This window comes from Schistocerca piceifrons, chromosome X, assembly GCF_021461385.2.
Source record: "Schistocerca piceifrons isolate TAMUIC-IGC-003096 chromosome X, iqSchPice1.1, whole genome shotgun sequence".
In the NCBI taxonomy this organism is placed as follows: Eukaryota; Metazoa; Arthropoda; class Insecta; order Orthoptera; family Acrididae; genus Schistocerca; species Schistocerca piceifrons.
In genome coordinates, this window is record NC_060149.1 from 938,638,755 (window position 1) to 938,710,843 (window position 72,089).

Genomic DNA, 72,089 nt, shown 5'->3' on the forward strand with positions numbered 1-72,089 from the left:
GTAAACCTGATGTGAAGCTTCGGAATCTAAAACTGGACTATAAGGAGAGGTAGAAAGTGAGAGTGTCAGTCCTCTTGTAGTTGAATCGGCATTGTGCCTTTTGTATTAAATTTGAATGCAACTTCTGTGTTTCATCGTCAATAAGAAGGTCCAAGGAATGCAGTAGACCTGAAGTGAAGCATCGGAATCTAAAACTGGACTCACAGGAGAGGTTCAAATCATATAAAGTAAGAGTGTCAGTCCGCTTGTACTTAAGTCGGCATTGTGCCTTTTGTATTTAATTGGAATGCAGACTCTGTGTTTCATCGTCAATAAGAAGGTCCAAGGGATACAGTAAACCTGAAGAGAAGCATCGGAATCTAAAACTGGACTCACAGGAGAGGTTCATATCATAGAATGTGAGAGTGTCAGTCCTCTTGTACTTAAGTCGGCATTGTGCCTTTTTATTAAATTCGGATGCAATTTCTGTGTTTCTTCGTCAATAAGTAGGTGCAAGGTATACAGTAATCTTGAAGTGAAGCACCGGAATCTAAAACTGGACTCACAGGAGAGGTTCCAATCATAGAAAGTAAGAGTGTCAGTCCTCTTTTACTTAATTCGGCATTGTGCCTTTTGTATTAAATTCGGAGGCAATTTCTGTGTTTCATCGTCTATAAGAAGGTGCAAGGTATACAGTAAACCAGAAGTGAAGCTTCAGAACCTAAAACTGGACTCAAAGGAGAGGTAGAAAGTGAGAGTGTCAGTCCTCTTTTACTTAATTTGGCATTGTGCCTTTTGTATTAAATTCGGATGCAATTTCTGTGTTTCATCGTCAATAAGAAGGTCCAAGGTATACAGTAAAACCTGATGTGAAGCTTCGGAATCTAAAACTGGACTATAAGGAGAAGTAGAAGGTGAGAGTGTCTGTCCTCTTGTAGTTAAATCTTCATTGTGCCTTTTGTATCAAATTTGGATGCAATTTCTGTGTTTCATCGTCAATAAGAGGGTGCAAGGTATACAGTAAACCTGAAGTGAAGCATCGGAATCTACAACTGGACTCACAGGGGAGGTTCAAATCATAGGAAGTTAGAGTGTCAGTCCTCTTGTACTTAACTCTGCATTGTGCCTTTTGTATTGGATTCGGATGCAATTTCTGTGTTTTATCGTCAATTACAAGGTCCAAGGGATACAGTAAAGCTGATGTGAAGCATCGGAAACTAAAACTGGAGTCACAGGAGAGGTTCAAATCATAGATAGTTAGAGTGTCAGTCCTCTTCTACTTAAGTCGGCATTGTGCCTTTTGTATTAAATTCGGATGCAGACTCTGTGTTTCATCGTCAAAAAGAAGGTCCAAGGTATACAGTAAACCTGAAGTGAAGCATCGGAACCTAAAACTGGACTCACAGGAGAGGTTCAAATCATAGAAAGTTAGAGTGTCAGTCCTCGTGTACTTAAGTCGGCATTGTGCCTTTTGTATTAAATTCGGATGCAATTTCTGTGTTTCATCGTCATTAAGAAGGTCCAAAGGATACAGTAAAACTGAAGTGAAGCATCGGAATCTAAAACTGGTCTCACAGGAGAGGTTCAAATCATAGAAAGTGAGAATGTCAGTCCTCTTGTACTTAAGTCGGCATTGTGCATATTGGATTAAATTCGGATGCAATTTCTGTGTTTCATCGTCAATAAGAGGGTCAAAGGGATACAGTAAACCTGAAGTGAAGCATCGGAATCTTAAACTGGACTCATAGCAGAGGTTCAAATCATAGACAGTTAGAGTGTCAGTCCTCTTGTACTTAGGTCGGCATTGTTTAATTTGTATTAAATTCGGATGCAATTTCTGTGATTCATCGTCAATAAGAAGGTGCAAGGTATACAGTAAACCTGAAGTGAAGCATCGGAATCTAAAACTGGACTCACAGGAGAGGTTCAAATCAAAGAAAGTCAGCGTGTCAGTCCACTTGTACTTAAGTCGGCATTGTGCCTTTTTATTAAATTCGGATGCAATTTCTGTGTTTCATTGTCAATAAGAAGGTGCAAGGTATACAGTAATCTTGAAGTGAAGCATCGGACTCTTATACTGGACTCACGGGAGAGGTTCAAATCGTAGAAAGAGAGAGTGTCTGTCCACTTGTACTTAAGTCGGCATTGTCCCATTTGTATTAAATTCGGATGCAATTTCTGTGTTTCACCGTCAATAAGAAGGTGCAAGGTATATAGTAAGCCTGAAGTGAAGCATCGGAATCTAAAACTGGACTCACAGGAGAGGTTCAAATCATAGAAACTGAGAGTGTCATTCCTATTTTACTTAAGTCGGCATTGTGCCTTTTCTATTAAATTCGGATGCAATTTCTGTGTTTCATCGTCAATAAGAAGGTCCAAGTGATATAGTAAACCTGAAGTGAAGCATCGGAATCTAAAACTAGACTCACAGGAGAGGTTCAAATCATAGAAACTGAGAGTGTCATTCCTCTTTTACTTAAGTCGGCATTGTGCCTTTTCTATTAAATTCGGATGCAATTTCTGTGTTTCATCGTCAATAAGAAGGTCCAAGGTGTACAGTAAACTTGAAGTGAAGCATCGGAATCTAAAACTGGACTCACAGGAGAGGTTCAAATCATAGAAAGTGAGAGTGTCAGTCCTCTTTTACTTAATTCGGCATTGTGCCATTTGTATTAAATTCGGAGGCAATTTCTGTGTTTCATCGTCAATAAGAAGGTCCAAGGGATACAGTAAACCAGAAAGTGAAGCTTCGGAATCTAAAACTGGACTCAAAGGAGAGGTAGAAAGTGGGAGTGTCAGCCCTCTTTTACTTAATTCGGCATTGAGCCTTTTGTATTAAACTCGGATGCAATTTCTGTGTTTTATCGTCAATAAGAAGGTCCCTGGGATACAGTAAACCTGACGTGAAGCTTCGGAATCTAAAACTGGACTATAAGGAGAGGTAGAAAGTGAGAGTGTCAGTCCTCTTGTAGTTGAATCGGCATTGTGCCTTTTGTATTAAATTTGAATGCAACTTCTGTGTTTCATCGTCAATAAGAAGGTCCAAGGAATGCAGTAGACCTGAAGTGAAGCATCGGAATCTAAAACTGGACTCACAGGAGAGGTTCAAATCATATAAAGTAAGAGTGTCAGTCCGCTTGTACTTAAGTCGGCATTGTGCCTTTTGTATTTAATTGGAATGCAGACTCTGTGTTTCATCGTCAATAAGAAGGTCCAAGGGATACAGTAAACCTGAAGAGAAGCATCGGAATCCAAAACTGGACTCACAGGAGAGGTTCATATCATAGAATGTGAGAGTGTCAGTCCTCTTGTACTTAAGTCGGCATTGTGCCTTTTTATTAAATTCGGATGCAATTTCTGTGTTTCTTCGTCAATAAGTAGGTGCAAGGTAAACAGTAATCTTGAAATGAAACATCGGACTCTAAAACTGGATTCACAGGAGAGGTTCAAATCGTAGAAAGAGAGAGTGTCTGTCCTCTTGGACTTAAGTCGGCATTGTGCCTTTTGTATTAAATTCGGATGCAATTTCTGTGTTTCTTCGTCAATAAGAACGTGCAAGGTATACAGTAATCTTGAAGTGAAGCATCAGACTCTAAAACTGGATTCACAGGAGAGGTTCAAACCGTAGAAAGTGAGATTGTCAGTCCTCTTGTACTTAAGTCGGCATTGTGCCTTTTGTATTAAATTCGGATGCAATTTCTGTGTTTTACCGTCAATAAGAAGGTGCAAGGTATACAGTTAACCTGAAGTGAAGCATCGGAATCTAAAACTGAACTCACAGGAGAGGTTCAAATCATAGAAATTTAGAGTGTCAGTCCTCGTGTACTTAAGTCGGCATTGTGCCTTTTGTATTAAATTCGGATGCAATTTCTGTGTTTCATCGTCAATAAGAAGGTCCCTGGGATACAGTAAACCTGATGTGAAGCTTCGGAATCTAAAACTGGACTATAAGGAGAGGTAGAAAGTGAGAGTGTCAGTCCTCTTGTACTTAAGTCTGAATTGAGCCTTTTGTATTAGATTTGGATGCAATTTCTGCGTTTTATCGTCAATTACAAGGTCCAAGGGATACAGTAAACCTGATGTGAAGCATCGGAATCTAAAACTGGACTCACAGGAGAGGTTCAAATCATAGATAGTTAGAGTGTTAGTCCTCTTGTACTTAAGTCGGCATTGTGCTTTTTGTATTAAATTCGGATGCAGATTCTGTGTTCCATCGTCAATAAGAAGGTGCAAGGGATACAGTAAACCTGAAGTGAAGCATCGGAATCTAAAACTGGACTCACAGGAGACGTTCAAATCAAAGAAAGTGAGAATGTCAGTCCTCTTGTACTTAAGTCGGCATTGTGCCTTTTGTATTGAATTCGGATGCAATTTCTGAGTTTCATCGTCAGTACGAAGGTCCAAGGCATACAGTAAAACTGAAGTGAAGCATGGGAATCTGAAACCGGACACACAGGACAAGTTCAAATCATTGAAAGTTAGACTGTCAGTCCTCTTGTACTTAAGTCGGCATTGTGCCTTTTGAATTTAATTCCGATGCAATTAGTGTGATTCATCGTCAATAAGAAGGTCCAAGGGATACAGTAAACCTGAAGTGAAGCATCGGAATCTAAAACTGGACTCACAGGAGAGGTTCAAATCATAGAAAGTAAGAGTGTCAGTCCGCTTGCACTTAAGTTGGCATTGTGCCTTTTGTATTAAATTCGAATGAAAACTCTGTGTTTCATCGTCAATAAGAAGGTCCAAGTGATACAGTAAACCTGAAGTGAAGCATCGTAATCTAAAACTAGACTCACAGGAGAGGTTCAAATCGTAGAAAGTGAGAGTGTCTGTCCTCTTGGACTTAAGTCGGCATTGTGCCTATTGTATTAAATTCGGATGCAATTTCTGTGTTTCTTCGTCAATAAGAACGTGCAAGGTATACAGTAATCTTGAAGTGAAGCATCAGACCCTAAAACTGGACTCACAGGAGAGGTTCAAACCGTAGAAAGTGAGAGTGTCAGTCCTCTTGTACTTAAGTCGGCATTGTGCCTTTTTATTAAATTCGGATGCAATTTCTGTGTTTCATTGTCAATAAGAAGGTGCAAGGCATACAGCAATCTTGAAGTGAAGCATCGGACTCTAATACTGGACTCACGGGAGAGGTTCAAATCGTAGAAAGTGAGAGTGTCAGTCCACTTGTACTTAAGTCGGCATTGTGCCTTTTGTATTAAATTCGGATGCAATTTCTGTGTTTCACCGTCAATAAGAAGGTGCAAGGTATATAGCTAGCCTGAAGTGAAGCATCGGAATCTAAAACTGGACTCACAGGAGAGGTTCAAATCATAGAAACTGAGAGTGTCATTCCTCTTTTACTTAAGTCGGCATTGTGCCTTTTCTATTAAATTCGGATGCAATTTCTGTGTTTCATCGTCAATAAGAAGGTCCAAGTGATATAGTAAACCTGAAGTGAAGCATCGGAATCTAAAACTAGACTCACAGGAGAGGTTCAAATCATAGAAACTGAGAGTGTCATTCCTCTTTTACTTAAGTCGGGATTGTGCCTTATCTATTACATTCGGATGCAATTTCTGTGTTTCATCGTCAATAAGAAGGTCCAAGGTGAACAGTAAACTTGAAGTGAAGCATCGGAATCTAAAACTGGACTCACAGGAGAGGTTCAAATCAAAGAAAGTGAGAGTGTCAGTCCTCTTTTACTTAATTGGGCATTATGCCATTTGTATTAAATTCGGAGGCAATTTCTGTGTTTCATCGTCAATAAGAAGTTCCAAGGGATACAGTAAACCAGAAAGTGAAGCTTCGGAATCTAAAACTGGACTCAAAGGGAGGTAGAAAGTGAGAGTGTCAGCCCTCTTTTACTTAATTCGGCATTGTGCCTTTTGTATTAAACTCGGATGCAACTTCTGTGGTTCATCGTCAATAAGAAGGTCCCTGGGATACAGTAAACCTGATGGGAGACTTCGGAATCTAAAACTGGACTATAAGGAGAGGTAGAAAGTGAGAGTGTCAGTCCTCTTGTAGTTGAATCGGCAATGTGCCTTTTGTATTAAATTTGAATGCAACTTCTGTGTTTCATCGTCAATAAGAAGGTCCAAGGAATGCAGTAGACCTGAAGTGAAGCATCGGAATCTAAAACTGGACTCACAGGAGAGGTTCAAATCATATAAAGTAAGAGTGTCAGTCCTCTTGTACTTAACTCTGCATTGTGCCTTTTGTATTAGATTCGGATGCAATTTCTGTGTTTTATCGTCAATTACAAGGTCCAAGGGATACAGTAAAGCTGATGTGAAGCATCGGAAACTAAAACTGGAGTCACAGGAGAGGTTCAAATCATACATAGAGTGTCAGTCCTCTTGTACTTAAGTCGGCATTGTGCCTTTTGTATTAAATTCGGATGCAGACTCTGTGTTTCATCGTCAATAAGAAGGTCCAAGGGATACAGTAAACCTGAAATGAAGCATCGGAATCTAAAAGTGGACTCACAGGAGAGGTTCAAATCATAGAAAGTGAGAGTGTCGGTCATGTTGTACTTAAGCCGGCATTGTGCCTTTGTATTAAATTCGGATGCAATTTCTGTGTTTCGTCGTCAATATGAAGGTGCAAGGTATACACTAAACCTGAAGTGATGCATCGGAATCTAATACTTGACTCACAGGAGAGGTTCAAACCATAGAAAGTGAGAGTGTCGGTCCTCTTGTCCTTATGTCGGCATTGTGCTTTTTGTATTAAATTCGGATGCAATTTCTGTGTTTCATCGTCAATAAGAAGGTCCAAGGGATACAGTAAACCTGAAGTGAAGCATCGGAATCTAAAACTGGTCTCACAGGAGAGGTTCAAATCATAGAAAGTGAGAGTGTCAGTCCGCTTGTACTTAAGTCGGCATTGTGCCTTTTGTATGTAATTGGAATGCAGACTCTGTGTTTCATCGTCAATAAGAAGGTCCAAGGGATACAGTAAACCTGAAGAGAAGCATCGGAATCTAAAACTGGACTCACAGGAGAGGTTCATATCATAGACAGTTAGAATGTCAGTCCTCTTGTACTTAGGTCGGCATTGTTTATTTTGTATTAAATTCGGATGCAATTTCTGTGATTCATCGTCAATAAGAAGGTCCAAGGGATACAGTAAACCTGAAGTGAAGCATCGGAATCTAAAACTGGTCTCACAGGAGAGGTTCAAATCAAAGAAAGTGAGAATGTCAGTCCTCTTGTACCTAAGTCGGCATTGTGCATTTTGGATTAAATTCGGACGCAATTTCTGTGTTTCATCGTCAATAAGAAGGTCCAAGGGATACTGTAAACCTGAAGTGAAGCATCGGAATCTTAAACTGGACTCACAGGAGAGGTTCAAATCATAGACAGTTAGAGTGTCAGTCCTCTTGTACTTAGGTCGGCATTGTTTATTTTGTATTAAATTCGGATGCAATTTCTGTGTATCATTGTCAATAAGAAGGTGCAAGGTATACAGTAATCTTGAAGTGAAGCATCGGACTCTAATACTGGACTCACGGGAGAGGTTCAAATCGTAGAAAGTGAGAGTGTCTGTCCACTTGTACTTAAGTCGGCATTGTGCCTTTTGTATTAAATTCGGATGCAATTTCTGTGTTTCACCGTCAATAAGAAGGTGCAAGGTATATAGCAAGCCTGAAGTGAAGCATCGGAATCTTAAACTGGACTCACAGGAGAGGTTCAAATCTTAGAAACTGAGAGTGTCATTCCTCTTTTACTTAAGTCGGCCTTGTGCCTTTTCTATTAAATTAGGATGCAATTTCTGTGTTTCATCGTCAATAAGAAGGTCCAAGTGATATAGTAAACCTGAAGTGAAGCATCGGAATCTAAAACTAGACTCACAGGAGAGGTTCAAATCATAGAAACTGAGAGTGTCATTCCTCTCTTACTTAAGTCGGCATTGTGCCTTTTCTATTAAATTCGGATGCAATTTCTGTGTGTCATCGTCAATAAGGAGGTCCAAGGGATACAGTAAACCAGAAAGTGAAGCTTCGGAATCTAAAACTGGACTCAAAGGAGAGGTAGAAAGTGAGAGTGTCAGCCCTCTTTTACTTAATTCGGCATTGTGCCTTTTGTATTAAACTCGGATGCAATTTCTGTGTTTCATCGTCAGTAAGAAGGTCCCTGGGATACAGTAAACCTGATGTGAAGCTTCGGAATCTAAAACTGGACTATAAGGAGAGGTAGAAAGTGAGAGGGTCAGTCCTCTTGTAGTTGAATCGGCATTGTGCCTTTTGTATTAAATTTGAAGGCAACTTCTGTGTTTCATCGTCAATAAGAAGGTCCAAGGAATGCAGTAGACCTGAAGTGAAGCATCGGAATCTAAAACTGGACTCACAGGAGAGGTTCAAATCATATAAAGTAAGAGTGTCAGTCCGCTTGTACTTAAGTCGGCATTGTGCCTTTTGTATTTAATTGGAATGCAGACTCTGTGTTTCATCGCCAATAAGAAGGTCCAAGGGATACAGTAAACCTGAAGAGAAGCATCGGAATCTAAAACTGGACTCACAGGAGAGGTTCATATCATAGAAAGTGAGAGTGTCAGTCCTCTTGTACTTAAGTCGGCATTGTGCCTTTTTAATAAATTCGGATGCAATTTCTGTGTTTCTTCGTCAATAAGAAGGTGCAAGGTATACAGTAATCTTGAAGTGAAACATCGGACTCTAAAACTGGATTCACAGGAGAGGTTCAAATCGTAGAAAGTGAGAGTGTCTGTCCTCTTGGACTTAAGTCGGCATTGTGCCTTTTGTATTAAATTCGGATGCAATTTCTGTGTTTCTTCGTCAATAAGAACGTGCAAGGTATACAGTAATCTTGAAGTGAAGCATCAGACTCTAAAACTGGACTCACAGGAGAGGTTCAAACCGTAGAAAGTGAGAGTGTCGGTCCTCTTGTACTTAAGTCGGCATTGTGCCTTTTGTATTAAATTCAGATGCAATTTCTGTGTTTCACCGTCAATAAGAAGGTGCAAGGTATACAGTTAACCTGAAGTGAAGCATCGGAATCTAAAACTGGACTCACAGGAGAGGTTCAAATCATAGAGAGTTAGAGTGTCAGTCCTCGTGTACTTAAGTCGGCATTGTGCCTTTTGTATTAAATTCGGATGCAATTTCTGTGTTTCATCGTCAATAAGAAGGTCCCTGGGATACAGTAAACCTGATGTGAAGCTTCGAAATCTAAAACTGGACTATAAGGAGAGGTAGAAAGTGAGAGTGTCAGTCCTCTTGTACTTAAGTCTGAATTGTGCCTTTTGTATTAGATTCGGATGCAATTTCTGTGTTTTATCGTCAATTACAAGGTCCAAGGGATCCAGTAAGCCTGATGTGAAGCATCGGAATCTAAAACTGGACTCACAGGAGAGGTTCAAATCATAGATAGTTAGAGTGTTAGTCCTCTTGTACTTAAGTCGGCATTGTGCTTTTTGTATTAAATTCGGATGCAGATTCTGTGTTCCATCGTCAATAAGAAGGTCCAAGCGATACAGTAAACCTGAAGTGAAGCATCGGAATCTAAAACTGGACTCACAGGAGAGGGTCAAATCAAAGAAAGTGAGAGTGTCAGTCCTCTTGTACTTAAGTCGGCATTGTGGCTTTTGTATTAAATTCGGATGCAATTTCTGAGTTTCATCGTCAATACGAAGGTCCAAGGGATACAGTAAAACTGAAGTGAAGCATTGGAATCTGAACCCGCCACACAGGACAAGTTCAAATCATTGAAAGTTAGACTGTCAGTCCTCTTGTACTTAAGTCCTCATTGTGCCTTTTGAATTTAAATCCGATGCAATTAGTGTGATTCATCGTCAATAAGAAGGTCCAAGGGATACAGTAAACCTGAAGTGAAGCATCGGAATCTAAAACTGGACTCACAGGAGAGGTTCAAATCATAGAAAGTAAGAGTGTCAGTCCGCTTGCGCTTAAGTCGGCATTGTGCCTTTTGTATTAAATTTGAATGAAAACTCTGTGTTTCATCGTCAATAAGAAGGTCCAAGTGATACAGTAAACCTGAAGTGAAGCATCGTAATCTAAAACTAGACTCACAGGAGAGGTTCAAATCATAGAAAGTGAGAGTGTCGGCCCTCTTTTACTTAAGTCGGCATTGTGCCCTTTGTATTAAATTCGGATGCAATTTCTGTGTTTCATCGTCAATAAGAAGGTCCAAGGTGTACAGTAAACCTGAAGTGAAGCACCGGAATCTAAAACTGGACTCACAGGAGAGGTTCCAATCATAGAAAGTAAGAGTGTCAGTCCTCTTTTACTTAATTCGGCATTGCGCCTTTTGTATTAAATTCGGAGGCAATTTCTGTGTTTCATCGTCACTAAGAAGGTGCAAGGTATACAGTAAACCAGAAGTGAAGCTTCAGAACCTAAAACTGGACTCAAAGGAGAGGTAGAAAGTGAGAGTGTCAGTCCTCTTTTACTTAATTCGGCATTGTGCCTTTTGTATTAAATTCGGATCCAATTTCTGTGTTTCATTGTCAATAAGAAGGTCCAAGGGATACAGTAAACCTGAAGTGAAGCATCGGAATCTAAAACTGGACTCAAAGGAGAGGTTCAAATCATAGAAAGTTAGAGTGTCAGTCCTTTTCTACTTAAGTCGGCATTGTGCCTTTTGAATTTAATTCCGATGTATTTTCTGTGCTTCATCTTCAGCAAGAAGGTCCATGGTATACAGTAAAACTGAAGTTAAGCAAAGGAATCTAATACTGGACTCACAGGAGAGGTTCAAATCATGGAAAGTTAGAGTGTCAGTCCTCTTGTAGTTAAGTTGGCATTGTGACATTTGTATTAAATTCGGATGCAATTTCTGTGTTTCGTCGTCAATAAGAAGGTCCAAGGGATACAGTAAACCTGAAGTGAAGCATCGGAAACTAAAACTGGACTCACAGGAGAGGTTCAAATCATAGAGAGTTAGTGTGTAAGTGCTCTTGCACTCAAGTCGGCATTGTGCATTTTGTATAAAATTCGGATGCAATTTCTGTGTTTCAACGTCAATAAGAAGGTGTAAGTTATACAGTAAACCTGAAGTGAAGCATCGGAATCTAAAACTGGACTCACAGGAGAGGTTCAAATCATAGAAAGTGAGAGTGTCAGTCCTCTTGTACTTAAGTCGGCATTGTGCCTTTTGTATTAATTTCGGATGCAATTTCTGTGTTTCATCGTCAATAAGAAGGTCCAAGGGATACAGTAAACCTGAAGTGAAGCATCGGAATCTGAAACTGGACTCACAGGAGAGGTTCAAATCATAGAAAGTGAGAATGTCAGTCCACTTGTATTTAAGTCGGCATTCTGCCTTTTGTACTAAATTCGGATGCAATTTCTGTGTTTCATCGTCAATATGAAGGTACAAGGGATACAGTAAACCTGAAGTGAAGCATCGGAATCTAAAACTGGACTCACAGGAGAGGTTCTAATCATAGAGTGTTAGAGTGTCAGTCCTCATGTACTTAAGTCGGCATAGTGTCTTTTGAATTTATTTCCGATGCAATTTTTGTTTTTCATCGGCAATAAGAAGGTGCAAGGTTTACAGTAAACCTGTAGTGAAGCATCGGAATCTAAAACTGGACTCACAGGAGAGGTTCAAATGATAGAAAATGAGAGTGTCATTCCTCTTTTACTTAAGTCGGCATTGTGCCTTTTGTATTAAATTCAGAGGCAGTTTCTGTGTTTCATCTTCAATAAGAAGGTCCAAGGGATGCAGAAAACCTGAAGTGAAGCAACGGAATCTAAAACTGGACTCACAGGAGGGTTTCAAATCATAGAAAGTGAGAGTGTCTTGTACTTAAGTCGGCATTGTGCCTTTTGTATTAAATTCGGATGCAATTTCTGTGTTTCATCGTCAATAAGAAGGTCCATTGGATACAGTAAATCTGAAGTGAAGCAGCGGAATCTAAAACTGGACTCACAGGAGGGGTTAAAATCATAGGTTGTGAGAGTGTCAGTCCTCTTGTACTTAAAACGGCATTGTGCCTTTTGTATTAAATCTGGATGCAATTTCGGTGTTTCATCGTCAATAAGAAGGTCCAAGGGATACAGTAAACCTGAAGTGAAGCTTAGGAATCTAAAACTGGACTCACAGGAGAGGTTCATAACATATAAAGTTAGGGTGTCAGTCCTCTTGTACTTAAGTCGGCTTTCTGCCTTTTGAATTTAATTCCGATGCAATTTCTGTGTTTCATCGTCAATAAGACGGTGCAAGGTATACAGTAAACCTGAAGTGAAGCATCGGAAAGTAAAACTGGACTCACAGGAGAGGTTCAAGTCATAGAGAGTTAGAGTGTCAGTCCTCTTGTACTTAAGTCGGCATTTTGCATTTTGAATTTAATTCCGATGCAATATCAGTATTTCATCGTCAATAAGAAGGTCCAAGGGATACAGTAAACCTGTAGTGAAGCATCGGAATCTAAAACTGCACTCACAGGAGTGGTTCAAATCATAGAATGTGAGAGTGTCAGCCCTCTTGTACTTAAGTCGGCATTGTGCCTTTTGTATTAAATTCCGATGCAATTTCTGTGTTTCATCGTCAATAAGAAGGTCCAAGTTACACAGTAAACCTGAAGTGAAGCATCGGAATCTAAAACTGGACTCACAGGAGAGGTTCAAATCATAGAAAGAGAGAGTGTCGGTCCTCTTTTACTTAAGTCGGCATTGTGCCTTTTGTATTAAATTCGGATGCAGACTCTGTGTTTCATCGTCAATACGATGGTCCAAGGGATACAGTAAACCTGAAGTGAAGCATCGGAATCTAAAACTGGACTCACGGGAGAGATTCAAATCATAGAAAGTGAGAGTGTCAGTCCTCTTGTACTTAAGTCGGCATTGTGCCTTTTTATTAAATTCGGATGCAATTTCTGTGTTTCTTAGTCAATAAGAAGGTGCAAGGTATACAGTAATCTTAAAGTGAAGCATCAGACTCAAAAACTGGACTCACAGGAGAGGTTCAAATCGTAGAAAGTGAGAGTGTCAGTCCTCTTGTACTTAAGTCGGCATTGTGCCTTTTGTATTACGTTCGGATGCAATTTCTGTGTTTCACCGTTAATAAGAAGGTGCAAGGTATACAGTAAACCTGAAGTGAAGCATCGGAATCTAAAACCGGACTCACAGGAGAGGTTCAAATCATAGAAAGTGAGAGTGTCAGTCCCCTTGTTGTTATGTCGGCATTGTGCTTTTTGTATTAAATTCGGTTGCAATTTCTGTGTTTCATCGTCAATAAGAAGGTCCAAGGGATACAGTAAACCTGAAGTGAAGCATCGGAATCTAAAACTGGACTCACAGGTAGGTTCAAATTATAGTAACTGAGAATGTCAGTCTTCTTGTACTTAAGTCGGCATTGTGCATTTAGTATTAAATTCGGAGGCCATTTCTGTGTTTCATCGTCAATAAGAAGGTCCAAGTATACAGTAAACCTGAAGTGAAGCATCGGAATCCAAAACTGGACTCACAGGAGAGGATCAAATCATAGAAAGTGAGAGTGTCAGTCCTCTTTTACTTAATTCGGCATTGTGCTTTTTGTATTAAATTCAGATGCAATTTCTTTGTTTCATCGTCAATAAGAAAGTCCAAGAAATACAGTGAACCTGAAGTGAAGCTTCGGAATCTAAACCTGGACTCAAAGGAGAAGTAGAAAGTGAGAGTGTCAGTCCTCTTGTTCTTAAGTCGGCATTGTGTCTTTTGTATTAAATTGGGATGCAAACTCTGTGTTTCATCGTCAATAAGAAGGTCCAAGGGATACAGTAAACCGGAAGTGAAGGAACGGAATCTAATACTGGACTCACAGGATAGGTTCAAATCATAGAAACTGAGAGTGTCAGTCCTCTTGTACTTAAGTCGCCATTGTGCCTTTTGTATTAAATTCCGATGCAATTTCTGTGTTTCATCGTCAATAAGAAGGTGCAAGGTATACAGTAAGCTGGAAGTGAAGCATCGGAATCTAAAACTGGACCCACAGGAGAGGTTCAAATCATTGATAGTGAGAGTGTCAGTCCTCATCTACTTAAGTCGGCATTGTGCCTTTAGTATTGAATTCGGATTCAATTTCTGTGTTTCATCGTCAATAAGAAGGTCCAAGGGATACAGTAAAACTGAAGTGAAGCATCGGAATCTGAAACTGGACTCACAGGAGAGGTTCAAATCATAGAAAGTGAGAGTGTCAGTCCCCTTGTACTTAAGTCGGCATTCTGCCTTTTGCATTAAATTCGGATGCAATTTCTGTGTTTCATGGTCAATAAGAAGGTCCAAGGGATACAGTAAACCTGAAGTGAAGCATCGGAATCTGAAACTGGACTCACAGGAGTGGTTCAAATCATAGAAAATTAGAGCGTCAGTCCTCCTGTACTTAAGTCGGCATTGTGCCTTTTGTTTTAAATTCGGATGCAATTTCTGTGTTTCATCGTCAATAAGAAGGTCCAAGGGATACAGTAAACCTGAAGTGAAGCTTCGGAAACTAAAACTGTACTCAAAGGAGAGGTAGAAAGTGAGAGTGTCAGTCCTCTAGTACTTAAGTCTGCATTGTGCCCTTTGAATTTATTTCCGATGCAATTACTGTATTTTGTCGTCAATTAGAAGGTCCAAGGGATACAGTAAACCTGAAGTGAAGCATCGGAATCTAAAACTGGACTAACAGGAGCGGTTCAAATCATAGAAAGTGAGAGTGTCAGTCCTCTTGTACTTAAGTCGGCCATGTGCTTTTTATTAAATTCGGATGCAATTTCTGTGTCTCATCGTCAATAAGAAGGTGCAAGGGATACAGTTATCATGAAGTGAAGCATCGGACTCTAAAACTGGGCTCACAGGAGAGGTTCAGATCGTAGAATGTGAGAGTGTCAGTATTCTTATACTTAAGTCGGCATTTTGCCGTTTGTATTAAATTCGGATGAAATTTCTGTGTTTCGCCATCAATAAGAAGGTGCAAGGTATACAGTAAACCTGAGGTTAAGCATCGGAATCTAAAACTGGACTCACAGGATGGGTTCAAATCATAGAAAGTGAGAGTGTCCGTCTTCTTGTACTTAAGTCGGCATTCTGCCTTTTGTATTAAATTGGGATGCAATTTCTGTGTTTCATCGTCAATAAGAAGGTGCAAGGTATACAGTAAACCTGAAGTGAAGCATCGGAATCTAAAACTGGACTCACAGGAGAGGTTCAAATCGTAGAAAGTGAGAGTGTCAGTCCTCTTGTACTTAGGTCGGCATTGTGCCTCTTGTATTAAATTGGGATGCAATTTCTGTGATTCATCGTCAATAAGATGGTCCAAGGGAAACAGTAAACCTGATGTGAAGCAACGGAAACTAAAACTGGACTCACAGGAGAGGTTCAAATCATAGAAAGTTAGAGTGTCAGTCCTCCTGCACTTAAGTCGGCATTGTGCCTTTTGTATTAAATTCGGATGCAATTTCTGTGTTTCATCGTCAATAAGAAGGTCCAAGGGATACAGTAAACCTGAAGTGAAGCTTCGGAATCTTAAACTGGCCTCACAGGAGAGGTTCAAATCATAGAAAGTTAGAGTGTCAGTCCTCTTGTACTTAAGTCGGCATTGTGCCTTTTTATTAAATTCGGATTCAATTTCTGTGTTTCTTCGTCAATAAGAAGGTGCATGGTATACAGTAATCTTAAAGTGAAGCATCAGACTCAAAAACTGGACTCACAAGAGAGGTTCAAATCGTAGAAAGTGAGAGTGTCAGTCCTCTTGTCCTTATGTCGGCATTGTGCCTTTTGTATCAAGTTCGGATGCAATTTCTGTGATTCACCGTCAATAAGAAGGTGCAAGGTATACAGTAAACCTGAAGTGAAGCATCGGAATCTAAAACTGGACTCACAGGAGAAGTTCAAATCATAGAAAGAGAGAGTGTCGGTCCTCTTTTACTTAAGTCGGCATTGTGCCTTTTGTATTAAATTCGGATGCAGACACTGTGTTTCATCGTCAATAAGAAGGTCCAAGGAATACAGTAAACCTGAAGTGAAGCATCGGAATGTAAAACTGGACTCACAGGAGAGATTCAAATCATAGAAAGTGAGAGTGTCAGTCCTCTTGTACTTAAGTCGGCATTGTGCCTTTTTATTAAATTCGGATTCAATTTCTGTGTTTCTTCGTCAATAAGAAGGTGCATGGTATACAGTAATCTTAAAGTGAAGCATCAGACTCAAAAACTGGACTCACAGGAGAGGTTCAAATCGTAGAAAGTGAGAGTGTCAGTCCTCTTGTCCTTATGTCGGCATTGTGCCTTTTGTATCAAGTTCGGATGCAATTTCTGTGATTCACCGTCAATAAGAAGGTGCAAGGTATACAGTAAACCTGAAGTGAAGCATCGGGATCTAAAACTGGACTCACAGGAGAGGTTCAAATCATAGAAAGTGAGAGTGTCAGTGCTCTTGTTCTTATGTCGGCATTGTGCCTTTTGTATTAAATTCGCTTGCAAGTTCTGTGGTTCATCGTCAATAAGAAGGTCAAAGGGATACAGTAAACCTGAAGTGAAGCATCGGAATCTAAAACTGGACTCACAGGTAGGTGCAAATTATAGTAAGTGAGAATGTCAGTTCTCTTGTACTTAAGTCGGCATTGTGCATTTAGTATTACATTCGGATGCAATTTCTGTGTTTCTTCGTCAATAAGAAGGTCAAAGGTATACAGTAAACCTGAAGTGAAGCATCGGAATCCAAAACTGGACTCACAGGAGAGGATCAAATCATAGAAAGTGAGAGCGTCAGTCCTCTTTTACTTAATTCGGCATTGTGCTTTTTGTATTAAATTCAGATGCAATTTCTGTGTTTCATCGTCAATAAGAAGGTCCAAGAAATACAGTAAACCTGAAGTAAAGCTTCGGAATCTAAACCTGGACACAAAGGAGAAGTAGAAAGTGAGAGTGTCAGTCCTCTTGTTCTTAAGTCGGCATTGTGCCTTTTGTATTAAATTCGGATCCTAACTCTGTGTTTCATCGTCAATAAGAAGGTCCAAGGGTACAGTAAACCTCAAGTGAAGGAACGGAATCTAATACTGGACTCACAGGATAGGTTCAAATCATAGAAAGTGAGAGTGTCATCCCCTTGTACTTAAGTCGGAATTGTGCCTTTTGCATTAAATTCGGATGCAATTTCTGTGTTTCATGGTGAATAAGAAGGTCCAAGGGATACAGTAAACCTGAAGTGAAGCATCGGAATCTGAAACTGGACTCACAGGAGAGGTTCAAATCATAGAAAGTTAGAGCATCAGTCCTCCTGTACTTAAGTCGGCATTGTGGCTTTTGTATTAAATTCGGATGCAATTTCTGTGTTTCATCATCAATAAGAAGGTCCAAGGGATACAGTAAACCTGAAGTGAAGCTTCGGAAACTAAAACTGTACTCAAAGGAGAGGTAGAAAGTGAGAGTGTCAGTCCTCTTGTTCTTAAGTCTGCATTGTGCCCATTGTCTTTAATTCCGATGCAATTTCTGTATTTTGTCGTCAATTAGAAGGTCCAAGGGATACAGTAAACCTGAAGTGAAGCTTCGGAATGTAGAACAGGACTCAAAGGAGCGGTAGAAAGTGAGAGTGTCAGTCCTCTTGTACTTAAGTCGGCATTGTGCCTTTTGTATTAAATTCGGATGCAAACTCTGTGTTTCATAGTCAATAAGAAGGTCCAAGGGATACAGTAAACCTGAAGTGAAGCATCGGAATCTAAAACTGGACTAACAGGAGCGGTTCAAATCATTGAAAGTGAGAGTGTCAGTCCTCTTGTACTTAAGTCGGCATTGTGCTTTTTATTAAATTCGGATGCAATATCTGTGTCTCATCGTCAATAAGAAGGTGCAAGGGATACAGTTATCATGAAGTGAAGCATCGGACTCTAAAACTGGACTCACAGGTGAGGTTCAAATCGTAGAATGTGAGAGTGTCAGTCCTCTTGTACTTAAGCCGGCATTGTGCCGTTTGTATTAAATTCGGATGAAATTTCTGTGTTTCGCCATCAATAAGAAGGTGCAAGGTATACAGTAAACCTGAGGTTAAGCATCGGAATCTAAAACTGGACTCACAGGATAGGTTCAAATCATAGAAAGTGAGAGTGTGCGTCTTCTTGTACTTAAGTCGGCATTGTGCCTTTTGTATTAAATTGGGATGCAATTTCTGTGTTTCATCGTCAATAAGAAGGTGCAAGGTATAGAGTAAACCTGAAGAGAAGCATCGGACTCTAAAACTGGACTCACGGGAGAGGATCAAATCGTAGAGAGTGAGAGTGTCTGTCCACTTGTACTTATGTCGGCATTGTGCCTTTTGTATTAAATTCGGATGCAATTTCTGTGTTTCACCGTCAATAAGAATGTGCAAGGTATATAGTAAGCCTGAAGTGAAGCATCGGAATCTAAAACTGGACTCACAGGGGAGGTTCAAATCATAGAAACTGAGAGTGTCATTCCTCTTTTACTTAAGTCGGCATTGTGCCTTTTCTATTAAATTCGGATGCAATTTCTGTGTTTCATCGTCAATAAGAAGGTCCAAGTGATACAGTAAACCTGAAGTGAAGCATCGGAATCTAAAACTAGACTCACAAGAGAGGTTCAAATCATAGAAACTGAGAGTGTCATTCCTCTTTTACTTAAGTCGGCATTGTGCCTTTTCTATTAAATTCCGATGCAATTTCTGTGTTTCATCGTCAATAAGAAGGTCCAAGGTGTACAGTAAACCTGAAGTGAAGCATCGGAATCTAAAACTGAACTCACAGGAGAGGTTCAAATCATAGAAAGTGAGAGTGTCAGTCCTCTTTTACTTAATTCGGCATTGTGACTTTTGTTTTAAATTCGGAGGCAATATCTGTGTTTCATCGTCAATAAGAAGGTCCAAGGGATACAGTAGACCAGAAAGTGAAGCTTCGGGATCTAAAACTGGACTCAAAGGAGAGGTAGAAAGTGAGAGTGTCAGCCCTCTTCTACTTAATTCGGCATTGTGCTTTTTGTATTAAACTCGGATGCAATTTCTGTGTTTCATCGTCAATAAGAAGGTCCCTGGGATACAGTAATCCTGATGTGAAGCTTCGGAATCTAAAACTGGACTATAAGGAGAGGTAGAAAGTGAGAGTGTCAGTCCTCTTGTAGTTGAATCGGCATCGTGCCTTTTGTATTAAATTTGAATGCAACTTCTGTGTTTCATCGTCAATAAGAAGGTCCAAGGGATACAGTAAACCTGAAGAGAAGCATCGGAATCTAAAACTGGACTCACAGGAGAGGTTCATATCATAGAAAGTGAGAGTGTCAGTCCTCTTGTACTTAAGTCGGCATTGTGCCTTTTTATTAAATTCGGATGCAATTTCTGTGTTTCTTTGTCAATAAGATGGTGCAAGGTATACAGTAATCTTGAAGTGAAACATCGGAATCTAAAACTGGACTCACAGGAGAGGTTCAAATCATTGATAGTGAGAGTGTCAGTCCTCATCTACTTAAGTCGGCATTGTGCCTTTAGTATTGAATTCGGATTCAATTTCTGTGTTTCATCGTCAATAAGAAGGTCCAAGGGATACAGTAAAACTGAAGTGAAGCATCGGAATCTGAAACTGGACTCACAGGAGAGGTTCAAATCATAGAAAGTGAGAGTGTCAGTCCCCTTGTACTTAAGTCGGCATTCTGCCTTTTGCATTAAATTCGGATGCAATTTCTGTGTTTCATGGTCAATAAGAAGGTCCAAGGGATACAGTAAACCTGAAGTGAAGCATCGGAATCTGAAACTGTACTCACAGGAGTGGTTCAAATCATAGAAAATTAGAGCGTCAGTCCACCTGTACTTAAGTCGGCATTGTGCCTTTTGTTTTAAATTCGGATGCAATTTCTGTGTTTCATCGTCAATAAGAAGGTCCAAGGGATACAGTAAACCTGAAGTGAAGCTTCGGAAACTAAAACTGTACTCAAAGGAGAGGTAGAAAGTGACAGTGTCAGTCCTCTTGTACTTAAGTCTGCATTGTGCCCTTTGAATTTATTTCCGATGCAATTACTGTATTTTGTCGTCAATTAGAAGGTCCAAGGGATACAGTAAACCTGAAGTGAAGCATCGGAATCTAAAACTGGACTAACAGGAGCGGTTCAAATCATAGAAAGTGAGAGTGTCAGTCCTCTTGTACTTAAGTCGGCCATGTGCTTTTTATTAAATTCGGATGCAATTTCTGTGTCTCATCGTCAATAAGAAGGTGCAAGGGATACAGTTATCATGAAGTGAAGCATCGGACTCTAAAACTGGGCTCACAGGAGAGGTTCAGATCGTAGAATGTGAGAGTGTCAGTATTCTTATACTTAAGTCGGCATTTTGCCGTTTGTATTAAATTCGGATGAAATTTCTGTGTTTCGCCATCAATAAGAAGGTGCAAGGTATACAGTAAACCTGAGGTTAAGCATCGGAATCTAAAACTGGACTCACAGGATAGGTTCAAATCATAGAAAGTGAGAGTGTCCGTCTTCTTGTACTTAAGTCGGCATTCTGCCTTTTGTATTAAATTGGGATGCAATTTCTGTGTTTCATCGTCAATAAGAAGGTGCAAGGTATACAGTAAACCTGAAGTGAAGCATCGGAATCTAAAACTGGACTCACAGGAGAGGTTCAAATCGTAGAAAGTGAGAGTGTCAGTCCTCTTGTACTTAGGTCGGCATTGTGCCTCTTGTATTAAATTCGGATGCAATTTCTGTGATTCATCGTCAATAAGATGGTCCAAGGGAAACAGTAAACCTGATGTGAAGCAACGGAAACTAAAACTGGACTCACAGGAGAGGTTCAAATCATAGAAAATTAGAGTGTCAGTCCTCCTGCACTTAAGTCGGCATTGTGCCTTTTGTATTAAATTCGGATGCAATTTCTGTGTTTCATCGTCAATAAGAAGGTCCAAGGGATACAGTAAACCTGAAGTGAAGCTTCGGAATCTTAAACTGGCCTCACAGGAGAGGTTCAAATCATAGAAAGTTAGAGTGTCAGTCCTCTTGTACTTAAGTCGGCATTGTGCCTTTTTATTAAATTCGGATTCAATTTCTGTGTTTGTTCGTCAATAAGAAGGTGCATGGTATACAGTAATCTTAAAGTGAAGCATCAGACTCAAAAACTGGACTCACACGAGAGGTTCAAATCGTAGAAAGTGAGAGTGTCAGTCCTCTTGTCCTTATGTCGGCATTGTGCCTTTTGTATCAAGTTCGGATGCAATTTCTGTGATTCACCGTCAATAAGAAGGTGCAAGGTATACAGTAAACCTGAAGTGAAGCATCGGAATCTAAAACTGGACTCACAGGAGAGGTTCAAATCATAGAAAGAGAGAGTGTCGGTCCTCTTTTACTTAAGTCGGCATTGTGCCTTTTGTATTAAATTCGGATGCAGACACTGTGTTTCATCGTCAATAAGAAGGTCCAAGGGATACAGTAAACCTGAAGTGAAGCATCGGAATCTAAAACTGGACTCACAGGAGAGATTTAAATCATAGAAAGTGAGGGTGTCAGTCCTCTTGTACTTAAGTCGGCATTGTGCCTTTTTATTAAATTCGGATTCAATTTCTGTGTTTCTTCGTCAATAAGAAGGTGCATGGTATACAGTAATCTTAAAGTGAAGCATCAGACTCAAAAACTGGACTCACAGGAGAGGTTCAAATCGTAGAAAGTGAGAGTGACAGTCCTCTTGTCCTTATGTCGGCATTGTGCTTTTTGTATCAAGTTCGGATGCAATTTCTGTGATTCACCGTCAATAAGAAGGTGCAAGGTATACAGTAAACCTGAAGTGAAGCATCGGAATCTAAAACTGGACTCACAGGAGAGGTTCAAATCATAGAAAGTGAGAGTGTCAGTCCTCTTGTTCTTATGTCGGCATTGTGCCTTTTGTATTAAATTCGCTTGCAAGTTCTGTGGTTCATCGTCAATAAGAAGGTCCAAGGGATACAGTAAACCTGAAGTGAAGCATCGGAATCTAAAACTGGACTCACAGGAGAGGTTCAAATCATAGAAAGTTAGAGCATCAGTCCTCCTGTACTTAAGTCGGCATTGTGGCTTTTGTATTAAATTCGGATGCAATTTCTGTGTTTCATCATCAATAAGAAGGTCCAAGGGATACAGTAAACCTGAAGTGAAGCTTCGGAAACTAAAACTGTACTCAAAGGAGAGGTAGAAAGTGAGAGTGTCAGTCCTCTTGTTCTTAAGTCTGCATTGTGCCCATTGACTTTAATTCCGATGCAATTTCTGTATTTTGTCGTCAATTAGAAGGTCCAAGGGATACAGTAAACCTGAAGTGAAGCTTCGGAATGTAGAACTGGACTCAAAGGAGCGGTAGAAAGTGAGAGTGTCAGCCTCTTGTACTTAAGTCGGCATTGTGCCTTTTCTATTAAATTCCGATGCAATTTCTGTGTTTCATCGTCAATAAGAAGGTCCAAGGTGTACAGTAAACCTGAAGTGAAGCATCCAAATCTAAATCTGGACTCACAGGAGAGGTTCAAATCAAAAAAAGTTAGTGTGTCAGTCCTCTTGTACTTAAGTCGGCATTGTGCCTTTTGTATTAAATTCGGATGCAAACTCTGTGTTTCATAGTCAATAAGAAGGTCCAAGGGATACAGTAAACCTGAAGTGAAGCATCGGAATCTAAAACTGGACTAACAGGAGCGGTTCAAATCATTGAAAGTGAGAGTGTCAGTCCTCTTGTACTTAAGTCGGCATTGTGCTTTTTATTAAATTCGGATGCAATTTCTGTGTCTCATCGTCAATAAGAAGGTGCAAGGGATACAGTTATCATGAAGTGAAGCATCGGACTCTAAAACTGGACTCACAGGTGAGGTTCAAATCGTAGAATGTGAGAGTGTCAGTCCTCTTGTACTTAAGTCGGCATTGTGCCGTTTGTATTAAATTCGGATGAAATTTCTGTGTTTCGCCATCAATAAGAAGGTGCAAGGTATACAGTAAACCTGAGGTTAAGCATCGGAATCTAAAACTGGACTCACAGGATAGGTTCAAATCATAGAAAGTGAGAGTGTGCGTCTTCTTGTACTTAAGTCGGCATTGTGCCTTTTGTATTAAATTGGGATGCAATTTCTGTGTTTCATCGTCAATAAGAAGGTGCAAGGTATAGAGTAAACCTGAAGTGAAGCATCGGACTCTAAAACTGGACTCACGGGAGAGGATCAAATCGTAGAAAGTGAGAGTGTCTGTCCACTTGTACTTAAGTCGGCATTGTGCCTTTTGTATTAAATTCGGATGCGATTTCTGTGTTTCACCGCCAATAAGAATGTGCAAGGTATATAGTAAGCCTGAAGTGAAGCATCGGAATCTAAAACTGGACTCACAGGGGAGGTTCAAATCATAGAAACTGAGAGTGTCATTCCTCTTTTACTTAAGTCGGCATTGTGCCTTTTCTATTAAATTCGGATGCAATTTCTGTGTTTCATCGTCAATAAGAAGGTCCAAGTGATACAGTAAACCTGAAGTGAAGCATCGGAATCTAAAACTAGACTCACAAGAGAGGTTCAAATCATAGAAACTGAGAGTGTCATTCCTCTTTTACTTAAGTCGGCATTGTGCCTTTTCTATTAAATTCCGATGCAATTTCTGTGTTTCATCGTCAATAAGAAGGTCCAAGGTGTACAGTAAACCTGAAGTGAAGCATCGGAATCTAAAACTGAACTCACAGGAGAGGTTCAAATCATAGAAAGTGAGAGTGTCAGTCCTCTTTTACTTAATTCGGCATTGTGCCTTTTGTTTTAAATTCGGAGGCAATATCAGTGTTTCATCGTCAATAAGAAGGTCCAAGGGATACAGTAGACCAGAAAGTGAAGCTTCGGGATCTAAAACTGGACTCAAAGGAGAGGTAGAAAGTGAGAGTGTCAGCCCTCTTCTACTTAATTCGGCATTGTGCTTTTTGTATTAAACTCGGATGCAATTTCTGTGTTTCATCGTCAATAAGAAGGTCCCTGGGATACAGTAATCCTGATGTGAAGCTTCGGAATCTAAAACTGGACTATAAGGAGAGGTAGAAAGTGAGAGTGTCAGTCCTCTTGTAGTTGAATCGGCATTGTGCCTTTTGTATTAAATTTGAATGCAACTTCTGTGTTTCATCGTCAATAAGAAGGTCCAAGGGATACAGTAAACCTGAAGAGAAGCATCGGAATCTAAAACTGGACTCACAGGAGAGGTTCATATCATAGAAAGTGAGAGTGTCAGTCCTCTTGTACTTAAGTCGGCATTGTGCCTTTTGTATTAAATTCGGATGCAATTTCTGTGTTTCATCGTCATTAAGAAAGTCCAAGGGATACAGCAAACCTGAAGTGAAGCATCCAAATCTAGAACTGGACTCACTGGAGAGGTTCAAATCAAAAAAAGTTAGAGTGTCAGTCCTCTTGTACTTAAGTCGGCGTTGTGCCTTTTGTATTAATTTCGGATGCAAACTCTGTGTTTCATAGTCAATAAGAAGGTCCAAGGGATACAGTAAACCTGAAGTGAAGCATCGGAATCTAAAACTGGACTAACAGGAGCGGTTCAAATCATTGAAAGTGAGAGTGTCAGTCCTCTCGTACATAAGTCGGCCATGTGCTTTTTATTAAATTCGGATGCAATTTCTGTGTCTCATCGTCAATAAGAAGGTGCAAGGGATACAGTTGTCATGAAGTAAAGCATCGGAATCTAAAACTGGACTCACAGGAGAGGTTCATATCATAGAAAGTGAGAGTGTCAGTCCTCTTGTACTTAAGTCGGCATTGTGCCTTTTTATTAAATTCGGATGCAATTTCTGTGTTTCTTCGTCAATAAGAAGGTCCAAGGTGTACAGTAAACCTGAAGTGAAGCATCGGAATCTAAATCTGGACTCACAGGAGAGGTTCAAATCATAGAAAGTTAGAGTGTCAGTCCTCCTGCACTTAAGTCGGCATTGTGCCTTTTGTATTAAATTCGGATGCAATTTCTGTGTTTCATCGTCAATAAGAAGGTCCAAGGTGTACAGTAAACCTGAAGTGAAGCATCGGAATCTAAATCTGGACTCACAGGAGAGGTTCAAATCATAGAAAGTGAGAGTGTCAGTCCTCTTTTACTTAATAAGGCATTGTGCATTTTGTATTAAATTCGGATGCAATTTCTGTGTATCATCGTCAATAAGAAGATCCCTGGGATACAGTAAACCTGTTGTGAAGCTTCAGAATCTAAAACTGGACTATAAGGAGAGGTAGAAAGTGAGAGTGTCAGTCCTCTTGTACATAAGTCTGCATTGTGCCTTTTGTATTAGATTCGGATGCAATTTCTGTGTTTTATCGTCAATTACAAGGTCCAAGGGATACAGTAAACATGATGTAAAGCATCGGAATCTAAAACTGGACTCACAGGAGACGTTCAAATCATAGATAGAGTGTTAGTCCTCTTGTACTTAAGTCGGCATTGTGCTTTTTGTATTAAATTCGGATGCAGATTCTGTGATTTATCGTCAATAAGAAGGTCCAGGGGATACAGTAAAACCTGAAGTGAAGCATCGGAATCTAAATCTGGACTCACAGGAGAGGTTCAAATCAAAGAAAGTGAAAGGGCCAGTCCTCTTGTACTTAAGTCGGCATTGTGCGTTTTGTATTAAATTCGGATGCAATTTCTGAGTTTCATCGTCAATACGAAGGTCCAAGGGATACAGTAAAACTGAAGTGAAGCATGGGAATCTGAAACCGGACACACAGGACAAGTTCAATTCATTGAAAGTTAGACTGTCAGTCCTCTTGTACTTAAGACGGCATTGTGCCTTTTGAATTTAATTCCGATGCAATTAGTGTGTCTCATCGTCAATAAGAAGGTCCAAGGGATACAGTAAACCTGAAGTGAAGCATCGGAATCTAAAACTGGACTCACAGGAGAGGTTCAAATCATAGAAAGTAAGAGTGTCAGTCCGCTTGCACTTAAGTCGGCATTGTGCCTTTTGTATTAAGTTCGAATGCAAACTCTGTGTTTCATCGTCAATAAGAAGGTCCAAGTGATACAGTAAACCTGAAGTGAAGCATCGTAATCTAAAACTGGACTCACAGGAGAGGTTCAAATCTTAGAAAGTGAGAGTGTCGGCCTTCTTTTACTTAAGTCGGCATTGTGCCCTTTGTATTAAATTCGGATGCAATTTCTGTGTTTCATCGTCAATAAGAAGGTCCAAGTTGAACAGTAAACCTGAAGTGAAGCACCGGAATCTAAAACTGGACTCACAGGAGAGGTTCCAATCATAGTAAGTAAGAGTGTCAGTCCTCTTTTACTTAATTCGGCATTGTGCGTTTTGTATTAAATTCGGAGGCAATTTCTGTGTTTCATCGTCAATAAGAAGGTGCAAGGTATACAGTAAACCTGAAGTGAAGCTTCAGAATCTAAAACAGGACTCAAAGGAGAGGTAGAAAGTGAGAGTGTCAGTCCTCTTTTACTAAATTCGGCATTGTGAATTTTGTATTAAATTCGGATGCAATTTCTGTGTTTCATCGTCAATAAGAGGGTGCTAGGTATACAGTAAACCTGAAGTGAAGCATCGGAATCTAAAACTGGACTCACAGGAGAGTTTCAAATCATAGAAAGTTAGAGTGTCAGCCTCTTGTACTTAACTCTGCATTGTGCATTTTGTATTAGATTCGGATGCAATATCTGTGTTTTATCGTCAATTACAAGGTCCAAGGGATACAGTACAGCTGATGTGAAGCATCGGAATCTAAAACTGGAGTCACAGGAGAGGTTCAAATCATAGATAGTTAGAGTGTCAATCCTCTTGTACTTAAGTCGACATTGTGCCTTTTGTATTAAATTCGGATGCAGACTCTGTGTTTCATCGTCAATAAGAAGGTCCAAGGGATTCAATAAACCTGAAGTGAAGCATCGGAATCTAAAACTGGACTGACAGGAGAGGTTCAAATCATAGAAAGTGAGAGTGTCAGTCATCTAAGTCTTAAGTCGGCATTGTGCCTTTTGTATTAAATTCGGATGCAATTTCTGTGTTTCATTGTCAATAAGAAGGTCCAAGGGATACAGTAAACCGGAAGTGAAGCAAGGGAATCTAAAACTGGACTCACAGGAGAGGTTCAAATCATAGAAAGTTAGAGTGTCAGTCCTTTTCTACTTAAGTCGGCATTGTGCCTTTTGAATTTAATTCCGATGCATTTTCTGTGCTTCATCTTCAGCAAGAAGGTCCATGGTATACAGTAAAACTGAAGTTAAGCAAAGGAATCTAATACTGGACTCACAGGACAGGTTCAAATCATGGAAAGTTAGAGTGTCAGTCCTCTTGTACTTAAGTCGGCATTGTGACATTAGTATTAAATTCGGATGCAATTTCTGTGTGTCATCGTCAATAAGAAGGTCCAAGGGATACAGTAAACCTGAAGTGAAGCATCGGAATCTAAAACTGGACTCACAGGAGAGGTTCAAATCGTTGAGAGTTAGAGTGTCAGTCCTCTTGTACTTAAGTTGGCATTGTGCCTTTTGTATTAAATTCCGATGCAATTTCTGTATTTCATCGTCAATAGGAAGGTGCAAGGTATTCAGTAAACCTGAAGTGAAGCTTCGGAATGTAAAACTGGACTCACAGGAGAGGTTCAAATCATAGAGAGGGAGAGTGTCAGTCCTCTAGTACTTACGTCGGCATTGTTTCCTTTGTATTAAATTCGGATGCAATTTCTGTGTTTCATCGTCAATAAGAAGGTGCAAGGTATACAGTAAACCTGAAGTGAAACATCGGAATCTAAAACTGGAGTCACAAGAGAGGTTAAAATCAAGAGTTAGAGTGTCAGTCCTCTTGTACTTAAGTCGGCATTGTGCTTTTTGTATTAAATTCGGATGCAGATTCTGTGATTTATCGTCAATAAGAAGGTCCAGGGGATACAGTAAAACCTGAAGTGAAGCATCGGAATCTAAATCTGGACTCACAGGAGAGGTTCAAATCAAAGAAAGTGAAAGGGCCAGTCCTCTTGTACTTAAGTCGGCATTGTGCGTTTTGTATTAAATTCGGATGCAATTTCTGAGTTTCATCGTCAATACGAAGGTCCAAGGGATACAGTAAAACTGAAGTGAAGCATGGGAATCTGAAACCGGACACACAGGACAAGTTCAATTCATTGAAAGTTAGACTGTCAGTCCTCTTGTACTTAAGACGGCATTGTGCCTTTTGAATTTAATTCCGATGCAATTAGTGTGTCTCATCGTCAATAAGAAGGTCCAAGGGATACAGTAAACCTGAAGTGAAGCATCGGAATCTAAAACTGGACTCACAGGAGAGGTTCAAATCATAGAAAGTAAGAGTGTCAGTCCGCTTGCACTTAAGTCGGCATTGTGCCTTTTGTATTAAGTTCGAATGCAAACTCTGTGTTTCATCGTCAATAAGAAGGTCCAAGTGATACAGTAAACCTGAAGTGAAGCATCGTAATCTAAAACTGGACTCACAGGAGAGGTTCAAATCTTAGAAAGTGAGAGTGTCGGCCTTCTTTTACTTAAGTCGGCATTGTGCCCTTTGTATTAAATTCGGATGCAATTTCTGTGTTTCATCGTCAATAAGAAGGTCCAAGTTGAACAGTAAACCTGAAGTGAAGCACCGGAATCTAAAACTGGACTCACAGGAGAGGTTCCAATCATAGTAAGTAAGAGTGTCAGTCCTCTTTTACTTAATTCGGCATTGTGCGTTTTGTATTAAATTCGGAGGCAATTTCTGTGTTTCATCGTCAATAAGAAGGTGCAAGGTATACAGTAAACCTGAAGTGAAGCTTCAGAATCTAAAACAGGACTCAAAGGAGAGGTAGAAAGTGAGAGTGTCAGTCCTCTTTTACTAAATTCGGCATTGTGAATTTTGTATTAAATTCGGATGCAATTTCTGTGTTTCATCGTCAATAAGAGGGTGCTAGGTATACAGTAAACCTGAAGTGAAGCATCGGAATCTAAAACTGGACTCACAGGAGAGTTTCAAATCATAGAAAGTTAGAGTGTCAGCCTCTTGTACTTAACTCTGCATTGTGCATTTTGTATTAGATTCGGATGCAATATCTGTGTTTTATCGTCAATTACAAGGTCCAAGGGATACAGTACAGCTGATGTGAAGCATCGGAATCTAAAACTGGAGTCACAGGAGAGGTTCAAATCATAGATAGTTAGAGTGTCAATCCTCTTGTACTTAAGTCGACATTGTGCCTTTTGTATTAAATTCGGATGCAGACTCTGTGTTTCATCGTCAATAAGAAGGTCCAAGGGATTCAATAAACCTGAAGTGAAGCATCGGAATCTAAAACTGGACTGACAGGAGAGGTTCAAATCATAGAAAGTGAGAGTGTCAGTCATCTAAGTCTTAAGTCGGCATTGTGCCTTTTGTATTAAATTCGGATGCAATTTCTGTGTTTCATTGTCAATAAGAAGGTCCAAGGGATACAGTAAACCGGAAGTGAAGCAAGGGAATCTAAAACTGGACTCACAGGAGAGGTTCAAATCATAGAAAGTTAGAGTGTCAGTCCTTTTCTACTTAAGTCGGCATTGTGCCTTTTGAATTTAATTCCGATGCATTTTCTGTGCTTCATCTTCAGCAAGAAGGTCCATGGTATACAGTAAAACTGAAGTTAAGCAAAGGAATCTAATACTGGACTCACAGGACAGGTTCAAATCATGGAAAGTTAGAGTGTCAGTCCTCTTGTACTTAAGTCGGCATTGTGACATTAGTATTAAATTCGGATGCAATTTCTGTGTGTCATCGTCAATAAGAAGGTCCAAGGGATACAGTAAACCTGAAGTGAAGCATCGGAATCTAAAACTGGACTCACAGGAGAGGTTCAAATCGTTGAGAGTTAGAGTGTCAGTCCTCTTGTACTTAAGTTGGCATTGTGCCTTTTGTATTAAATTCCGATGCAATTTCTGTATTTCATCGTCAATAGGAAGGTGCAAGGTATTCAGTAAACCTGAAGTGAAGCTTCGGAATGTAAAACTGGACTCACAGGAGAGGTTCAAATCATAGAGAGGGAGAGTGTCAGTCCTCTAGTACTTACGTCGGCATTGTTTCCTTTGTATTAAATTCGGATGCAATTTCTGTGTTTCATCGTCAATAAGAAGGTGCAAGGTATACAGTAAACCTGAAGTGAAACATCGGAATCTAAAACTGGAGTCACAAGAGAGGTTCAAATCAAGAGTTAGAGTGTCAGTCCTCTTGTACTTAAGTCGGCATTGTGCCTTTTGTATTAAATTCCTGATGCAATTTCTGTATTTCATCGTAAATAAGAAGGTGCAGGGTATACAGTAAACCTGAATTGAAGCATCGGAATCTAAACCTAATCTCACAGGAGAGGGTCAAATCATAGAAAGGGAGAGTGACAGTCCTCTTTTACTTAAGTCGTCATTGTGCCTTTTGTATTAAATTCGGATGTAATTTCTGTGTTTCATCGTCAATAAGAACGTCCATGGGATACAGTAAACCTGAAGTGAAGCAGCGGAATCGAAAACTGGACTCACAGGAGGGGTTAAAATCATACATTGTGAGAGTGTCAGTCCTCTTGTACTTAAGTCGGCATTGTGCCTTTTGTATTAAATCTGGATGCAATTTCTGTGTTTCATCGTCAATAAGAAGGTCCAAGGGATACAGTAAACCTGAAGTGAAGCTTAGGAATCTAAAACTGGACTCACAGGAGAGGTTCATAACATATAAAGTTAGAGTGTCAGTCCTCTTATACTTAAGTCGGCATTGTGCCTTTTGAATTTAATTCCGATGCAATTTCTGTCTTTCATCGTCAATAAGACGGTGCAAGGTATACAGTAAACCTGAAGTTAAGCATCGGAATCTAAAACTGGACTCACAGGGGAGGTTCAAGTCATAGACAGTTAGAGTGTCAGTCCTCTTGTACTTAAGTCGGCATTGTGCCTTTTGTATTAAATTCCGATGCAATTTCTGTGTTTCATCGTCAATAAGAAGGTCCAAGTTATACAGTAAACCTGAAGTGAAGCATCGGAATCTAAAACTGGACTCACTGGAGAGGTTCTAATCATAGAAAGAGAGAGTGTCGGTCCTCTTTTACTTAAGTCGGCATTGTGCCTTTTGTATTAAATTCGGATGCAGACTCTGTGTTTCATCGTCATTAAGAAGGTCCAAGGGATACAGTAAACCTGAAGTGAAGCATCGGAATCTAAAACTGGACTCACAGGAGAGTTTCAAATCATAGAAAGTGAGAGTGTCGGTCCTCTTGTTCTTATGTCGGCATTGTGCCTTTTGTATTAAATTCGCTTGCAATTTCTGTGTTTCATCGTCAATAAGAAGGTCCAAGGGATACAGTAAACCTGAAGTGAAGCATCGGAATCTAAAACTGGACTCACAGGTAGGTTCAAATTATAGTAAGTGAGAATGTCAGTTCTCTTGTACTTAAGTCGGCATTGTGCATTTTGTATTAAATTCGGATGCAATTTCTGTGTTTCATCGTCAATAAGAAGGACCAAGGTATACAGTAAACCTGAAGTGAAGCATCGGAATCCAAAACTGGACTCACAGGGGAGAACCAAATCATAGAAAGTGAGAGTGTCAGTCCTCTTTTACTTAATTCGGCATTGTGCTTTTTGTATTAAATTCAGATGCAATTTCTGTGTTTCATCGTCAATAAGAAGGTCCAAGAAATAAAGTAAACCTGAAGTGAAGCTTCGGAATCTAAACCTGGACTCAAAGGAGAAGTAGAAAGTGACAGTGTCAGTCCTCTTGTTCTTAAGTCGGCATTGTGCCTTTTGTATTAAATTCGGATCCAAACTCTGTGTTTCATCGTCAATAAGAAGGTCCAAGGGATACAGTTATCATGAAGTGAAGCATCGGACTCTAAAACTGGACTCACAGGAGAGGTTAAAATCGTAGAATCTGAGAGTGTCAGTCCTCTTGTACTTAAGTCGGCATTGTGCCTTTTGTATTAAATTCGGATGCAATTTCTGTGTTTCATCGTCAATAAGAAGGTCCAAGGGATACAGTAAACCTGAAGTGAAGCATCGGAATCTAAAACCTGACTCACAGGAGAGGTTCAAATCATAGAAAGTGAGAGTGTCAGTCCTCTTGTTCTTAAGTCGGCATTGTGCCTTTTGTATTAAATTCGGATGCAATTTCTGTGTTACATCGTCAATAAGAAGGTCCAAGGGATACAGTAAACCTGAAGTGAAGCATCGGAATCTAAAACTGGACTCACAGGAGAGGCTCAAATCATAGAAAGTGAGAATGTCAGTCCTCTTGTATTTAAGTCGGCATTCTGCCTTTTGTACTAAATTCGGGTGCAATTTCTGTGTTTCATCGTCAATAAGAAGGTCCAAGGGATACAGTAAACCTGAAGTGAAGCAGCGGAATCTAAAACTGGACTCACAGGAGGGGTTAAAATCATAGACTGTTAGAGTGTCAGTCCTCTTGTACTTAAGTCGGCATTGTGCCTTTTGTATTAAATCTGGATGCCATTTCTGTGTTTCATCGTAAATAAGAAGGTCCAAGGGATACAGTAAACCTGAAGTGAAGCTTAGGAATCTAAAACTGGACTCACAGAAGAGGTTCAAATCATAGAGTGTTAGAGTGTCAGTCCTCTTGTACTTAAGTCGGCATTGTGCCTTTTGAATTTAATTCCGATGCAATCTTTGTTTTTCATCGTCAATAAGAAGGTGCAAGGTATACAGTAAACCTGTAGTGAAGCATCGGAATCTAAAACTGGACTCACAGGAGAGGTTCAAACGATCGAAAATGAGAGTGTCATTCCTCTTTTACTTAAGTCGGCATTGTGCCTTTTGTATTAAATTCAGATGCAGTTTCTGTGTTTCATCGTCAATAAGAAGGTCCATGGGATACAGTAAACCTGAAGTGAAGCATCGGAATCAAAACTGGACTCACAGGAGAGGTTCAAATCATAGAAAGTGAGAGTGTCAGTCCTCTTGTACTTAAGTCGGCATTGTGCCTTTTGTATTAAATTCGGATGCAATTTTTTTGTTTCATCGTCAATAAGAAGATCCATGGGATACAGTAAACCTGAAGTGAAGCAGCGGAATCTAAATCTGGACTCACAGGAGGGGTTAAAATCATAGATTGTGAGAGTGTCAGTCCTCTTGTACTTAAGTCGGCATTGTGCCTTTTGTATTAAATCTGAATGCCATTTCTGTGTTTCATCGTAAATAAGAAGGTCCAAGGGATACAGTAAACCTGAAGTGAAGCTTAGGAATCTAAAACTGGACTCACAGGATAGGTTCATAACATATAAAGTTAGAGTGTCAGTCCTCTTGTACTTAAGTCGGCATTGTGCTTTTGAATTTAATTCCGATGCAATTTCTGTGTTTCATCGTCAATAAGACGGTGCAAGGTATACAGTAAACCTGAAGTGAAGCATCGGAATCTAAAACTGGACTCACAGGAGAGGTTCAAGTTATAGAGAGTTAGAGTGTCAGTCCTCTTGTACTTAAGTCGGCATTGTGCATTTTGAATTTAATTCCGATGCAATTTCAGTATTTCATCGTCAATACGAAGGTCCAAAGGATACAGTAAACCTGAAGTGAAGCATCGGAATCTAAAACTGGACTCACAGGAGAGGTTCAAATCATAGAATGTGAGAGTGTCAGTCCTCTTGTACTTAAGTCGGCATTGTGCCTTTTGTATTAAATTCCGGTGCAATTTCTGTGTTTCATCGTCAATAAGAAGGTCCAAGTTATACAGTAAACCTGAAGTGAAGCATCGGAATCTAAAACTGGACTCACAGGAGAGGTTCAAATCATAGAAAGAGAGAGTGTCAGACCTCTTTTACTTAAGACGGCATTGTGCCTTTTGTATTAAATTCGGATGCAGACTCTGTGTTTCAGCGTCAATAAGAAAGTCCAAAGGATACAGTAAACCTGAAGTGAAGCATCGGAATCTAAAACTGGACTCACAGGTGAGGTTCAAATCATTGATTGTGAAAGTGTCAGTCCTCATCTACTTAAGTTGGCATTGTGCCTTTTGTATTGAATTCGGATTCAATTTCTGTGTTTCATCGTCAATACGAAGGTCCAAGCGATACAGTAAAACTAAAGTGAAGCATCGGAATCTGAAACTGGACTCACAGGATAGGTTCAAATCATAGAAAGTGAGAGTGTCATTCCCCTTGTACTTAAGTCGGCATTGTGCCTTTTGTATTAAATTCGGATGCAATTTCTGTGTTTCATCGTCATTAAGAAAGTCCAAGGGATACAGTAAACCTGAAGTGAAGCATCCAAATCTAAAACTGGACTCACAGGAGAGGTTCAAATCAAAAAAAGTTAGAGTGTCAGTCCTCTTGTACTTAACTCGGCATTGTGCCTTTTGTATTAATTTCGGATGCAAACTCTGTGTTTCATAGTCAATAAGAAGGTCCAAGGGATACAGTAAACCTGAAGTGAAGCATCGGAATGTAAAACTGGACTAACAGGAGCGGTTCAAATCATTGAAAGTGAGAGTGTCAGTCCTCTTGTACTTAAGTCGGCCATGTGCTTTTTATTAAATTCGGATGCAATTTCTGTGTCTCATCGTCAATAAGAAGGTGCAAGGGATACAGTTATCATGAAGTGAAGCATCAGACTCTAAAACTGGACTCACAGGAGAGGTTCAAATCGTAGAATGTGAGAGTGTCAGTCCTCTTGTACTTAAGTCGGCATTGTGCCTTTTGTATTAAATTCGGATGCAATTTCTGTGTTTCATCGTCAATAAGAAGGTGCAGGGTATACAGTAAGCTGGAAGTGATGCATCGGAATTTGAAACTGGACTCACAGGAGAGGTTCAAATCATTGATAGTGAGAGTGTCAGTCCTCATCTACTTAAGTTGGCATTGTGCCTTTTGTATTGAATTCGGATTCAATTTCTGTGTTTCATCGTCAATAGGAAGGTCCAAGGGATACAGTAAAACTGAAGTGAAGCATCTGAATCTGAAACTGGACTCACAGGAGAGGTTCAGATCATAGAAAGTGAGAGTGTCAGTCCCCTTGTACTTAAGTCGGAATTGTGCCTTTTGCATTAAATTCGGATGCAATTTCTGTGTTTCATGGTCAATAAGAAGGTCCAAGGGATACAGTAAACCTGAAGTGAAGCATCGGAATCTGAAACTGGACTCACAGGAGAGGTTCAAATCATAGAAAGTTAGAGCGTCAGTCCTCCTGTACTTAAGTCGGCATTGTGCGTTTTGTATTAAATTCGGATGCAATTTCTGTGTTTCATCGTCAATAAGAAGGTCCAAGGGATACAGTGAACCTGAAGTGGAGCTTCGGAAACTAAAACTGTACTCAAAGGAGAGGTAGAAAGTGAGAGTGTCAGTCCTCTTGTTGTTAAGTCTGCATTGTGCCCTTTGAATTTAATTCCGATGCAATTTCTGTATTTTGTCGTAAATTAGAATGTCCAAGGGATACAGTAAACCTGAAGTGAAGCTTCGGAACGTAGAACAGGATTCAAAAAAGCGGTGGAAAGTGAGAGTGTCAGTCCTCTTGTACTTAAGTCGGCATTGTGCCTTTTGTATTAAATTCGGATGCAATTTCTGTGTTTCATCGTCATTAAGAAAGTCCAAGGGATACAGTAAACCTGAAGTGAAGCATCCAAATCTAGAACTGGACTCACAGGAGAGGTTCAAATCAAAAAAAGTTAAAGTGTCAGTCCTCTTGTACTTAAGTCGGCATTGTGCCTTTTGTATTAAATTCGGATGCAAACTCTGTGTTTCATAGTCAATAAGAAGGTCCAAGGGATACAGTAAACCTGAAGTGAAGCATCGGAATCTAAAACTGGACTAACAGGAGCGGTTCAAATCATTGAAAGTGAGAGTGTCAGTCCTCTTGTACTTAAGTCGGCCATGTGCTTTTTATTAAATTCGGATGCAATTTCTGTGTCTCATCGTCAATAAGAAGGTGCAAGGGATATAGTTATCATGAAGTGAAGCATCGGACTCTAAAACTGGACTCACAGGAGAGGTTCAAATCGTAGAATGTGAGAGTGTCAGACCTCTTGTACTTAAGTCGGCATTGTGCCGTTTGTATTAAATTCGGATGAAATTTCTGTGTTTCGCCATCAATAGGAAGGTGCAAGGTATACAGTAAACCTGAGGTTAAGCATCGGAATCTAAAACTGGACTCACAGAAGAGGTTCAAATCATAGAAAGTGAGAGTGTCATTCCTCTTTTACTTAATTCGGCATTGTGCCTTTTGTGTTAAATTCGGAGGCAATTTCTGTGTTTCATCGTCAATAAGAAGGTCCAAGGGATACAGTAAACCAGAAAGTGAAGCTTCGGAATCTAAAACTGGACTCAAAGGAGAGGTAGAAAGTGAGAGTGTCAGCCCTCTTTTACTTAATTCGGCATTGTGACTTTTGTATTAAACTCGGATGCAATTTCTGTGTTTCATCGTCAATAAGAAGGTCCCTGGGATACAGTAAACCTGATGTGAAGCTTCGGAATCTAAAACTGGACTATAAGGAGAGGTAGAAAGTGAGAATGTCAGTCCTCTTGTAGTTGAATCGGCATTGTGCCTATTGTATTAAATTTGAATGCAACTTCTGTGTTTCATCGTCAATAAGAAGGTCCAAGGAATGCAGTAGACCTGAAGTGAATCATCGGAATCTTAAACTGGACTCACAGGAGAGGTTCAAATCATATAAAGTAAGAGTGTCAGTCCGCTTGTACTTAAGTCGGCATTGTGCCTTTTGTATTTAATTGGAATGCAGACTCTGTGTTTCATCGTCAATAAGAAGGTCCAAGGGATACAGTAAACCTGAAGATAAGCATCGGAATCTAAAACTGTACTCACAGGAGAGGTTCATATCATAGAAAGTGAGAGTGTCAGTCCTCTTGTACTTAAGTCGGCATTGTGCCTTTTTATTAAATTCGGATGCAATTTCTGTGTTTCTTCGTCAATAAGAAGGTGCAAGGTATACAGTAATCTTGAAGTGAAACATCGGACTATAAAACTGGATTCACAGGAGAGGTTCAATTCGTTGAAAGTGAGAGTGTCTGTCCTCTTGGACTTAAGTCGGCATTGTGCCTTTTGTATTAAATTCGGATGCAATTTCTGTGTTTCTTCGTCAATAAGAACGTGCAAGGTATACAGTAATCTTGAAGTGAAGCATTAGACTCTAAAACTGGACTCACAGGAGAGGTTCAAACCGTGGAAAGTGAGAGTGTCAGTCCTCTTGTACTTAAGTCGGCATTGTGCCTTTTGTATTAAATTCGGATGCAATTTCTGTGTTTCACCGTCAATAAGAAGGTGCAAGGTATACAGTTAACCTGAAGTGAAGCATCGGAATCTAAAACTGGACTCACAGGAGAGGTTCAAATCATAGAAAGTTAGAGTGTCAGTCCTCGTGTACTTAAGTCGGCATTGTGCCTTTTGTATAAAATTCGGATGCAATTTCTGAGTTTCATCGTCAATACGAAGGTCCAAGGTGTACAGTAAACCTGAAGTGAAGCATCGGAATCTAAATCTGGACTCACAGGAGAGGTTCAAATCATAGAAAGTGAGAGTGTCAGTCCTCTTTTACTTAATAAGGCATTGTGCATTTTGTATTAAATTCGGATGCAATTTCTGTGTTTCATCGTCAATAAGAAGGTCCCTGGGATACAGTAAACCTGTTGTGAAGCTTCAGAATCTAAAACAGGACTATAAGGAGAGGTAGAAAGTGAGAGTGTCAGTCCTCTTGTACTTAAGTCTGCATTGTGCCTTTTGTATTAGATTCGGATGCAATTTCTGTGTTTTATCGTCAATTACAAGGTCCAAGGGATACAGTAATCCTGATGTGAAACATCGGAATCTAAAACTGGACTCACAGGAGAGGTTCCAATCATAGAAAGTAAGAGTGTCAGTCCTCTTTTACTTAATTCGGCATTGTGCCTTTTGTATTAAATTCGGATGCAATTTCTGTGTTTCATCGTCAATAAAAGGGTGCTAGGTATACAGTAAACCTGAAGTGAAGCATCGGAATCTAAAACTGGACTCACAGGAGAGTTTCAAATCATAGAAAGTTAGAGTGTCAGTCCTCTTGTACTTAACTCTGCATTGTGCTTTTTGTATTAGATTCGGATGCAATTTCTGTGTTTTATCGTCAATTACAAGGTCCAAGGGATACAGTAAAGCTGATGTGAAGCATCGGAATCTAAAACTGGAGTCACAGGAGAGGTTCAAATCATAGATAGTTAGAGTGTCAGTCCTCTTGTACTTAAGTCGGCATTGTGCCTTTTGTATTAAATTCGGATGCAATTTCTGTGTTTCATCGTCATTAAGAAAGTCCAAGGGATACAGTAAACCTGAAGTGAAGCATCCAAATCTAGAACTGGACTCACAGGAGAGGTTCAAATCTAAAAAAGTTAAAGTGTCAGTCCTCTTGTACTTAAGTCGGCATTGTGCCTTTTGTATTAAATTCGGATGCAAACTCTGTGTTTCATAGTCAATAAGAAGGTCCAAGGGATACAGTAAACCTGAAGTGAAGCATCGGAATCTAAAACTGGACTAACAGGAGCGGTTCAAATCATTGAAAGTGAGAGTGTCAGTCCTCTTGTACTTAAGTCGGCCATGTGCTTTTTATTAAATTCGGATGCAATTTCTGTGTCTCATCGTCAATAAGAAGGTGCAAGGGATATAGTTATCATGAAGTGAAGCATCGGACTCTAAAACTGGACTCACAGGAGAGGTTCAAATCGTAGAATGTGAGAGTGTCAGACCTCTTGTACTTAAGTCGGCATTGTGCCGTTTGTATTAAATTCGGATGAAATTTCTGTGTTTCGCCATCAATAGGAAGGTGCAAGGTATACAGTAAACCTGAGGTTAAGCATCGGAATCTAAAACTGGACTCACAGAAGAGGTTCAAATCATAGAAAGTGAGAGTGTCATTCCTCTTTTACTTAATTCGGCATTGTGCCTTTTGTGTTAAATTCGGAGGCAATTTCTGTGTTTCATCGTCAATAAGAAGGTCCAAGGGATACAGTAAACCAGAAAGTGAAGCTTCGGAATCTAAAACTGGACTCAAAGGAGAGGTAGAAAGTGAGAATGTCAGCCCTCTTTTACTTAATTCGGCATTGTGACTTTTGTATTAAACTCGGATGCAATTTCTGTGTTTCATCGTCAATAAGAAGGTCCCTGGGATACAGTAAACCTGATGTGAAGCTTCGGAATCTAAAACTGGACTATAAGGAGAGGTAGAAAGTGAGAATGTCAGTCCTCTTGTAGTTGAATCGGCATTGTGCCTATTGTATTAAATTTGAATGCAACTTCTGTGTTTCATCGTCAATAAGAAGGTCCAAGGAATGCAGTAGACCTGAAGTGAATCATCGGAATCTTAAACTGGACTCACAGGAGAGGTTCAAATCATATAAAGTAAGAGTGTCAGTCCGCTTGTACTTAAGTCGGCATTGTGCCTTTTGTATTTAATTGGAATGCAGACTCTGTGTTTCATCGTCAATAAGAAGGTCCAAGGGATACAGTAAACCTGAAGAGAAGCATCGGAATCTAAAACTGTACTCACAGGAGAGGTTCATATCATAGAAAGTGAGAGTGTCAGTCCTCTTGTACTTAAGTCGGCATTGTGCCTTTTTATTAAATTCGGATGCAATTTCTGTGTTTCTTCGTCAATAAGAAGGTGCAAGGTATACAGTAATCTTGAAGTGAAACATCGGACTCTAAAACTGGATTCACAGGAGAGGTTCAATTCGTTGAAAGTGAGAGTGTCTGTCCTCTTGGACTTAAGTCGGCATTGTGCCTTTTGTATTAAATTCGGATGCAATTTCTGTGTTTCTTCGTCAATAAGAACGTGCAAGGTATACAGTAATCTTGAAGTGAAGCATTAGACTCTAAAACTGGACTCACAGGAGAGGTTCAAACCGTGGAAAGTGAGAGTGTCAGTCCTCTTGTACTTAAGTCGGCATTGTGCCTTTTGTATTAAATTCGGATGCAATTTCTGTGTTTCACCGTCAATAAGAAGGTGCAAGGTATACAGTTAACCTGAAGTGAAGCATCGGAATCTAAAACTGGACTCACAGGAGAGGTTCAAATCATAGAAAGTTAGAGTGTCAGTCCTCGTGTACTTAAGTCGGCATTGTGCCTTTTGTATAAAATTCGGATGCAATTTCTGAGTTTCATCGTCAATACGAAGGTCCAAGGTGTACAGTAAACCTGAAGTGAAGCATCGGAATCTAAATCTGGACTCACAGGAGAGGTTCAAATCATAGAAAGTGAGAGTGTCAGTCCTCTTTTACTTAATAAGGCATTGTGCATTTTGTATTAAATTCGGATGCAATTTCTGTGTTTCATCGTCAATAAGAAGGTCCCTGGGATACAGTAAACCTGTTGTGAAGCTTCAGAATCTAAAACAGGACTATAAGGAGAGGTAGAAAGTGAGAGTGTCAGTCCTCTTGTACTTAAGTCTGCATTGTGCCTTTTGTATTAGATTCGGATGCAATTTCTGTGTTTTATCGTCAATTACAAGGTCCAAGGGATACAGTAATCCTGATGTGAAACATCGGAATCTAAAACTGGACTCACAGGAGAGGTTCCAATCATAGAAAGTAAGAGTGTCAGTCCTCTTTTACTTAATTCGGCATTGTGCCTTTTGTATTAAATTCGGATGCAATTTCTGTGTTTCATCGTCAATAAAAGGGTGCTAGGTATACAGTAAACCTGAAGTGAAGCATCGGAATCTAAAACTGGACTCACAGGAGAGTTTCAAATCATAGAAAGTTAGAGTGTCAGTCCTCTTGTACTTAACTCTGCATTGTGCTTTTTGTATTAGATTCGGATGCAATTTCTGTGTTTTATCGTCAATTACAAGGTCCAAGGGATACAGTAAAGCTGATGTGAAGCATCGGAATCTAAAACTGGAGTCACAGGAGAGGTTCAAATCATAGATAGTTAGAGTGTCAGTCCTCTTGTACTTAAGTCGGCATTGTGCCTTTTGTATTAAATTCGGAAGCAGACTCTGTGTTTCATCGTCAATAAGAAGGTCCAAGGGATACAATAAACCTGAAGTGAAGCATCGGAATCTAAAACTGGACTCACAGGAGAGGTTCAAATCATAGAAAGTGAGAGTGTCAGTCATCTAGTACTTAAGTCGGCATTGTGCCTTTTGTACTAAATTCGGATGCAATTTCTGTGTTTCATTGTCAATAAGAAGGTCCAAGGGATACAGTAAACCTGAAGTGAAGCAAGGGAATCTAAAACTGGACTCACAGGAGAGGTTCAAATCATAGATAGTTAGTGTGTCAGTCCTTTTCTACTTAAGTCGGCATAGTGCCTTTTGAATTTAATTCCGATGCATTTTCTGTGCTTCATCTTAAGCAAGAAGGTCCATGGTATACAGTAAAACTGAAGTTAAGCAAAGGAATCTAATACTGGACTCACAGAAGAGGATCAAATCATGGAAAGTTAGAGTGTCAGTCCTCTTGTACTTAAGTCGGCATTGTGACATTTGTATTAAATTCGGATGCAATTTCTGTGTTTCATCGTCAATACGAAGGTCCAAGGGATACAGTAAACCTGAAGTGAAGCATCGGAATCTAAAACTGGACTCACAGGAGAGGTTCAAATCATAGAAAGTTAGTGTGTAAGTCCTCTTGCACTCAAGTCGGCATTGTGCATTTTGTATAAAATTCGGATGCAATTTCTGTGTTTCATCGTCAATAAGAAGGTGCAAGTTATACAGTAAACCTGAAGTGAAGCATCGGAATCTAAAACTGGACTCACAGGAGAGGTTCAAATCATAGAAGGTGAGAGTGTCAGTCCTCTTGTACTTAAGTCGGCATTGTGCCTTTAGTATTAAATTCGGATGCAATTTCTGTGTTACATCGTCAATAAGAAGGTCCAAGGGATACAGTAAACCTGAAGTGAAGCATCGGAATCTAAAACTGGACTCACAGGAGAGGCTCAAATCATAGAAAGTGAGAATGTCAGTCCTCTTGTATTTAAGTCGGCATTCTGCATTTTGTACTAAATTCGGGTGCAATTTCTGTGTTTTATCGTCAATAAGAAGGTCCAAGGGATACAGTAAACCTGAAGTGAAGCATCGGAATCTAAAACTGGACTCACAGGAGAGGTTCAAATCATAGAGTGTTAGAGTGTCAGTCCTCTTGTACTTAAGTCGGCATTGTGCCTTTTGAATTTAATTCCGATGCAATCTTTGTTTTTCATCGTCAATAAGAAGGTGCAAGGTATACAGTAAACCTGTAGTGAAGCATCGGAATCTAAAACTGGACTCACAGGAGAGGCTCAAATCATAGAAAGTGAGAATGTCAGTCCTCTTGTATTTAAGTATGCATTCTGCATTTTGTACTAAATTCGGGTGCAATTTCTGTGTTTTATCGTCAATAAGAAGGTCCAAGGGATACAGTAAACCTGAAGTGAAGCAGCGGAATCTAAAACTGGACTCACAGGAGGTGTTAAAATCATAGATTGTGAGAGTGTCTGTCCTCTTGTACTTAAGTCGGCATTGTGCCTTTTGTATTAAATCTGAATGCCATTTCTGTGTTTCATCGTAAATAAGAAGGTCCAAGGGATACAGTAAACCTGAAGTGAAGCTTAGGAATCTAAAACTGGACTCACAGGAGAGGTTCATAACATATAAAGTTAGAGTGTCAGTCCTCTTGTACTTAAGTCGGCATTGTGCTTTTTGAATTTAATTCCGATGCAATTTCTGTGTTTCATCGTCAATAAGACGGTGCAAGGTATACAGTAAACCTGAAGTGAAGCATCGGAATCTAAAACTGGACTCACAGGAGAGGTTCAAATGATAGAATGTGAGAGTGTCAGTCCTCTTGTACTTAAGTCGGCATTGTGCCTTTTGTATTAAATTCCGGTGCAATTTCTGTGTTCCATCGTCAATAAGATGGTCCAAGTTATACAGTAAACCTGAAGTGAAGCATCGGAATCTAAAACTGGACTCACAGGAGAGGTTCAAATCATAGAAAGAGAGAGTGTCAGACCTCTTTTACTTAAGACGGCATTGTGCTTTTTGTATTAAATTCGGATGCAGACTCTGTGTTTCAGCGTCAATAAGAAAGTCCAAGGGATACAGTAAACCTGAAGTGAAGCATCGGAATCTAAAACTGGACTCACAGCAGAGGTTCAAATCATAGAAAGTGAGAGTGTCAGTCCTCCTGTACTTAAGTCGGCATTGTGCCTTTTGTATTAAATTCGGATGCAATTTCTGTGTTTCATCGTCAATAAGAAGGTCCAAGGGATACAGTAAACCTGAAGTGAAGCATCGGAATCTAAAACTGGACTCACAGGATAGGTTCAAATCATAGAGTGTTAGAGTGTCAGTCCTCTTTTACTTAATTTGGTATTGTGCCTTCTGTATTAAATTCGGATGCAATTACTGTGTTTCATCGTCAATAAGAAGGTCCCTGGGATAGAGTAAACCTGATGTGAAGCTTCGGAATCCAAAACTGGACTATATGGAGAGGTAGAAAGTGAGAGTGTCAGTCCTCTTGTACTTAAGTCTGCATTGTGCCTTTTGTATTAGATTCGGATGCAATTTCTGTGTTTTATCGTCAATTACAATCTCCAAGGGAAACAGTAAAAGTGATGTGAAGCATCGGAATCTAAAACTGGACTCACAGGAGAGGTTCAAATCGTAGATAGTTAGAGTGTTAGTCCTCTTGTACTTAAGTCGGCATTGTGCTTTTTGTATTAAATCCGGATGCAGAATCTGTGTTTCATCGTCAATAAGAAGGTCCAAGGGATACAGTAAGCGTGAAGTGAAGCATCGGAATCTAAAACTGGACTCACAGGAGAGGTTCAAATGAAAGGAAGTGTGAGTGTCAATCCTCTTGTACTTAAGTCGGCATTGTGCCTTTTGTATTAAATTCGGATGCAATTTCTGAGTTTCGATGTCAATACGAAGGTCCAAGGGATACAGTAAAACTGAAGGGAAGCATGGGAATCTGAAACCGGACACACAGGACAGGTTTACATCATTGAAAGTTAGACTGTCAGTCCTCTTGTACTTAAGTCGGCATTGTGTTTTTGTAGTAAATTCGGATGCATTTTCTGTGCTTCATCGTCAATAAGAAGGTCCAAGAGATTCAATAAACCTGAAGTGAAGCATCTGAATCTAAAACTGGACTCACTGGAGAGGTTCAAATCATAGAGATTTAGAGTGTCAGTCCTCTTGAACTTAAGTCGGCATTGTGCATTTTGAATTTAATTCCGATGCAATTACAGTATTTCATCGTCAATAAGAAGGTCCAAGGGATACAGTAAACCTGAAGTGAAGCATCGGATTCTAATACTGGACTCACAGGAGAGGTTCAAATCATGGAAAGTTAGAGTGTCAGTCCTCATGTACTTAAGTCGGCATTGTGACATTTGTATTAAATTCGGATGCAAATTCTGTGTTTCATCGTCAATAAGAAGGTCCAAGGGATACAGTAAACCTGAAGTGAAGCATCGGAATCTAAAACTGGACTCACAGGAGAGGTTCAAATCATAGAAAGTTAGTGTGTAAGTCCTCTTGCACTCAAGTCAGCATTGTGCCTTTTGTATAAAATTCGGATGCAATTTCTGTGTTTCATCGTCAATAAGAAGGTGCAAGTTATACAGTAAACCTGATGTGAAGCATCGGAATCTAAAACTGGACTCACAGGAGAGGTTCAAATCATAGAAAGTGAGAGTGTCAGTCCTCTTGTACTTAAGTCGGCATTGTGCCGTTTGTATTAAATTCGGATGCAATTTCTGTGTTTTATCGTCAAATACAATCTCCAAGGGATACAGTAAAAGTGATGTGAAGCATCGGAATCTAAAACTGGACTCACAGGAGAGGTTCAAATCATAGATAGTTAGAGTGTTAGTCCTCTTGTACTTAAGTCGGCATTGTGCTTTTTGTATTAAATTCGGATGCAGAATCTGTGTTTCATCGTCAATAAGAAGGTCCAAGGGATACAGTAAGCGTGAAGTGAAGCATCGGAATCTAAAACTGGACTCACAGGAGAGGTTCAAATGAAAGGAAGTGAGAGTGTCAGTCCTCATGTACTTAAGTCGGCATTGTGCCTTTTGTATTAAATTCGGATGCAATTTCTGAGTTTCAATGTCAATACGAAGGTCCAAGGGATACAGTAAAACTGAAGGGAAGTATCGGAATCTGAAACCGGACACACAGGACAGGTTTACATCATTGAATGTTAGACTGTCAGTCCTCTTGTACTTAAGTCGGCATTGTGCCTTTTGTAGTAAATTCGGATGCAATTTCTGTGCTTCATCGTCAATAAGAAGGTCCAAGAGATTCAATAAACCTGAAGTGAAGCATCTGAATCTAAAACAGGACTCACAGGAGAGGTTCAAATCATAGAAAGTTAGAGTGTCAGTCCTCTTGTACTTAAGTCGGCATTGTGCCTTTTGTATTAAGTTGGGATGCAATTTCTGTGTTTCATTGTTAATAAGAAGGTCCAAAGTATACAGTAAACCTGAAGTGAAGCATCGGAAACTACAACTGGACTCACAGGAGAGATTCAAATCTTAGAAAGTTAGAGTGTCAGACCTCTTGTACTTATGTCGGCATTGTGCCTTTTGAATTTAATTCCGATGCAATTTCTGTGTTTCATCGTCAAGAAGACGGTGCAAGGTATACAGTAAACCTGAAGTGAAGCATCGGAATCTAAAACTGGACTCACTGGAGAGGTTCAAATCATAGAGAGTAAGAGTGTCAGTCCTCTTGTACTTAAGTCGGCATTGTGCCTTTTGAATTTAATTCCGATGCAATTTCTGTGTTTCATCGTCAATATGACGGTGCAAGGTATACAATAAACCAGAAGTGAAGCTTCGGAATCTAGAACTGGACTCACAGGAGAGGTTCAAATCAAAGAAAGTGAGAGTGTCAGTCCTCTTGTACTTAAGTCGGCATTGTGGCTTTTGTATAAAATTCGGATGCAATTTCTGTGTTTCATCGTCAATAAAAAGGTCCAAGGGATACAGTAAACCTGAAGTGAAGCATCGGAATCTAAGACTGGACACACAGGAGAATTTCAAATCATAGAAAGTTAGTGTGTCAGTCCTCTTGTACTTAAGTCGGCATTGTGCCTTTTGTATTATATTCGGATGCAAACTCTGTGTTTCATCGTCAATAAGAAGGTCCAAGGGATACAGTAAACCAGAAATGAAGCATCGGAATCTAAAACTGGACTCACAGGAGAGGTTCGAATCATAGAAAGTGAGGGTGTCAGTCCTCTTTTACCTAAGTCGGCATTGTGCCTTTTGTATTAAATTCCGATGCAATTTCTGTGTTCTATCGTCAATAAGAAGGTGCAAGGTATACAGTAAACCAGAAGTGAAGCATGGAATCTAAAACTGGACTCACAGGAGTGGTTCAAATCATAGAAAGAGAGTGTGTCAGTCCTCGTATACCTAAGCCGGCATTGTGCCTTTTGTATTAAATTCCGATGCAATTTCTGTGTTTCATCGTCAATAAAAAAGTCCAAGGGATACAGTAAACTTGACGTCAAGCATCGGAATCTAAAACTGGACTCACAGGAGAGGTTCAAATCATAGAGTGTTAGAGTGTCAGTCCTCTTGTACTTAAGTCGGCATTGTGCCTTTTGAATTTAATTCCGATGCAATCTTTGTTTTTCATCGTCAATAAGAAGGTGCAAGGTATACAGTAAACCTGTAGTGACGCATCGGAATCTAAAACTGGACTCACAGGAGAGGTTCAAATGATCGAAAATAAGAGTGTCATTCCTCTTTTACTTAAGTCGGCATTGTGCCTTTTGTATTAAATTCAGATGCAGTTTCTGTGTTTCATCGTCAATAAGAAGGTCCATGGGATACAGTAAACCTGAAGTGAAGCATCGGAATCTAAAACTGGACTCACAGGAGAGGTTCAAATCATAGAAAGTGAGAGTGTCAGTCCTCTTGTCCTTAAGTCGGCATTGTGCCTTTTGTATTAAATTCGGATGCAATTTCTGTGTTTCATCGTCAATAAGAAGGTCCATGGGATACAGTAAACCTGAAGTGAAGCAGCGGAATCTAAAACTGGACTCACAGGAGGGGTTAAAATCATAGATTGTGAGAGTGTCAGTCCTCTTGTACTTAAGTCGGCATTGTGCCTTTTGTATTAAATCTGAATGCCATTTCTGTGTTTCATCGTAAATAAGAAGGTCCAAGGGATACAGTAAACCTGAAGTGAAGCTTAGGAATCTAAAACTGGACTCACAGGAGAGGTTCATAACATATAAAGTTAGAGTGTCAGTCCTCTTGTACTTAAGTCGGCATTGTGCCTTTTGAATTTAATTCCGACGCAATTTCTGTGTTTCATCGTCAATAAGACGGTGCAAGGTATACAGTAAACCTGAAGTGAAGCATCGGAATCTAAAACTGGACTCACAGGAGAGGTTCAAGTCATAGAGAGTTAGGGTGTCAGTCCTCTTGTACTTAAGTCGGCATTGTGCATTTTGAATTTAATTCCGATGCAATTTCAGTATTTCATTGTCAATAAGAAGGTCCAAAGGATACAGTAAACCTGAAGTGAAGCATCGGAATCTAAAACTGGACTCACAGGAGAGGTTCAAATCATAGAATGTGAGAGTGTCAGTCCTCTTGTACTTAAGTCGGCATTGTGCCTTTTGTATTAAATTGTGGTGCAATTTCTGTGTTCCATCGTCAATAAGAAGGTCCAAGTTATACAGTAAACCTGAAGTGAAGCATCGGAATCTAAAACTGGACTCACAGGAGAGGTTCAAATCATAGAAAGAGAGAGTGCCAGACCTCTTTTACTTAAGACGGCATTGTGCCTTTTATATTAAATTCGGATAGAGACTCTGTGTTTCAGCGTCAATAAGAAAGTCCAAGGGATACAGTAAACCTGAAGTGAAGCATCGGAATCTAAAACTGGACTCACAGCAGAGGTTAAAATCATAGAAAGTGAGAGTGTCAGTCCTCTTGTACTTAAGTCGGCATTGTGCCTTTTGTATTAAGTTCGGATGCAATTTCTGTGTTTCACCATCAATAAGAAGGTGCAAGGTATACAGTAAATCTGAAGTGAAGCATCGGAATCTAAAACTGGACTCACAGGAGAGGTTCCAATCATAGAAAGTTAGAGTGTCAGTCCTCCTGTACTTAAGTCGGCATTGTGCCTTTTGTATTAAGTTCGGATGCAAATTCTGTGTTTCATCGTCAATAAGAAGGTCCAAGGGATACAGTAAACCTGAAGTGAAGCATCGGAATCTAAAACTGGACTCACAGGAGAGGTTCAAATCATAGAGTGTTAGAGTGTCAGTCCTCTTTTACTTAATTTGGCATTGTGCCTTTTGTATTAAATTCGGATGCAATTACTGTGTTTCATCGTCAATAAGAAGGTCCCTGGGATAGAGTAAACCTGATGTGAAGCTTCGGAATCCTAAACTGGACTATAAGGAGAGGTAGAAAGTGAGAGTGTCAGTCCTCTTGTACTTAAGTCTGCATTGTGCCTTTTGTATTAGATTCGGATGCAATTTCTGTGTTTTATCGTCAATTACAATCTCCAAGGGATACAGTAAAAGTGATGTGAAGCATCGGAATCTAAAACTGGACTCACAGGAGAGGTTCAAATCATAGATATTTAGAGTGTTAGTCCTCTTGTACTTAAGTCGGCATTGTGCATTTTGTATTAAATCCGGATGCAGAATCTGTGTTTCATCGTCAATAAGAAGGTCCAAGGGATACAGTAAGCGTGAAGTGAAGCATCGAAATCTAAAACTGGACTCACAGGAGAAGTTCAAATGAAAGGAAGTGAGAGTGTCAGTCCTCTTGTACTTAAGTCGGCATTGTGCCTTTTGTATTGAATTCGGATGCAATTTCTGAGTTTCAATGTCAATACGAAGGTCCAAGGGATACAGTAAAACTGAAGGGAAGCATGGGAATCTGAAACCGGACACACAGGACAGGTTTACATCATTGAAAGTTAGACTGTCAGTCCTCTTGTACTTAAGTCGGCATTGTGCCTTTTGTAGTAAATTCGGATGCATTTTCTGTGCTTCATCGTCAATAAGAAGGTCCAAGAGATTCAATAAACCTGAAGTGAAGCATCTGAATCTAAAACTGGACTCACTGGAGAGGTTCAAATCATAGAGAGTTAGAGTGTCAGTCCTCTTGTACTTAAGTCGGCATTGTGCATTTTGAATTTAATTCCGATGCACTTACAGTATTTCATCGTCAATAAGAAGGTCCAAGGGATACAGTAAACCTGAAGTGAAGCATCGGATTCTAATACTGGACTCACAGGAGAGGTTCAAATCATGGATAGTTAGAGTGTCAGTCCTCTTGTGCTTAAGTCGGCATTGTGACATTTGTATTAAATTCGGATGCAATTTCTGTGTTTCTTCGTCAATAAGAAGGTCCAAGGGATACAGTAAACCTGAAGTGAAGCATCGGAATCTAAAACTGGACTCACAGGAGAGGTTCAAATCATAGAAAGTTAGTGTGTAAGTCCTCTTGCACTCAAGTCGGCATTGTGCCTTTTGTACAAAATTCGGATGCAATTTCTGTGTTTCATCGTCAATAAGAAGGTGCAAGTTTTACAGTAAACCTGAAGTGAAGCATCGGAATCTAAAACTGGACTCACAGGAGAGGTTTAAATCATAGAAAGTGAGAGTGTCAGTCCTCTTGTACTTAAGTCGGCATTGTGCCCTTTGTATTAAATTCGGATGCAATTTCTGTGTTACATCGTCAATAAGAAGGTCCAAGGGATACAGTAAACCTGAAGTGAAGCATCGGAATCTAAAACTGGACTCACAGGAGAGGCTCAAATGATAGAAAGTGAGAATGTCAGTCCTCTTGTATTTAAGTCGGCATTCTGCCTTTTGTACTAAATTCGGGTGCAATTTCTGTGTTTCATCGTCAATAAGAAGGTCCAAGGGATACAGTAAACCTGAAGTGAAGCATCGGAATCTAAAACTGGACTCACAGGAGAGGTTCAAATCATAGAGTGTTAGAGTGTCAGTCCTCTTGTACTTAAGTCGGCATTGTGCCTTTTGAATTTAATTCCGATGCAATCTTTGTTTTTCATCGTCAATAAGAAGGTGCAAGGTATACAGTAAACCTGTAGTGAAGCATCGGAATCTAAAACTGGACTCACAGGAGAGGTTCAAATGATCGAAAATAAGAGTGTCATTCCTCTTTTACTTAAGTCGGCATTGTGCCTTTTGTATTAAATTCAGATGCAGTTTCTGTGTTCCATCGTCAATAAGAAGGTCCATGGGATACAGTAAACCTGAAGTGAAGCATTGGAATCTAAAACTGGACTCACAGGAGAGGTTCAAATCATAGAAAGTGAGAGTGTGAGTCCTCTTGTACTTAAGTCGGCATTTTGCCTTTTGTATTAAATTCGGATGCAATTTCTGTGTTTCATCGTCAATAAAAAGGTCCATGGGATACAGTAAACCTAAAGTGAAGCAGCGGAATCTAAAACTGGACTCACAGGAGGGGTTAGAATCATAGATTGTGAGAGTGTCAGTCCTCTTGTACGTAAGTCGGCATTGTGCCTTTTGTATTAAATCTGAATGCCATTTCTGTGTTTCATCGTAAATAAGAAGGTCCAAGGGATACAGTAAACCTGAAGTGAAGCATCGGAATCCAAGACTGGACACACAGGAGAATTTCAAATCATAGAAAGTTAGTGTGTCAGTCCTCTTGTACTTAAGTCTGCATTGTGCTATTTGTATTAGATTCGGATGCAATTTCTGTGTTTTATCGTCAATTACAATCTCCAAGGGATACAGTAAAAGTGATGTGAAGCATCGGAATCTAAAACTGGACTCACAGGAGAGGTTCAAATCATAGATAGTTAGAGTGTTAGTCCTCTTGTACTTAAGTCGGCATTGTGCTTTTTGTATTAAATTCGGATGCAGAATCTGTGTTTCATCGTCAATAAGAAGGTCCAAGGGATACAGTAAGCGTGAAGTGAAGCATCGGAATCTAAAACTGGACTCACAGGAGAGGTTCAAATGAAAGGAAGTGAGAGTGTCAGTCCTCTTGTACTTAAGTCGGCATTGTGCCTTTTGTATTAAATTCGGATGCAATTTCTGAGTTTCAATGTCAATACGAAGGTCCAAGGGATACAGTAAAACTGAAGGGAAGCATGGGAATCTGAAACCGGACACACAGGACAGGTTTACATCATTGAAAGTTAGACTGTCAGTCCTCTTGTACTTAAGTCGGCATTGTGCGTTTTGTAGTAAATTCGGATGCAATTTCTGTGCTTCATCGTCAATAAGAAGGTCCAAGAGATTCAATAAACCTGAAGTGAAGCATCTGAATCTAAAACTGGACTCACAGGAGAGGTTCAAATCATAGAAAGTTAGAGTGTCAGACCTCTTGTACTTAAGTCGGCATTGTGCCTTTTGTATTAAGTTGGGATGCAATTTCTGTGTTTCAACGTTAATAAGAAGGTCCAAAGTATACAGTAAACCTGAAGTGAAGCATCGGAAACTACAACTGGACTCACAGGAGAGATTCAAATCTTAGAAAGTTAGAGTGTCAGACCTCTTGTACTTATGTCGGCATTGTGCCTTTTGAATTTAATTCCGATGCAATTTCTGTGTTTCATCGTCAAGAAGACGGTGCAAGGTATACAGAAAACCTGAAGTGAAGCATCGGAATCTAAAACTGGACTCACTGGAGAGGTTCAAATCATAGAGGGTTAGAGTGTCAGTCCTCTTCTACTTAAGTCGGCATTGTGCCTTTTGAATTTAATTCCGATGCAATTTCTGTGTTTCATCGTCAATATGACGGTGCAAGGTATACAATAAACCGGAAGTGAAGCATCGGAATCTAGAACTGGACTCACAGGAGAGGTCCAAATCAAAGAAAGTGAGAGTGTCAGTCCTCTTGTACTTAAGTCGGCATTGTGGCTTTTGTATAAAATTCGGATGCAATTTCTGTGTTTCATCGTCAATAAAAAGGTCCAAGGGATACAGTAAACCTGAAGTGAAGCATCGGAATCTAAGACTGGACACACAGGAGAATTTCAAATCATAGAAAGTTAGTGTGTCAGTCCTCTTGTACTTAAGTCGGCATTGTGCCTTTTGTATTATATTCGGATGCAAACTCTGTGTTTCATCGTCAATAAGAAGGTCCAAGGGATACAGTAAACCAGAAATGAAGCATCGGAATCTAAAACTGGACTCACAGGAGAGGTTCAAATCATAGAAAGTGAGGGTGTCAGTCCTCTTTTACCTAAGTCGGCATTGTGCCTTTTGTATTAAATTCCGATGCAATTTCTGTGTTTTATCGTCAATAAGAAGGTGCAAGGTATACAGTAAACCAGAAGTTAAGCATGGAATCTAAAACTGGACTCACAGGAGAGGTTCAAATCATAGAAAGAGAGTGTGTCAGTCCTCGTATACCTAAGCCGGCATTGTGCCTTTTGTATTAAATTCCGATGCAATTTCTGTGTTTCATCGTCAATAAAAATGTCCAAGGGATACAGTAAACCTGAAGTCTAGCATCGGAATCTAAAACTGGACTCACAGGAGAGGTTCAAATCATAGAAAGTGAGAGTGTCAGTCTTCTTGTAGTTAAGTCGTCATTGTGCCATTTGTATTAAATTCCGATGCAATTTCTGTGTTTCATCGTCAATAAGAAGGTCCAAGAGATACAGTAAACCTGAAATGATGCATCGGAACCTAAAACTGGACTTACAGGAGAGGATCAAATCATAGAAATGTAGAGTGTCAGTCCTCTTGTACTTAAGTCGGCATTTTTCCTTTTGTATTAAATTCGGATGCAATTTCTGTGTTTCATCGTCAATAAGAAGGTGCAAGGTATACAGTAAACCTGAAGTGAAGCATCGGAATATAAAACTGGACTCACAGGAGAGGTTCAAATCATAGAGATTTAGAGTGTCAGTCCTCTTGTACTGACGTCGGCGTTGTGCATTCTGCTTTAAATTCCGATGCAATTTCTGTATTTCATCGTCAATAAGAAGGTGCAGGGTATCCAGTAAACCTGAAGTGAAGCATCGGAATCTAAATCTGGACTCACAGGAGACGTTCAAATCATAGAAAGAGAGAGTGACAGTCCTCTTTTACTAAAGTCGGCATGGTGACATTTGTATTAAATTCGGACGCAATTTCTGTGTTTTCTCGTCAATAAGAAGGTGCAAGGTATACAGTAAACCTGAAGTGAAGCATCGGAATCTAAAACAGGATTTACAGGAATGGTTCAAATCATAGAGTGTTAGAGTGTCAGTCCTCTTGTACTTAAGTCGGCATTGTGCCTTTTGTATTAAATTCCGATGCAATTTCTGTATTTCATCATCTATAAGAAGGTACAAGGTATACAGTAAACCTGAAGTGAAGCATCGGAATCTAAAACTGGACTCACAGAAGTGGTTCAAATCATAGAAAGGGAGAGTGTCAGTCCTCTTGTACTTGAGTCGGCATAGTTCCTTTTGTATTAAATTCCGGTGCAATTTCTGTGTTTCATCGTCAATAAGAAGGTGCAAGGTATACAGTAAACCTGAGGTGAAGCATCGGAATCTAGAACTGGACTCACTGGAGAGGTTCAAATCATAGAGATTTAGAGTGTCAGTCCTCTTGTACTTAAGTCGGCATTGTTCCTTTTGTATTAAATTTCGATGCAATTTCTGTATTTCATCGTCAATAAGAAGGTGAAGGGTATACAGTAAACCTGAAGTGAAGCATCAGAATCTAATTCTGGACTCACAGGAGAGGTTCAAATCATAGAAAGTGAGAGTGTCAGTCCTCTTGTACTTAAGTCGGCATTGTGCTTTTTGTATTAATTTCGGAAGCAATTTCTGTGTTTTATCGTCAATAAGAAGGTACAAGGTATACAGTAAACCTGAAGTGAAGCATCGGAATCTAAAACTGGACTCACAGGAGAGGTTCAAATCGTTGATAGTTAGAGTGTCTGTCCTCTTGTACTTAAGTTGGCATTGTGCCTTTTGTATTAAATTCCGATGCAATTTCTGTATTTCATCGTCAATAGGAAGGTGCAAGTTATTCAGTAAACCTGAAGTGAAGCTTCGGAATGTAAAACTGGACTCACAGGAGAGGTTCAAATCATAGAGAGGGAGAGTGTCAGTCCTCTTGTACTTACGTCGGCATTGTTTCCTTTGTATTAAATTCGGATGCAATTTCTGTGTTTCATCGTCAATAAGAAGGTGCAAGGTATACAGTAAACCTGAAGTGAAACATCGGAATCTAAACCTAATCTCACAGGAGAGGGTCAAATCATAGAAAGGGAGAGTGACAGTCCTCTTTTACTTAAGTCGTCATTGTGCCTTTTGTATTAAATTCGGATGTAATTTCTGTGTTTTATCGTCAATAAGAAGGTGCAAGGTATACAGTAAACCTGAAGTGAAGCATCGGAATCTAAAACTGGTCTCACAGGAGAGGTTCAAATCGTAGAGAGTTAGAGTGTCAGTGCTCTTATACTTAAGTCGGCATTGTGCCTTTTGTATTAAATTGCGATGCAATTTCTGCATTTCATCGTCAGTAAGAAGAAGTAAGGTATACAGTAAACCTGAAGTGAAGCATCGGAATCTAACACTGGACTCACAGGAGAAGTTCAATTCATAGAACGAGAGAGTGTCAGTCCGCTTTTACTTAAGTCGGCAATGTGACTTTTATATTAAGTTCGGATGCTATGTCTGTGTTTTATCGTCAATGAGAATGTGCAAGGTATACAGTAAACCTTAAGTGAAGCATCGGAATCTAAAACTGGACTCACAGGAGAGTTTCAAATCATAGAGAGTTAGAGTGTCAGTCGTCTTGTTCTTAAGACGGCATTGTGCCCTTTGAATTTAATTCCGATGCAATTTCTGCGTTTCATCGTCAATAAGAAGGTACAAGGTATACAGTAAACCTGAAGTGAAGCATCGGAATCTAAAACTGGACTCACAGGAGAGGTTCTAATCATAGAAAGAGAGAGTGTCAGTCCTCTTTTACTTAAGTCAGCATTGTGCCTTTTGTATTAAATTCGGATGCAATTTCTGTGTTTCATCGTCAATAAGAAGGTGCAAGGTATACAGTAAACCTGAAGTGAAGCATCAGAATCTAAAACTGGACTCACAGGAGAGGTTCAAATCATAGAGGGTTAGGGTGTCAGTCCTCCTGTACATGAGTCGGCATTGTGCATTTTGTATTAAATTCGGATGCAATTTCTGTATTTCATCGTCAATACGAAGGTGCAAGGTATACAATAAACCTAAAGTGAAGCATCGGAATCTAGAACTGGACTCACAGGAGAGGTTCAAATCAAAGAAAGTGAGAGTGTCAGTCCTCTTTTACTTAAGTCAGCATTGTGCCTTTTGTATTAAATTCGGATGCAATTTCTGTGTTTCATCGTCAATAAGAAGGTGCAAGGTATACAGTAAACCTGAAGTGAAGCATCAGAATCTAAAACTGGACTCACAGGAGAGGTTCAAATCATAGAGGGTTAGGGTGTCAGTCCTCCTGTACATGAGTCGGCATTGTGCCTTTTGTATTAAATTCAGATGCAATTTCTGTGCTTCATCGTCAATTAGAAGGTCCAAGGGATACAGTAAACCTGAAGATAAGCATCAGAATCTAAAACTGGACTCACAGGAGAGGTTCAAATCATAGATACTTAGAGTGTCAGTCCTCTTGTACTTAAGTCGGCATTGTGCCTTTTGAATTCAATTCCGATGCAATTTCTGTGTTTCATCGTCAATAAGAAGGTCCAAGAGATACAGTAAACCTGAAGTGAAGCATCGGAACCTAAAACTGGACTTACAGGAGAGGATGAAATCATAGAAATGTAGAGTGTCAGTCCTCTTGTACTTAAGTCGGCATTTTTCCTTTTGTATTAAATTCGGATGCAATTTCTGTGTTTCATCGTCAATAAGAAGGTGCAAGGTATACAGTAAACCTGAAGTGAAGCATCAGAATATAAAACTGCACTCACAGGAGAGGTTCAAATCATAGAGATTTAGAGTGTCAGTCCTCTTGTACTGAAGTCGGCATTTTGCATTTTGTTTTAAATTCCGATGCAATTTCTGTATTTCATCATCTAGAAGAAGGTGCAAGGTATACAGTAAACCTGAAGTGAAGCATCGGAATCCAAAACTGGACTCACAGAAGAGGTTCAAATCATAGAAAGGGAGAGTGTCAGTCCTCTTGTACTTGAGTCGGCATAGTTCCTTTTGTATTAAATTCCGATGCAATTTCTGTGTTTCATCGTCAATAAGAAGGTGCAAGGTATACAGTAAACCTGAAGTGAAGCATCGGAATCTAAAACTGGACTCACAGGAGAGGTTCTAATCATAGAAAGAGAGAGTGTCAGTCCTCTTTTACTTAAGTCAGCATTGTGCCTTTTGTATTAAATTCGGATGCAATTTCTGTGTTTCATCGTCAATAAGAAGGTGCAAGGTATACAGTAAACCTGAAGTGAAGCATCAGAATCTAAAACTGGACTCACAGGAGAGGTTCAAATCATAGAGGGTTAGGGTGTCAGTCCTCCTGTACATGAGTCGGCATTGTGCATTTTGTATTAAATTCGGATGCAATTTCTGTATTTCATCGTCAATACGAAGGTGCAAGGTATACAATAAACCTAAAGTGAAGCATCGGAATCTAGAACTGGACTCACAGGAGAGGTTCAAATCAAAGAAAGTGAGAGTGTCAGTCCTCTTGTACTTATGTCGGCATTGTGCCTTTTGTATTAAATTCGGATGCAATTTCTGTGTTTCATCGTCAGTAAAAAGGTCCAAGGGATACAGTAAACCTGAAGTGAAGCATCGGAATCTAAGATTGGACACACAGGAGAATTTCAAATCATAGAAAGTTAGTGTGTCAGTCCTCTTGTACTTAAGTCGGCATTGTGAATTTTGTATTACTTTCGGATGCAAACTCTGTGTTTCATCGTCAATAAGAAGGTCCAAGGGATACAGTAAACCAGAAATGAAGCATCGGAATCTAAAACTGGACTCACCGGAGAGGTTCAAATCATAGAAAGTGAGGGTGTCAGTCCTCTTTTACTTAAGTCGGCATTGTGCATTTTGTATTAAATTCCGATGCAATTATTGTGTTTCATCGTCAATAAGAAGGTCCAAGGAATACAGTAAACCTGAAGTGAAGCATCGGAATCTGAAACTGGACTCACAGGAGAGGTTCAAGTCATAGAAAGTGAGAGTGTCAGTCATCTTGTACTTAAGTCGGCATTGTGCCTTTTGTATTAAATTCAGATGCAATTTCTGTGCTTCATCGTCAATTAGAAGGTCCAAGGGATACAGTAAACCTGAAGATAAGCATCAGAATCTAAAACTGGACTCACAGGAGAGGTTCAAATCATAGATACTTAGAGTGTCAGTCCTCTTGTACTTAAGTCGGCATTGTGCCTTTTGAATTCAATTCCGATGCAATTTCTGTGTTGCATCGTCAATAAGAAGGTCCAAGAGATACAGTAAACCTGAAGTGAAGCATCGGAACCTAAAACTGGACTTACAGGAGAGGATGAAATCATAGAAATGTAGAGTGTCAGTCCTCTTGTACTTAAGTCGGCATTTTTCCTTTTGTATTAAATTCGGATGCAATTTCTGTGTTTCATCGTCAATAAGAAGGTGCAAGGTATACAGTAAACCTGAAGTGAAGCATCGGAATATAAAACTGCACTCACAGGAGAGGTTCAAATCATAGAGATTTAGAGTGTCAGTCCTCTTGTACTGAAGTCGGCATTTTGCATTTTGTTTTAAATTCCGATGCAATTTCTGTATTTCATCATCTAGAAGAAGGTGCAAGGTATACAGTAAACCTGAAGTGAAGCATCGGAATCCAAAACTGGACTCACAGAAGAGGTTCAAATCATAGAAAGGGAGAGTGTCAGTCCTCTTGTACTTGAGTCGGCATAGTTCCTTTTGTATTAAATTCCGATGCAATTTCTGTGTTTCATCGTCAATAAGAAGGTGCAAGGTATACAGTAAACCTGAAGTGAAGCATCGGAATCTAGAACTGGACTCACAGGAGAGGTTCAAATCATTGAAAGTGAGAGTGTAAGTCCTCTTGTACTTAAGTCGGCATTGTGCCTTTTGTATTAATTTCGGAAGCAATTTCTGTGTTTTATCGTCAATAAGAAGGTACAAGGTATACAGTAAACCTGAAGTGAAGCATCGGAATCTAAAACTGGACTCACAGGAGAGGTTCAAATCGTTGAGAGTTAGAGTGTCAGTCCTCTTGTACTTAAGTTGGCATTGTGCCTTTTGTATTAAATTCCGATGCAATTTCTGTATTTCATCGTCAATAGGAAGGTGCAAGGTATTCAGTAAACCTGAAGTGAAGCGTCGGAATGTAAAACTGGACTCACAGGAGAGGTTCAAATCATAGAGAGGGAGAGTGTCAGTCCTCTTGTACTTACGTCGGCATTGTTTCCTTTGTATTAAATTCGGATGCAATTTCTGTGTTTCATCGTCAATAAGAAGGTGCAAGGTATACAGTAAACCTGAAGTGAAACATCGGAATCTAAAACTGGAGTCACAAGAGAGGTTCAAATCAAGAGTTAGAGTGTCAGTCCTCTTGTACTTAAGTCGGCATTGTGCCTTTTGTATTAAATTCCTGATGCAATTTCTGTATTTCATCGTAAATAAAAAGGTGCAGGGTATACAGTAAACCTGAAGTGAAGCATCGGAATCGAAACCTAAACTCACAGGAGAGGGTCAAATCATAGAAAGGGAGAGTGACAGTCCTCTTTTACTTAAGTCGTCATTGTGCCTTTTGTATTAAATTCGGATGTAATTTCTGTGTTTTATCGCCAATAAGAAGGTGCAAGGTATACAGTAAACCTGAAGTGAAGCATCGGAATCTAAAACTGGACTCACAGGAGAGGTTCAAATCATAGAGAGGGAGAGTGTCAGTCCTCTTGTACTTACGTCGGCATTGTTTCCTTTGTATTAAATTCGGATGCAATTTCTGCATTTCTTCGTCAATAAGAAGAAGCAAGGTATACAGTAAACCTGAAGTGAAGCATCGGAATCTAACACTGGACTCACAGGAGAAGTTCAAATCATAGAACGAGAGAGTGTCAGTCCGCTTTTACTTAAGTCGGCAATGTGACTTTTATATTAAGTTCGGATGCTATTTCTGTGTTTTATCGTCAAAGAGAAGGTGCAACGTATACAGTAAACCTGAAGTGAAGCATCGGAATCTAAAACAGGATTTACAGGAGAGGTTCAAATCATAGAGTGTTAGAGTGTCAGTCCTCTTGTACTTAAGACGGCATTGTGCATTTTGTATTAAATTCCGATGCAATTTCTGTATTTCATCATCTATAAGAAGGAGCAAGGTATACAGTAAACCTGAAGTGAAGCATCGCAATCTAAAGCTGGACTCACAGAAGAGGTTCAAATCATAGAAAGTGAGAGTGTCAGTCCTCTTGTACTTAAGTCGGCATTGTGACTTTTGTATTAATTTCGGAAGCAATTTCTGTGTTTTATCGTCAATAAGAAGGTACAAGGTATACAGTGAACCTGAAGTGAAACATCGGAATCTAAAACTGGAGTCACAAGAGAGGTTCAAACCAAGAGTTAGAGTGTCAGTCCTCTTGTACTTAAGTCGGCATTGTGCCTTTTGTATTAAATTCGTGATGCAATTTCTGTATTTCATCGTCAATAAGAAGGTGCAGGGTATACAGTAAACCTGAAGTGAAGCATCGGAATCTAAACCTAATCTCACAGGAGAGGGTCAAATCATAGAAAGGGAGAGTGACAGTCCTCTTTTACTTAAGTCGTCATTGTGCCTTTTGTATTAAATTCGGATGTAATTTCTGTGTTTTATCGTCAATAAGAAGGTGCAAGGTATACAGTAAACCTGAAGTGAAGCATCGGAATCTAAAACTGGTCTCACAGGAGAGGTTCAAATCGTAGAGAGTTAGAGTGTCAGTGCTCTTATACTTAAGTCGGCATTGTGCGTTTTGTATTAAATTGCGATGCAATTTCTGCATTTCATCGTCAATAAGAAGAAGCAAGGTATACAGTAAACCTGAAGTGAAGCATCGGAATCTAACACTGGACTCACAGGAGAAGTTCAAATCATAGAACGAGAGAGTGTCAGTCCGCTTTTACTTAAGTCGGCAATGTGACTTTTATATTAAGTTCGGATGCTATTTCTGTGTTTTATCGTCAATGAGAAGGTGCAAGGTATACAGTAAACCTTAAGTGAAGCATCGGAATCTAAAACTGGACTCACAGGAGAGTTTCAAATCATAGAGAGTTAGAGTGTCAGTCGTCTTGTTCTTAAGATGGCATTGTGCTCTTTGAATTTAATTCCGATGCAATTTCTGCGTTTCATCGTCAATAAGAAGGTACAAGGTATACAGTAAACCTGAAGTGAAGCATCGGAATCTAAAACTGGCCTCACAGGAGAGGTTCCAATCATAGAGGGTTAGGGTGTCAGTCCTCTTGTACGTAAGTCGGCATTGTGCATTTTGTATTAAATTCGGATGCAATTTCTGTATTTCATCGTCAATACGAAGGTGCAAGGTATACAGAAAACCTGAAGTGAAGCATCGGAATCTAAAACTAGACCCACAGGAGAGGTTCAAATCATAGAAAGAGAGAGTGTCAGTCCTATTTTACTTAAGTCGGCATTGTGCCTTTTGTATTAAATTCCGATGCAATTATTGTGTTTCATCGTGAATAAGAAGGTCCAAGGGATACAGTAAACCTGAAGTGAAGCATCGGAATCTGAAACTGGACTCACAGGAGAGGTTCAAGTCATAGAAAGTGAGAGTGTCAGTCATCTTGTACTTAAGTCGGCATTGTGCCTTTTGTATTAAATTCAGATGCAATCTCTGTGCTTCATCGTCAATTAGAAGGTCCAAGGGATACAGTAAACCTGAAGATAAGCATCAGAATCTAAAACTGGACTCACAGGAGAGGTTCAAATCATAGATACTTAGAGTGTCAGTCCTCTTGTACTTAAGTCGGCATTGTGCCTTTTGAATTCAATTCCGATGCAATTTCTGTGTTTCATCGTCAATAAGAAGGTGCAAGGTATACAGTAAACCTGAAGTGAAGCATCGGAATCTAAAACTGGACTCACTGGAGAGGTTCAAATCATAGAGATTTAGAGTGTCAGTCCTCTTGTACTGAAGTCGGCATTGTGCATTTTGTTTTAAATTCCGATGCAATTTCTGTATTTCATCGTCAATAAGAAGGTGCAGGGTATCCAGTAAACCTGAAATGAAGCATCGGAATCTAAATCTGGACTCACAGGAGAGGTTCAAATCATAGAAAGAGAGAGTGACAGTCCTCTTTTACTAAAGTCGGCATGGTGACATTTGTATTAAATTCGGACGCAATTTCTGTGATTTCTCGTCAATAAGAAGGTGCAAGGTATACAGTAAACCTGAAGTGAAGCATCGGAATCTAAAACAGGATTTACAGGAGAGGTTCAAATCATAGAGTGTTAGAGTGTCAGTCCTCTTGTACTTAAGACGGCATTGTGCCTTTTGTATTAAATTCCGATGCAATTTCTGTATTTCATCATCTATAAGAAGGAGCAAGGTATACAGTAAACCTGAAGTGAAGCATCGCAATCTAAAGCTGGACTCACAGAAGAGTTTCAAATCATAGAAAGTGAGAGTGTCAGTCCTCTTGTACTTAAGTCGGCATTGTGCCTTTTGTATTAATTTCGGAAGCAATTTCTGTGTTTTATCGTCAATAAGAAGGTACAAGGTTTACAGTAAACCTGAAGTGAAGCATCGGAATCTAAAACTGGACTCACAGGAGAGGTTCAAATCGTTGAGAGTTAGAGTGTCAGTCCTCTTGTACTTAAGTTGGCATTGTGCCTTTGTATTAAATTCCGATGCAATTTCTGTATTTCAACGTCAATAGGAAGGTGCAAGGTATTCAGTAAACCTGAAGTGAAGCTTCGGAATGTAAAACTGGACTCACAGGAGAGGTTCAAATCATAGGGAGGGAGAGTGTCAGTCCTCTTGTACTTACGTCCGCATTGTTTCCTTTGTATTAAATTCGGATGCAATTTCTGTGTTTCATCGTCAATAAGAAGGTGCAAGGTGTACAGTAAACCTGAAGTGAAACATCGGAATCTAAAACTGGAGTCACAAGAGAGGTTCAAACCAAGAGTTAGAGTGTCAGTCCTCTTGTACTTAAGTCGGCATTGTGCCTTTTGTATTAAATTCGTGATGCAATTTCTGTATTTCATCGTCAATAAGAAGGTGCAGGGTATACAGTAAACCTGAAGTGAAGCATCGGAATCTAAACCTAATCTCACAGGAGAGGGTCAAATCATAGAAAGGGAGAGTGACAGTCCTCTTTTACTTAAGTCGTCATTGTGCCTTTTGTATTAAATTCGGATGTAATTTCTGTGTTTTATCGTCAATAAGAAGGTGCAAGGTATACAGTAAACCTGAAGTGAAGCATCGGAATCTAAAACTGGTCTCACAGGAGAGGTTCAAATCGTAGAGAGTTAGAGTGTCAGTGCTCTTATACTTAAGTCGGCATTGTGCGTTTTGTATTAAATTGCGATGCAATTTCTGCATTTCATCGTCAATAAGAAGAAGCAAGGTATACAGTAAACCTGAAGTGAAGCATCGGAATCTAACACTGGACTCACAGGAGAAGTTCAAATCATAGAACGAGAGAGTGTCAGTCCGCTTTTACTTAAGTCGGCAATGTGACTTTTATATTAAGTTCGGATGCTATTTCTGTGTTTTATCGTCAATGAGAAGGTGCAAGGTATACAGTAAACCTTAAGTGAAGCATCGGAATCTAAAACTGGACTCACAGGAGAGTTTCAAATCATAGAGAGTTAGAGTGTCAGTCGTCTTGTTCTTAAGATGGCATTGTGCTCTTTGAATTTAATTCCGATGCAATTTCTGCGTTTCATCGTCAATAAGAAGGTACAAGGTATACAGTAAACCTGAAGTGAAGCATCGGAATCTAAAACTGGCCTCACAGGAGAGGTTCCAATCATAGAGGGTTAGGGTGTCAGTCCTCTTGTACGTAAGTCGGCATTGTGCATTTTGTATTAAATTCGGATGCAATTTCTGTATTTCATCGTCAATACGAAGGTGCAAGGTATACAGAAAACCTGAAGTGAAGCATCGGAATCTAAAACTAGACCCACAGGAGAGGTTCAAATCATAGAAAGAGAGAGTGTCAGTCCTATTTTACTTAAGTCGGCATTGTGCCTTTTGTATTAAATTCCGATGCAATTATTGTGTTTCATCGTGAATAAGAAGGTCCAAGGGATACAGTAAACCTGAAGTGAAGCATCGGAATCTGAAACTGGACTCACAGGAGAGGTTCAAGTCATAGAAAGTGAGAGTGTCAGTCATCTTGTACTTAAGTCGGCATTGTGCCTTTTGTATTAAATTCAGATGCAATCTCTGTGCTTCATCGTCAATTAGAAGGTCCAAGGGATACAGTAAACCTGAAGATAAGCATCAGAATCTAAAACTGGACTCACAGGAGAGGTTCAAATCATAGATACTTAGAGTGTCAGTCCTCTTGTACTTAAGTCGGCATTGTGCCTTTTGAATTCAATTCCGATGCAATTTCTGTGTTTCATCGTCAATAAGAAGGTGCAAGGTATACAGTAAACCTGAAGTGAAGCATCGGAATCTAAAACTGGACTCACTGGAGAGGTTCAAATCATAGAGATTTAGAGTGTCAGTCCTCTTGTACTGAAGTCGGCATTGTGCATTTTGTTTTAAATTCCGATGCAATTTCTGTATTTCATCGTCAATAAGAAGGTGCAGGGTATCCAGTAAACCTGAAATGAAGCATCGGAATCTAAATCTGGACTCACAGGAGAGGTTCAAATCATAGAAAGAGAGAGTGACAGTCCTCTTTTACTAAAGTCGGCATGGTGACATTTGTATTAAATTCGGACGCAATTTCTGTGATTTCTCGTCAATAAGAAGGTGCAAGGTATACAGTAAACCTGAAGTGAAGCATCGGAATCTAAAACAGGATTTACAGGAGAGGTTCAAATCATAGAGTGTTAGAGTGTCAGTCCTCTTGTACTTAAGACGGCATTGTGCCTTTTGTATTAAATTCCGATGCAATTTCTGTATTTCATCATCTATAAGAAGGAGCAAGGTATACAGTAAACCTGAAGTGAAGCATCGCAATCTAAAGCTGGACTCACAGAAGAGTTTCAAATCATAGAAAGTGAGAGTGTCAGTCCTCTTGTACTTAAGTCGGCATTGTGCCTTTTGTATTAATTTCGGAAGCAATTTCTGTGTTTTATCGTCAATAAGAAGGTACAAGGTTTACAGTAAACCTGAAGTGAAGCATCGGAATCTAAAACTGGACTCACAGGAGAGGTTCAAATCGTTGAGAGTTAGAGTGTCAGTCCTCTTGTACTTAAGTTGGCATTGTGCCTTTTGTATTAAATTCCGATGCAATTTCTGTATTTCAACGTCAATAGGAAGGTGCAAGGTATTCAGTAAACCTGAAGTGAAGCTTCGGAATGTAAAACTGGACTCACAGGAGAGGTTCAAATCATAGGGAGGGAGAGTGTCAGTCCTCTTGTACTTACGTCCGCATTGTTTCCTTTGTATTAAATTCGGATGCAATTTCTGTGTTTCATCGTCAATAAGAAGGTGCAAGGTGTACAGTAAACCTGAAGTGAAACATCGGAATCTAAAACTGGAGTCACAAGAGAGGTTCAAACCAAGAGTTAGAGTGTCAGTCCCCTTGTACTTAAGTCGGCATTGTGCCTTTTGTATTAAATTCGTGATGCAATTTCTGTATTTCATCGTCAATAAGAAGGTGCAGGGTATACAGTAAACCTGAAGTGAAGCATCGGAATCTAAACCTAATCTCACAGGAGAGGGTCAAATCATAGAAAGGGAGAGTGACAGTCCTCTTTTACTTAAGTCGTCATTGTGCCTTTTGTATTAAATTCGGATGTAATTTCTGTGTTTTATCGTCAATAAGAAGGTGCAAGGTATTCAGTAAACCTGAAGTGAAGCTTCGGAATGTAAAACTGGACTCACAGGAGAGGTTCAAATCGTAGAGAGTTAGAGTGTCTGTGCTCTTATACTTAAGTCGGCATTGTGCCTTTTGTATTAAATTGCGATGCAATTTCTGCATTTCATCGTCAATAAGAAGAAGAAAGGTATACAGTAAACCTGAAGTGAAACATCGGAATCTAAAACTGGAGTCACAAGAGAGGTTCAAACCAAGAGTTAGAGTGTCAGTCCTCTTGTACTTAAGTCGGCATTGTGCCTTTTGTATTAAATTCGTGATGCAATTTCTGTATTTCATCGTCAATAAGAAGGTGCAGGGTATACAGTAAACCTGAAGTGAAGCATCGGAATCTAAACCTAATCTCACAGGAGAGGGTCAAATCATAGAAAGGGAGAGTGACAGTCCTCTTTTACTTAAGTCGGCAATGTGACTTTTATATTAAGTTCGGATGCTATTTCTGTGTTTTATCGTCAATGAGAAGGTGCAAGGTATACAGTAAACCTTAAGTGAAGCATCGGAATCTAAAACTGGACTCACAGGAGAGTTTCAAATCATAGAGAGTTAGAGTGTCAGTCGTCTTGTTCTTAAGACGGCATTGTGCCCTTTGAATTTAATTCCGATGCAATTTCTGCGTTTCATCGTCAATAAGAAGGTACAAGGTATACAGTAAACCTGAAGTGAAGCATCGGAATCTAAAACTGGACTCACAGGAGAGGTTCAAATCATAGAGGGTTAGGGTGTCAGTCCTCTTGTACGTAAGTCGGCATTGTGCATTTTGTATTAAATTCAGATGCAATTTCTGTATTTCATCGTCAATACGAAGGTGCAAGGTATACAGAAAACCTGAAGTGAAGCATCGGAATCTAAAACTAGACCCACAGGAGAGGTTCAACTCATAGAAAGAGAGAGTGTCAGTCCTATTTTACTTAAGTCGGCATTGTGCCTTTTGTATTAAATTCCGATGCAATTATTGTGTTTCATCGTCAATAAGAAGGTCCAAGGAATACAGTAAACCTGAAGTGAAGCATCGGAATCTGAAACTGGACTCACAGGAGAGGTTCAAGTCATAGAAAGTGAGAGTGTCAATCATCTTGTACTTAAGTCGGCATTGTGCCTTTTGTATTAAATTCAGATGCAATTTCTGTGCTTCATCGTCAATTAGAAGGTCCAAGGGATACAGCAAACCTGAAGATAAGCATCAGAATCTAAAACTGGACTCACAGGAGAGGTTCAAATCATAGATACTTAGAGTGTCAGTCCTCTTGTACTTAAGTCGGCATTGTGCCTTTTGAATTCAATTCCGATGCAATTTCTGTGTTTCATTGTCAATAAGAAGGTGCAACGTATACAGTAAACCTGAAGTGAAGCATCGGAATCTAAAACTGGACTCACAGGAGAGGTTCAAATCGTTGAGAGTTAGAGTGTCAGTCCTCTTGTTCTTAAGTTGGCATTGTGCTTTTTGTATTAAATTCCGATGCAATTTCTGTATTTCAACGTCAATAGGAAGGTGCAAGGTATTCAGTAAACCTGAAGTGAAGCTTCGGAATGTAAAACTGGACTCACAGGAGAGGTTCAAATCATAGAGAGGGAGAGTGTCAGTCCTCTTGTACTTACGTCCGCATTGTTTTCTTTGTATTAAATTCGGATGCAATTTCTGTGTTTCATCGTCAATAAGAAGGTGCAAGGTATACAGTAAACCTGAAGTGAAACATCGGAATCTAAAACTGGAGTCACAAGAGAGGTTCAAACCAAGAGTTAGAGTGTCAGTCCTCTTGTACTTAAGTCGGCATTGTGCCTTTTGTATTAAATTCGTGATGCAATTTCTGTATTTCATCGTCAATAAGAAGGTGCAGGGTATACAGTAAACCTGAAGTGAAGCATCGGAATCTAAACCTAATCTCACAGGAGATGGTCAAATCATAGAAAGGGAGAGTGACAGTCCTCTTTTACTTAAGTCGTCATTGTGCCTTTAGTATTAAATTCGGATGTAATTTCTGTCTTTTATCGTCAATAAGAAGGTGCAAGGTATACAGTAAACCTGAAGTGAAGCATCGGAATCAAAAACTGGTCTCACAGGAGAGGTTCAAATCGTAGAGAGTTAGAGTGTCTGTGCTCTTATACTTAAGTCGGCATTGTGCCTTTTGTATTAAATTGCGATGCAATTTCTGCATTTCATCGTCAATAAGAAGAAGCAAGGTATACAGTAAACCTGAAGTGAAGCATCGGAATCTAACACTGGACTCACAGGAGAAGTTCAAATCATAGAACGAGAGAGTGTCAGTCCGCTTTTACTTAAGTCGGCAATGTGACTTTTATATTAAGTTCGGATGCTATTTCTGTGTTTTATCGTCAATGAGAAGGTGCAAGGTATACAGTAAACCTTAAGTGAAGCATCGGAATCTAAAACTGGACTCACAGGAGAGTTTCAAATCATAGAGAGTTAGAGTGTCAGTCGTCTTGTTCTTAAGACGGCATTGTGCCCTTTGAATTTAATTCCGATGCAATTTCTGCGTTTCATCGTTAATAAGAAGGTACAAGGTATACAGTAAACCTGAAGTGAAGCATCGGAATCTAAAACCGGACTCACAGGAGAGGTTCAAATCATAGAGGGTTAGGGTGTCAGTCCTCTTGTACGTAAGTCGGCATTGTGCATTTTGTATTAAATTCGGATGCAATTATTGTGTTTCATCGTCAATAAGAAGGTCCAAGGGATACAGTAAACCTGAAGTGAAGCATCGGAATCTGAAACTGGACTCACAGGAGAGGTTCAAATCATAGAAAGAGTGTGTGTCTCAGTCCTCTTTTACTTACGTCGGCATTGTGCGTTTCGTATTAAATTCGGATGCAATTTCTGTGTTTCATCGTCATGAAGAAGGTACAGGGGATACAGTAAACCTTAAGTGAAGCATCGGAATCTAAAACTGGACTCATAGGAGAGGTTCATATCATAGAAAGAGAAAGTTTCAATCCGCTTGGACTTAAGTCGGCATTGTGCCTTTTATATTAAATTCGGGTGCAATTTCTGTATGTCATCATCAATAAGATGGTGCTATGTATACAGTAAACCTGAAGTGAGGCATAGGAATCTAAAACTGGAAACACAGTAGAGGTTCATATCATAGAAAGAGAGAGTGTCAGTCCTCTTTTACTTATGTCGGCATTGTGCATTTTGTATTAAATCCGGATGCAATTTCTGTGTTAAATCGTCAATAAGGAGGTCCAAGGGATACAGTAAACCTGAAGTGAAGCATCGGAATCTTAAACTGGACTCACAGGAGTGGTTCAAATCATAAAAAGGGAGACTGTCAGTCCTCTTGTACTTATGTCGGCATTGTGCCTTCTGTAATAAATTCGGAAGCAATTTCTGTGTTTCATCGTCAATAAGAAGGTGCAAGGTATACAGTAAACCTGAAGTGAAGCATCGGAATCTAAAACTGGACTCACAGGAGAGGTTCAAGTCATAGAAAGTGAGAGTGTCAGTCATCTTGTACTTAAGTCGGCATTGTGCCATTTTTATTAAATTCGGATGCAATTTCTGTGCTTCATCGTCAATTAGAAGGTCCAAGGGATACAGTAAACCTGAAGATAAGCATCGGAATCTAAAACTGGACTCACAGGAGAGATTCAAATCATAGATACTTAGAGTGTCAGTCCTCTTGTACTTAAGTCGGCATTGTGCCTTTTGAATTCAATTCCGTTGCAATTTCTGTATTTCATCGTCAATAAGAAGGTCCAAGGGATACAGTAAGCGTGAAGAGAAGCATCGGTATCTAAAACTGGACTCACAGGAGAGGTTCAAATGAAAGGAAGTGAGAGTGTCAGTCCTCTTGTACTTAAGTCGGCATTGTGCCTTTTGTTTTAAATTCGGATGCAATTTCTGAGTTTCAATGTCAATACGAAGGTCCAAGGGATACAGTAAAACTGAAGTGAAGCATGTGAATCTGAAACCGGACACACAGGACAGGTTTACATCATTGAAAGTTAGACTGTCAGTCCTCTTGTACTTAAGTCGGCATTGTGCCTTTTGTATTAAGTTGGGATGCAATTTCTGTATTTCATCGTTAATAAGAAGGTCCAAGGTATACAGTAAACCTGAAGTGAAGCATCGGAAACTACAACTGGACTCACAGGAGAGATTCAAATCTTAGAATGTTAGAGTGTCAGACCTCTTGTACTTATGTCGGCATTGTGCCTTTTGAATTTAATTCCGATGCAATTTCTGTGTTTCATCGTCAATAAGACGGTGCAAGGTATACTGTAAACCTGAAGTGAAGCATCGGAATCTAAAACTGGACTTACTGGAGAGGTTCAAATCATAGAGAGTTAGAGTGTCAGTCCTCTTGTACTTAAGTCGGCATTGTGCATTTTGAATATAATTCCGATGCAATTACAGTATTTCATCGTCAATAAGAAGGTGCAAGAAATACAGTAAACCAGAAGTGAAGCATGGAATCTAAAACTGGACTCACAGGAGAGGTTCAAATCATAGAAAGAGAGTGTGTCAGTCCTCGTATACCTAAGCCGGCATTGTGCCTTTTGTATTAAATTCCGATACAATTTCTGTGTTTCATCGTCAATAAAAATGTCCAAGGGATACAGTAAACCTGAAGTCAAGCATCGGAATCTAAAACTGGACTCACGGGAGAGGTTCAAATCATAGAAAGTGAGAGTGTCAGTCTTCTTGTAGTTCAGTCGTCATTGTGCCTTTTGTATTAAATTCCGATGCAATTTCTGTGTTTCATCGTCAATAAGAAGGTCCAAGAGATACAGTAAACCTGAAGTGAAGCATCGGAACCTAAAACTGGACTTACAGGAGAGGATCAAATCATAGAAATGTAGAGTGTCAGTCCTCTTGTATTTAAGTCGGCATTTTTCCTTTTGTATTAAATTCGGATGCAATTTCTGTGTTTCATCGTCAATAAGAAGGTGCAAGGTATACAGTAAACCTGAAGTGAAGCATCGGAATATAAAACTGGACTCACAGGAGAGGTTCAAAACATAGAGATTTAGATTGTCAGTCCTCTTGTACTGAAGTCGGCATTGTGCATTTTGTTTTAAATTCCGATGCAATTTCTGTATTTCATCCTCAATAAGAAGGTGCAGGGTATCCAGTAAACCTGAAGTGAAGCATCAAAATCAAAATCTGGACTCACAGGAGAGGTTCAAATCATAGAAAGAGTGAGTGACAGTCCTCTTTTACTAAAGTCGGCATGGTGACATTTGTATTAAATTCGGACGCAATTTCTGTGTTTTCTCGTCAATAAGAAGGTGCAAGGTATACAGTAAACCTGAAGTGAAGCATCGGAATCTAAAACAAGATTTACAGGAGAGGTTCAAATCATAGAGTGTTAGAGTGTCAGTCCTCTTGTACTTAAGTCGGCATTGTGCCTTTTGTATTAAATTCCGATGCAATTTCTGTATTTCATCATCTATAAGAAGGTGCAAGGTATACAGTAAACCTGAAGTGAAGCATCGGAATCTAAAACTGGACTCACAGAAGAGGTTCAAATCATAGAAAGGGAGAGTGTCAGTCCTCTTGTACTTGAGTCGGCATAGTTCCTTTTGTATTAAATTCCGAAGCAATTTCTGTGTTTCATCGTCAATAAGAAGGTGCAAGGTATACAGTAAACCTGAAGTGAAGCATCAGAATCTAATTCTAGACTCACAGGAGAGGTTCAAATCATAGAAAGTGAGAGTGTCAGTCCTCTTGTACTTAAGTCGGCATTGTGCCTTTTGTATTAATTTCGGAAGCAATCTCTGTGTTTTATCGTCAATAAGAAGGTACAAGGTATACAGTAAACCTGAAGTGAAGCATCGGAATCTAAAACTGGACTCACAGGAGAGGTTCAAATCGTTGATTGTTAGAGTGTCAGTCCTCTTGTACTTAAGTTGGCATTGTGCCTTTTGTATTAAATTCCGATGCAATTTCTGCATTTCATCGTCAATAGGAAGGTGCAAGGTGTTCAGTAAACCTGAAGTGAAGCTTCGGAATGTAAAACTGGACTCACAGGAGAGGTTCAAATCATAGAGAGCGAGAGTGTCAGTCCTCTTGTACTTACGTCGGCATTTTTTCCTTTGTATTAAATTCGGATGCAATTTCTGTGTTTCATCGTCAATAAGAAGGTACAAGGTATACAGTAAACCTGAAGTGAAACATCGGAATCTAAAACTGGAGTCACAAGAGAGTTTCAAATCAAGAGTTAGAGTGTCAGTCCTCTTGTACTTAAGTCGGCATTGTGCCTTTTGTATTAAATTCCTGACGCAATTTCTGTATTTCATCGTCAATAGGAAGGTGCAGGGTATACAGTAAACCTGAAGTGAAGCATCGGAATCTAAACCTAATCTCACAGGAGAGGGTCAAATCATAGAAAGGGAGAGTGACAGTCCTCTTTTACTTAAGTCGTCATTGTGCCTTTTGTATTAAATTTGGATGTAATTTCTGTGTTTTATCGTCAATAAGAAGGTGCAAGGTATAGAGTAAACCTGAAGTGAAGCATCGGAATCTAAATCTGGTCTCACAGGAGGGGTTCAAATCGCAGAGAGTTAGAGTGTCAATGCTCTTATACTTAAGTCGGCATTGTGCCTTTTGTATTAAATTGCGATGCAATTTCTGCATTTTATCGTCAATAAGAAGAAGCAAGGTATACAGTAAACCTGAAGTGAAGCATCGGAATCTAACACAGGACTCACAGGAGAAGTTCAAATCATAGAACGAGAAAGTGTCAGTCCGCTTTTACTTAAGTCGGCAATGTGACTTTTATATTAAGTTCGGATGCTATTTCTGTGTTTTATCGTCAATGAGAAGGTGCAAGGTATACAGTAAACCTTAAGTGAAGCATCGGAATCTAAAACTAGACTCACAGGAGAGTTTCAAATCATAGAGAGTTAGAGTGTCAGTCGTCTTGTTCTTAAGACGGCATTGTGCCCTTTGAATTTAATTCCGATGTAATTTCTGCGCTTCATCGTCAATAAGAAGGTATACAGTAAACCTGAAGTGAAGCATCGGAATCTAAAACTGGACTCACAGGAGAGGTTCTAATCATAGAAAGAGAGAGTGTCAGTCCTCTTTTACATAAGTCGGCATTGTGCCTTTTGTATTAAATTCGGATGCAATTTCTGTGTTTCATCGTCAATAAGAAGGTGCAAGGTATACAGTAAAACTGAAGTGAAGCATCAGAATCTAAAACTGGACTCACAGGAGAGGTTCAAATCATAGAGGGTTAGGGTGTCAGTCCTCTTGTACATAAGTCGGCTTTGTGCATTTTGTATTAAATTCGGATGCAATTTCTGTATTTCATCGTCAATACGAAGGTGCAAGGTATACAGAAAA